At 44.3% G+C, this 72,089-nt stretch overlaps 2 protein-coding genes across 2 annotated transcripts; one reads left to right on the forward strand and one right to left on the reverse strand.

Moving 5' to 3' along the window:
* Positions 1–26,955: 26,955 nt before the first annotated feature.
* Positions 26,956–33,757, forward strand: LOC137340203 (2-aminoethanethiol dioxygenase-like). The gene has a single exon (XM_068002607.1). The coding sequence runs from the start codon at positions 27,207–27,209 to the stop codon at positions 27,987–27,989; it is 783 nt and encodes a 260-aa protein (XP_067858708.1). The 5' UTR covers positions 26,956–27,206; the 3' UTR covers positions 27,990–33,757.
* A 19,178-nt stretch (positions 33,758–52,935) lies between these two features.
* Positions 52,936–56,260, reverse strand: egr2b (early growth response 2b). Its single transcript, XM_068002608.1, has 2 exons — positions 55,821–56,260; positions 52,936–55,262 (listed from the first exon to the last, which is right to left on the reverse strand). The coding sequence occupies exons 1-2, from the start codon at positions 55,981–55,983 to the stop codon at positions 54,169–54,171; spliced, it is 1,257 nt and encodes a 418-aa protein (XP_067858709.1). The 5' UTR covers positions 55,984–56,260; the 3' UTR covers positions 52,936–54,168.
* Between the last annotated feature and the right edge of the window lie 15,829 nt (positions 56,261–72,089).

Raw genomic sequence — 72,089 nt, forward strand, 5'->3', positions numbered from 1 at the left:
TGATGAAGCACTCAGGCAATCCCCACAGCCCAAGCCTTGGCTGAGATATTTTAGGGAAAGGCCTTCAAGCAGAAATTCATTAATGTCAGACAAGTGACTATCAGCGATATAAATAGTTAGTGCAGGTGTTCCCTCGGGGGGACAGAGAACAGGTGCCGTGACATGAGGTGGGGAAAATTAATTCACTTTAAATTGTAGTCAGAAATAATATCATAAAATCTTTTGGTACTAGCCCTACGTGAACACAATCATAGGAATTAGTGTAGATTTTTCATCTCCTGTGATGTTTGAGCAGGACCAGGGTGCAGCAAGCTTTGTGCCTGGAGAAACAGCTCCCGGCAAGTGTTGGGCTTCCGGCTGGCAGCTCGTATATGAGGGGGGTGCGGGGGTAGGGGTGAAGTTCTTTAATGGGCTCAGTGGTAGCACTCATGCTTTTCAGTCAGATGGTTGTGGGTTCAAGTCCCACTCCAGAGACTGTGAGCACAAAATCTAGGCTGACACTCCAGTGCATTACTGAGGGAGTGCTGCACTATCAGAGGTGCCGTCTTTTGGATGGCACATTAAACTGAGGCCCCATATGCCCTCTCAGGTGAACGTAAGGATCCCAAGGCATGATTTCGAAGAAGGGCAGGGGAGTTTTCCCTGGTGCCCTGGCCAATATTTATCCCTCAACCAACATTGATAAAACAAATTATCTGGCCATTATCTCATTTCTGTTTGTGGGATCTTGCTATCACGCTTCCTTCATTATAACAGTGACTAAACTTCAAAAGTACTTTATTGACTGTAAAGCGCTTTGGGATGTCCTGAGGTCATGAAAGACGCAATATAAATATAAATATATTGATATATATTAATGGCCTGGACTAGAGTATACAGGGCATAATTTCAAAGTTTGCAGATGACATGAAACTCGAAAATGTATTAAACAATGTGGAGGATAGTAATAGACTTCAGGAGGACATAGACAGACTGGTGAAATGGGCAGACACATGACAGATAAAATTTAACGCAGAGAAGTGTGAAGTGATTCATTTTGGTAGGAAGAATAAGGAGAGGCAATATAAACTAAATGGTAATTTTTAAAGGGGGTACAGGAACAGAGAGACCTGGGGGTGCACATACAAAAATCTTTGAAGATGGGACAAGTTGAGAAAGCTGTTAAAAAAGCGTATGGGATCCATGGCTTTATAAATAGAGGCATAGAGTACAAAAGCAAGGAAGTTATGCTAAACCTTTATAAATCACTGGTTAGGCCTCAGCTGGAGTAATGTGTTCATTTCTGGGCATCACACTTTAGGAAAGATGTCAAGGCCTTAGAGAGGGTGCAGAGGAGATTTACTAGAATGGTACCAGAGATGAGGGATTTCAGTTACGTGGAGAGACTGGAGAAGCTGGGGTTGTTCTCCTTAGAGCAGAGATGGTGAAGGAGAGATTTAGTAAAGGTGTTCAAAATCATGAAGGGTTTTGTTAGGGTAAATGAGGAGAAACTGAGGAGAAAGATCAGTAACTGGAGGACACAGGTTTAAGGTAATTGGCGAAAGAACTAGAGGTGAGATGAGGAGAATTTTTTTTACACAGCAAGTTGTAATGATCTGGAATGCAGTGCCTGAAAGAGTTGTGGAAGCAGATTCAATAGTAACTTTCAAAAGGGAATTGGATAAATACTTGAAGGGGAAAAATGTGCAGGGCTGTGGGGAAAGTACAGGGGATTGATTGGATAGCTTTTACAAAGAGCCGATACAGGCAAGAATGTATCATTCTATGATTCTATGAAGTCTTCATTCCTTTTCTTGCTTTATAGAACAGGGCTTTCAGATCTTTTGGAGACAAGCAACGTCACAGTGCCGTTTAAACTCTAACATTCACTGATGCAGCTGGGGATGAAAGGAAATTTGGCCTTTTTGGTACTGCAGGGCATCCTCCCCACAGGAGAATGTGCAACAGGAGGTGACAGGAAGGGTAAACGCGGTATCAACCATTCAGAGCCTTCCAAAAGGAAGAGGTTTGGTTGCTAAGGTAAGGCTATTTAGCGTTTCCCCTATACCAAGCAGTTAGGCAAAGTATGCCTGTCACACGGTGTCTCCTTCCAACCTTTCACCAATTACCTTAAATCTGTGTCCTCTGGTTACTGACCTTTCTGCCACTGGAAACAATTTCTTCCAACAAGCCACTTACAAGACACCATCTGAAAATCCGTATACATATCTACTGCATTCCCTTTATCTATCCAATTGGCCACTTCTTCAAAAAACTCTATTTAATTTGTCAAGCACAACTTGCCTTTAACAAATCCTCACTGACTGCCCTTTGATTAACCCATGCATTTTTAAATGGTCACTAATTTTATCTGGAATTATGGATTCTAAGTGTTTGCCCCTGACTGACATTAGATTAACCAGTTTTTAGTTACCCAGTTTATCTTTCTCTCCCTTCTTGTACAAGGGTTTTACATCAAGGGACTTACAAAGATTATAGAAGGAGGTTGCTGAGGTAGTCAATGCGATCTCCGCCACCCGACCAGCCATCACACAATGCAGGAAGAGGTTTAATGAACTCACAAGATTGGCCAAGGTAAGTGAATGTAAGGAATCTTACAACACCAGGTTATAGTCCAATAATTTTATTTTAAAATCACAAGCTTTCGGAGATTATCTCCTTCGTGAGGTGAGTGAGTCACCTGACGAAGGAGATAATCTCCGAAAGCTTGTGATTTGAAAATAAAATTGTTGGACTATAACCTGGTGTTGTAAGATTACTTACATTTGTCCACTCCAGTCCATCACCGGCATCTCCACATCAAGGTAAGTGAAGGCATTGTTCCCCATACAATCCTGTAAGGATGATAGACATGACACTACACTTTACCTATCATGTCCTTTTTGAGTCAGTAATTGAGTGAAAGTAAACATGTACTATTCACAAGAGAACTTCTGGAACCAATAATACACCTTATTAAATCCATAATATGTTCATGCTCACTTCCTGCCATAAGGGGTGTGTGCTGGTCTTGAAGGAGAGGTGTTTAAAGGAATCCTACATCTGCAAGCACTATAATCATAGTGTGGATGCAGACACCTAGATGAAGAGAAGTGTAATTGCTGTTCTAGTTCCTTCTAGTCACTGCGTTCTGTCGTTGCAAAGGAAAAGGTTGCACACAACCAGTGACAAAGAAACGCAACAGAAGGCGGAACAGCAGTCTCAGACGCCTGAGGGCACATGACGAGGAAGCACTGCAGCTGATTGGAAGACACACGGGAAAGGCAGTGGGAGATAGGCAAGTAGGAGGTGACGTGCCAAGAGGAGGTTGGTAAAGGCAAGGCAAGGGAGAACATAGTCGGCTTCTGCCAAAGTTACGGTGGAGGAGGCCCGAGAAAATTCCCGGCGCTTGTGTTTTGAACATCCATGGGGATGGCTTAGCGGAAGAGTAAAAAAGAAAAGGCAGACTTGCATTTATATCGCGCCTTTCATGACCTCAGGACGTCCCAAACAGCATTACAGCCAATTAAATACTTTTGAAGTGTAGTCACTGTTGCAATGTAGGAAGCGTGGCAGCCAATTTACACTCAGCAAGATCCCACAAACAGCATTGAGATAAATGACCAGATCATCTGTTTTAGGTGTTGGTTGAGGGATAAATATTGGCCAGGACACCGGGAGAACTCCCCTGCTCTTCATCGAGTAGTGCCGTGGGATCTTTTACGTCCATCTTAGAGGGAAAACAGGGCCTTGGTTTAAGAGTCTCATCCAAAAGACAGCACCTCCAACAATGCAACGCTGCTTCAGGACTGCACTGGAGTGACAGCTTAGATTATGTGCTCAAGGTTCTGGAATGGGGCTTGAACCCACAACCTTCTGGCTCAGAGGTGAGCATGCTACTGGTGTAGAACTAGCCAGAGGAGCAGCTGGGCACAAAGAATAGTTACAGCACAGAAGGAGGCCATTCAGCCCATCAAGCCCATGCCGGCTCTTTATAAGAGCAATCCAGTTAGTCCCATTTCCCTGCTCTTTCCCCGTAGTCCTGCAAATTTTTTTCCCTTCAAGTATTTATTCAATTCCTTTTTGAAAGCCACGATTGAATCTGCTTCCACCACCTTTCAGGCAGCGCATTCCAGATCATAACTACTTGTTGCGTAAAAAAACTTTTCATCATGTCACCTTTGGTTCTTTTGCCAATCACCTTAAATCTGTGTCCTCTGGTTCTTGACCCTTCTGCCAATGGGAACAGTTTCTCTTTATTTACTTTATCTAAACCCTTCATGATTTTGAACACTTCTATCAAATCTCCTCTTAACCTTCTCTGCTCTAAGGAGAACAACCCCAGCTTCTCCAGTCTATCCACGTTACTGAAATCCCTCATCCCTGGAACCATTCTAGTAAATCTTTTCTGCACCCTCTCAAGCTGCGTGACTCGTGCCCTATCCATCATGGCATCTTACCTGCCCCAGCACCGACCCAGACAGACCCACTTGGTAGGAAGTAGTTAGGCGGTCAGGAGGGTTTTCACTGGGTGAAGCACCGAGCACTAGTGAGCACAATCTTGCTACAATTGTACAGGGTTTTGGTGAGACCACACCTGGAGTACTGTGTGCAGTTTTGGTCTCCTTCTCTAAGGAATGATATACTTGCCTTAGAAGCAGTCCAACAAAGGTTCACTAGATTGATTCCTGGGATGAGAGGGTTGTCCTATGAGGAGAGATTGAGTAGCATGGGACTATATTCTCTGGAGTTTAGAAGAATGAGAGGTGATCTCATTGAAACATATAAGATTCTTAGAGGGCTTGACAGGGTAGATGCTGAGAGGCTGCTTCCCCTAGCTAGAGAGTCTAGGACTAGGGGTCATAGTCTCAGGATACGAGGCCAGCCATTTATGACTGAGATGAGGAGGAATTTCTTCACTCAGAGAGTTGTGAATCTTTGGAGTTCTCTACCCCAAAGGGCCATGGTGCTGAGTCATTGAGTATATTCAAGTCGGAGATCGATAGATTTTTGGACTCTAAGGGAGTCAAGAGATTTGGGGATCAGGCGAGAAAGTGGAGTTGAGGTCGAAGATCAGCCGTGATCTTATTGAATGGCGGAGCAGGCTCGAGGGGCCATAAGGCCTGCTCCTGCTCCTATTTCTTATGTTCTTATGTTCTAAGAGGACCTGGGAGTGAGAGGAGGCGTGAACCATTCCTCCACAGAGTGGGGAGAAATGACTGCCAACATGTGCTGAGCATTTCAGCATTTGGAATCCATCTTAGAACTGGGTTATCTACATTTTGAAGAGACATAGATGTCTTGGAAAAGGTCCAGAGGAGAGCTACAAGAATGATTCCTAGCTTAAAGAATCTCAGCTACTTAGATAGGTTTAAGGACCTTGGTCTATTTATTTTAGAGCAGCGCAGACTTACAGGCAACCTGATAGAGTTCTATAAAATAATTAAAGGGCTGGATAGTGTCCCTATTCATAGATTATTGTAGTTTAACAGGTTGGGAAGGACCAGGGGACACGGGTTTAAACTATGGAAGAGTAGGAATCGACTGGATGTTCGGCAGTTCTTCTTTTCCCAGAGTAGTGAGCCTCTGGAATTCATAGCCGGCTGGTCTGGTGGGTGCTGACTCTCTGCCTTCAGGAGGGAGCTGGACCGGTTCCTGACTGGGGCAGAGATCGCATCATATAGAAGGCAAGTTTCTTTATAGATAACACTCGGTCCATGTGATCTCCTGGGCTGGTTTCAATTGCCCGAGGGGGTCGGAGAGGAATTTTCCAGAGTACTTTTTCCCTTATTGGTCCTGGGATTTTTCACCATATTTTTTGCCTCTCCCAGGAGATTACATGGCTGCAGAGAGTGAGTGTGAGGCGGGGGGAGGGGGGGGGGTTGCGGGGAGTGGTGGGACGGTCGGGGAAGGGAAGAAACATTTAGTCATGATGCTCCGGCCATCATGGTGTGGGGAAGGCTTGATGGACCAGCTGGTCTTTTCTTGCCTGTCAATTTTGAATGTTTGTATATGCCACCTTATGACTTTGTTCTGGTTCCTGTATCAGGCAGAATCCATCATGGGCTCACCATTTACAGCAAGTACAACTAAGATGGGAAATATACTTAGGAAAAGATCTCAATGGTTTGGCCATGAAGTATTTGGCAAAGGCCTTTTTAAAGGGCAGGTGGCAGTTCAGTCCCAATAAACAACTGGGAACATATTTTGCTCTATGTAACGTTCAAGCAAATTTTCATTGTTGAAAAACCTCTTCTGCTCAGTAGAAGAATATTTCTTTTTAACTCGACAGGCAGAAGAAAATATGTTCTCAGGTATTTAGCGTATGAATATAAGGTACTCATGTAAGTGCCAGGCTAGCATATAAAGAGAAACTTGTTGGTGCCATTTGTCTGCAGTATAGAAATGTATTGCATTTTTATGCAACATCTAGGCTCGAACTATTATTCATGAGATCCTTTGAACAATAACGAATTGTACATATAGCATTTAAATCTGCTGAACTTCTGTTTCTGTTCTACATACTAATAAAAAATGAACGTGAAGCTATTTCAAATTCAGTCAGGCTGAGCTTAGTAACTATCGGGCAAAAAAAAACCTCTTTAATATATCTGTATGCAGAAAGTGTTCAGAAACATGCGACATTTTCCAAATCTGCACGAGAGATAATGCATACAAGTACACATTGTGCAAGGTTCCTCGACTAGTGTTTCCTATAGTACAGGATTTGATAAAACCGACAGCAAAATCAGGCAATTAATGATGGGAATACTTTTGTTTGCATTACTCTTAAACATTTCTTCCATTCAGGATTTTGATTCTAATTCCCCATTCAAAATATGCGCTGGATATAGAATTAGGCCCTTCTACTTATCTCTCTTTATATTTTTGGCAATGAAGTAAAGCTTTGTAGCATTCCTCGCCGATCAAGGTTGATCAAAGAGCTCAAAGTGACTGGCATTTGTTTTTGATTGTGCGATCAGAAGCATTTGATCCAGAGCATGCGGATGAGTTATTCCCACAGAAAGGGCTCCTCTTTGGTCCAGCGGGCACTTTGAACAGATGATGGAGATTTGGTGTCCGATCGGCACCTTGGCTCAGAATTTGCTGGAAAAGTAACGGCGAGTTGTCAGAAATGGGGATGTTCGCTGATGATTGCACAGTGTTCAGTTCCATTCGCAACCCCTCAAATAATGAAGCAGTCCGAGCCCACATGCAGCAAGACTTGGTCTCATAAGTGGCAAGTAACATTCGCGCCAGACATTCGAGAGCAGGTCAGAGGCTGGGTATTCTGCGGCGAGTGACTCACCTCCTGACTCCCCAAAGCCTTTCCACCATCTACAAGGCACAAGTCAGGAGTGTGATGGAATACTCTCCACTTGCCTGGATGAGTGCAGCTCCAACAACACTCAAGAAGCTCGACATCATCCAAGATAAAGCAGCCCGCTTGATTGGCACCCCATCCACCACCCTAAACATTCACTCCCTTCACCACCGGCGCACTGTGGCTGCAGTGTGCACCATCCACAGGATGCAGTGCAGCAACTCGCCAAGGCTTCTTCGAAAGCACCTCCAAAACCCGCGACCTCTACCACCTAGAAGGACAAGGGCAGCAGGTGCATGGGAACAACACCACCTGCACGTTCCCCTCCAAGTCACACACCATCCTGACTTGGAAATATATCACCGTTCCTTCATCATCGCTGGGTCAACATCCTGGAACTCCCCACCTAACAGCACTGTGGGAGAACCGTCACCACACGGACTGCAGCGGTTCAAGAAGGCGGCTCACCACCACCTTCTCGAGGGCAATTAGGGATGGGCAATAAATGCCGGCCTTGCCAGCGACGCCCACATCCCGTGAACGAATAAAAAAAAAGACAAGTGCCAGAAAATGACCATCTCTAACAAAAGAGGGTCCAGTCACCTCCCCTTGACATTCATCGCCGAATCCCCCACCATCAACATCCTGGGGGTCACCATTGACCAGAAACTTAACTGGACCAGCCATATAAATACTGTGGCTACAAGAGCAGGTCAGAGGCTGGGTATTCTGCGGCGAGTGATTCACCTCCTGACTCCCCAAAGCCTTTCCACCATCTACAAGGCACAAGTCAGGAGTGTGATGGAATACTCTCCACTTGCCTGGATGAGTGCAACTCCAACAACACTCAAGAAGCTCGACACCATCCAGGACAAAGCAGCCCACTTGATTGGCACCCCATCCACCACCCTAAACATTCACTCCCTTCACCACTGGCGCACTGTGGCTGCAGTGTGTACCATCCACAGGATTCACTGCAGCAACTCGCCAAGGCTTCTTCAACAGCACCTCCCAAACCCGCGAACTCTACCACCTAGAGAGAGAAGAGCAGCAGGTACATGGGAACAACACCACCTGCACGTTCCCCTCCAAGTCACACACCATCCCGACTTGGAAATATATCGCCGTTCCTTCATTGTCACTGGGTCAAAATCCTGGAACTCCCTTCCTAACAGCACTGTGGGAGAACCTTCACCACACGGACTGCAGCGGTTCAAGAAGGCGGCTCACCACCACCTTCTCGAGGGCAATTAGGGATGGGCAATAAATGCCGGCCTTGCCAGCGACGCCCACATCCCGTGAACGAATAAAAAAAAAGACAAGTGCCAGGAAATGACCATCTCTAACAAAAGAGGGTCCAGTCACCTCCCCTTGACATTCATCGCCGAATCCCCCACCATCAACATCCTGGGGGTCACCATTGACCAGAAACTTAACTGGACCAGCCATATAAATACTGTGGCTACAAGAGCAGGTCAGAGGCTGGGTATTCTGTGGCGAGTGATTCACCTCCTGACTCCCCAAAGCCTTTCCACCATCTACAAGGCACAAGTCAGGAGTGTGATGGAATACTCTCCACTTGCCTGGATGAGTGCAACTCCAACAACACTCAAGAAGCTCGACACCATCCAGGACAAAGCAGCCCACTTGATTGGCACCCCATCCACCACCCTAAACATTCACTCCCTTCACCACTGGCGCACTGTGGCTGCAGTGTGTACCATCCACAGGATTCACTGCAGCAACTCGCCAAGGCTTCTTCAACAGCACCTCCCAAACCCGCGAACTCTACCACCTAGAGAGAGAAGAGCAGCAGGTACATGGGAACAACACCACCTGCACGTTCCCCTCCAAGTCACACACCATCCCGACTTGGAAATATATCGCCGTTCCTTCATTGTCACTGGGTCAAAATCCTGGAACTCCCTTCCTAACAGCACTGTGGGAGAACCTTCACCACACGGACTGCAGCGGTTCAAGAAGGCGGCTCACCACCACCTTCTCAATGGCAATTAGGGATGGGCAATAAATGCCGCCCACATCCCATGAACGAATATAAAAAAAGCATACGCTGTTATTAGTGAGTAAAAAAGCCAGCAACTTGAGGTGAAGAAGAGATCCGCCGTGAGTTCAGAATCGCCACAATTGCTGGACAGTTTGCACCGCTCTGCCTTTCGACTCACATAGACCAGAGCTTGCCTTCAACCTCCCCATCAGTTTCAAGAAATTACTGGATTTGCACCGTATATACAAATTAAAGTCACCGCAGAAAGTTAGGGCTGCTAGTTCACGGCATTAGGATCCTGTTAATCAGGTAATTTACGTTCCTGCAATGCCACTCAACCTTGGAGGCCCAGAAAGAGAACAATGGAAACTGTGGAGTCTCACTCCTGCAGGTAGTAAATTCTTCCTAGAGGATTTTAAAATTTTAAATATTACATTTAAATTTTTTTTCTTACTTTTCCTTTCTGTCTCTTTTTTCTCTCTCTTAATCCAATCTTTCTTTCCCTCTCTCTCTCTCTGTACCTAATTTGACTCTAATTCACCCTATTTCCTTCTCCAGCGTTCACTCTGTTTCTTTCTCTGTCTTTAAATCTCATTGATCACTGAGATAGACAGTTGGTCCTGTCATTCACCAAAGTCCCAGATGCCCCTTTTTCCCTCACCGCATCGTTATCAGCTCGCACTTCCAGCAATTTACGGCGCAAAAATAATTGGAGCTGAAGGATGAGGAAAAGAATCCAGCTCACTGCGAGGTGTCCTCCCCCTCCAGCAAATTCTGGGCCATTGTTTTGCTGTAAGCAGAAAGCTCAGCGGCTCAGCTGTGATATGGCCCCACATGCCCATCTGATCACAAGAGGCATAAACGTGGAGTAGGACAATTAACTGGTTGCACCTTCTTTGAAATGGTTAGTAATGATTTGTTGATAGATACGACATACGAATGTAGGCATTGGAAATGAAACATGTGGGGATCGTTGGGAAGGCAGGTGGGGGGATTTGGCCCAGCATGTTGGTCTAGAGTGACTGTACTCCAGAGAAGCCCGTGGGACCATTCATGTAGAGGCTCAGTTGCTGCTTTTAACTGAGAGTCCTGACAATCCATCCTTGAGATGCCAATCTGCCTGTCTGGCTGGGTAGCAGCTTCAACCAATTCCCCTTCCTTCTCCTTCACCTCTTCCTCTTCCATTCTTGAGGCTGCTGGCCCACCTTCTTGCCCCTCTGGCTGTATTTTTTTTTTATTCGTTCATGGGATGTGGGCATCGCTGGCGAGGCCAGCATTTATTGCCCATCCCTAATTGCCCTTGAGAAGGTGGTGGTGAGCCGCCTTCTTGAACCGCTGCAGTCTGTGTGGTGAAGGTTCTCCCACAGTGCTGTTAGGTAGGGAGTTCCAGGATTTTGACCCAGCGACGATGAAGGAACGGCGATATATTTCTAAGTCGGGATGGTGTGTGACTTGGTGGGCAACGTGCAGGTGGTGTTGTTCCCATGTGCCTGCTGCTCTTGTCCTTCTAGGTGGTAGAGGTCACGGGTTTGGGAGGTGCTGTCAAAGAAGCCTTGGAGAGTTGCTGCAGTGCATCCTATGGATGGTACACACTGCAGCCACAGTGCGCCGGTGGTGAAGGGAGTGAATCTTTAGGGTGGTGGATGGGGTGCCAATCAAGTGGGCTGCTTTGTCCTGGATGGTGTCGAGCTTCTTGAGTGTTGTTGGAGCTGCACTCATCCAGGCAAGTGGAGAGTATTCCATCACGCTCCTGACTTGTGCCTTGTGGATGGTGGAAAGGCTTTGGGGAGTCAGGAGGTGAGTCACTCGCCGCAGAATACCCAGCCTCTGACCTGCTCTTGTAGTCACAGTGTTTATGTGGCTGGTCCAGTTAAGTTTCTGGTCAATGGTGACCCCCAGGATGTTGTATGGGTTCCTCTCTATGAATGGTGCAATCATGCAGCATACAGCAGATGCAGATGCAGATGATCTCAGGGCTGTAGAGTAGGACCAGGCCTTATACAAAGATACGACAATGACAGGCAGTGAAAGACCATCTGCTCCATCAAGCCTGCCCCACAAGGTCATGATGGGTGCAGCGCTATGATTGGACACTCCCTATCCACCAACGCTCATGAAATCTCCTAGGAGAGACAAAAAAAGCAGATAAAATTAGGGAAAAGAATCTGGAAAATTCGTCTCCGAACCAGACAGCAAAAACACTGCTTCAGCATGCCAATCGTACGTTCCACCTGAATTCGGGTGGAGATATGAGCCTCATTGTACTTTCTCTCTCTGTGCCTCGGTAGGGGAGGGGGAACAGGGTGGGGACCTGGCTGGTGTCAATAATCAGGACAGCATGGGGTAGTCATGATTTCCCAGAAAGCACCCATCCAGTCTGGTAGCTCCTTAAATTAGTGGTGGTGCCAGAGGTTCCTCATATTTCTGGGGTATCTTGCAGTCTGCTGTATATCCTGTTCAGGTGGTCGTAGTTAATCCATACGAACATACGAATTAAGAGCAGGAGTAGGCCATTCGGGCCCTCGAGCCTGCTCTGCCATTTGATAAGATCATGGCTGATCTGATTCAATAAGATATGTTTCAATAAGATCACCTCTAATCCAGTGGAATCTTTTGCAATTCATATGTCCCACAGGATTGTTATTAGACGCCCTGATGGCTACATGGCTGCCGTCAATGAGGCCCTGCATGTTTGGGAATCCAGCCGCCCAGTAGAAGTGCTGTGCCCTCCTTAAGCTGTCGGACTGGATTTCCCTTATTCTGCCCCTAGAGGGTTGGGGCAGTATATTCGCTCCCCCACCCCCACGCCACCACGAACAGGCCCAGTTTCCCAGGTCGTGGTGGTCTTTATGCATTCATGGCAGGATCCCCGCCAGAAAGTGGGAGCCCGCCAGTGTCCCCCCAGCCAGATCGCGGGGGCACTGAGGTGGGACCACCCACGCAGCACCAGAAGAGGCAGGAGCAAACATTAAAGGGTAACAGGACCTGAAGACTAGAACAAGTGTTCCACTGAAGGCCTCGGCCAAGACCTGGGTCTTCAGAGGGCAAAACTCTGCTGCCCGTATCCTAACTCGCACCAAGTCCCTTTCGCCCATCACCCCTGTGCTCGCTGACCTACATTGGCGCCACGTCTGGGAACGTCTCAATTTTAAAATTGTCACCCTTGTTTTCAAATCCCTCCATGGCCTTGCCCCTCCCTAACTCTGTAACCTCTTCCAGCCCTACAACCCTCCGGGATGTCTGTGCTCCTCCAATTCTGGCCTCTTGTGCATCCCTGATTTCCTTCACTCCACCACTGGCGGCTGTGCCTTCAGCTGCCTAGGTCCTAAGCTCTGGAATTCCCTCCTTAAACATTTCCACCTCTCTATTTCCCTCTCCTCCTTATGACGCGCCTTAAAACCTACCTCTTTGACCAAGCTGTCCTAATATCTCCTTATGTGGCTTGGTGTCAAACTTTGTTTGATAATCACTCCTGTGAAGCGCCTTGGGATGTTTTACTACATTAAGGACACTATATAAATGGGAGTTGTTGTAGTTGTTCAGCAGATAAGTGATTGGAGGTAGAGGAGGGCTCCATAGGTCCTCGCCCTCTACAACTTTTGGGGCCATTCTCTCTACTACCCTGGACCTACCACCTTTCATCAGACAGTACCAGGGATGGGGGGGGGGGGGGCGGAAAGAGAGGTGGACGGGAGGGAAATGGGGCATGAACCTCAGCCTTGTGCCCTTACCAGCATTTGCATGGGGCGGGTGGAGAAGGGGTGGGCAGAGACGGTCCAGGTTTGAATGGGGAGGAGGAAAATCATGGTCGGAGCAGAGAGGTGGTGGATATGCCTCAATGCCAGATTTTCACCTCAGTTTCCGCTGCCCTATTTGGGGCAGGATAGCGGAGGAAAATCCAAGCATGGAGGTTCCGTGCCTCCTGTCCATGAGAAAAGTGACGCACGTGTTGCCCTGGTAAATTATGGGACTGATTTTGATCGCAACGGGCAATGGCTGCTCCTGTGCTGGATGTCGTCTGTATCTCCAGGCTCCAGTAGATGGCACAACACGGTAACGCCCTTAAGCCGATGTGCGACATTGGGGAATCGACCATTTGATGTGTAATCAAATGGGTCAAAATCCTGGAACTCCCACCTAATGGCACTGTGGGAGCACCTTCACCACATGGACTGCAACAGTTCAAGAAGAAGGCCCACCGCCACCTTCTCAAGGTCAACTAGGGATGGGCAATAAATGGCAGTGACACCCATATCCTGAGAATGAATTTTTAAAAATAGATCTAATACAAAATTTTTAATAAAACACCGTAAGAAAACTAGACTGATCAAAGGTTAGACCTCAACACTTTCCGAGTTGACAGTAAAATGTATTTTACACAAAGGGGTTAAATTTTGAGTGCACTGGTGATGGGGAACTAAATTCTTCTCTCTCTACTTGCCACCCTACTAGAAAAAAAATCATTCATTATAATGAATGTTGACAATGGCAAATAGTATTTCACTAATGCATTTCCTGCAGATGTACCCAGCTGTTCTTTCCTTCTTAATGTCAGGTTGTATTTCATTTCAATTTAATTTTCTATCTTCCTCTTCATCTCCTTCTGGAGCTTTTTTCTTGTCCTTTTATTAATCATTTTCTTGCATATATACTCTTAGTATTTACATTCTCCTTATTTTTTGAATTGATGTTTCTGTCCTTCACCTGCCTTTCACATAGCATCACTGTTTACCTTTTGTGATTGAAGCTGTTTCACACGAGTTGCAGGGATTATCAAGTTAAAGGTACTTGGTATGAGAAACAAACCTATTAATCCCTCTTTCTTAAGCTCAAATAACTCGCTCTTTATTTTAATGAGAAAGAGGCCCAGGACAATCAGTCACAAATGAACTTCAGCCTATGGACTGGCTATAATCAAGGTCTGCTGTTACGGCAAGTTACATTTTTATAGCACTCATCAAATGCAGGAAGATGTTTCAGAGGGCTTTAGAGTAAAGAGAAAATGGATAACAGTCGACACCAAGCAAGAGTTAGTGCTACAGCTAGGGTCAGGGTTAGGGCTATAACTAGGGTCAGAGTTAGGGCTACAGCTAGGGTCAGGGTTAGGGCTATAACTAGGGTCAGGGTTAGGGCTACAGCTAGGGTCAGGGTTAGGGCTACAGCTAGGGTCAGGGTTAGGGCTATAACTAGAGCCAGGGTTAGGGCTATAACTAGGGTTAGGATTAGAGTTAAGACTAGGATTAGGAATAAGGACAGGCTAGGATTAGGGTGAGGGTTAGGGCTGTTGATAGGAATGGAGAGGCTAGTTAGCATTGATAGAGAGGGTGGGACTATGTAGGACTGATGGCCACGCTACCCACAAGTAGCTAACACAGCAGGCAGGGGAGAAGGTTGCAGAAAAGATCAATGCTGTGTCCATAAGACATGAAAGGATATTAGGAGAAAATATTTCAGATAAAAAGACAAAATTAAAGGTTCTTTATCTGAATGCACGCAGCATTCGTTAATAAGAAAGATGAATTGATGACACAAATAGATACAAATGGGTATGATCTCGTGGCCATTACAGAGACGTGGTTGCAAGGTGACCAAGGTTGGGAGCCAAATATTCAGGGTTATTTAACATTTCGGAAGGATAGGAAAAAAGGTAAAGGTGGTGGGGTAGCTCTGTTAATAAAGGATGAAATTGGTATAATAGTGAGAAATGATCTTGGCTCAGAAGATCAAGATGTCGAATCAATTTGGGTGGAGGTAAGAAATAGCAAGGGAAAGAAATCACTGGTGGGAGTAGTATATCGGCCCCCTAACAGTAGCTACACTGTAGGGCAAAATATAAATCAGGAAATAAGGGGGGCTTGTAAAAAAGGTAATGCAATAATCATAGGCGATTTTAACTTTCACATAGATTGGACTAATCAAATTGGCAAAAATAGTCCTGAGGAGGAGTTCATAGAGTGTATTAGGGAATGTTTCTTAGACCAATACGTCAGGTAACCAACCAGGGAACATTTTGGATCTGGTAATGGGTAACGAAACAGGATTAATTAATGATCTCAAAGTAAAGGATCCCTTTGATCATAACATGATAGAATTTCATATCCAGTTTGAGAGTGAGGATCTTGGGTCTGAAACTACTGTACTAAACTTAAATAAAGGCAATTATAAAGGAATGAGGGCGGAATTGGCTAAAGTGGACTGGGTAAACAGATTAGATGGTATGATGGTGGATAAGCAGTGGCAAACATTTAAAAAGATATTTTATGACTTGCAACAAAAATACATCCCTGTGAGGAGGAAAGACTCCACTAAAAGGGTGGACCAACCATGGCTAACTAAGGAAGTCAAGGATGGTATCAGGTTAAAAGAAAAAGCATACAACATGGCAAAGATTACTGGTAAGCCCGAAGATTGGGAAAACTTTAAAAATCAGCAAAAGATGACTAAAAGAATAATAAAGAGGGAGAAAATAAATTATGAAGTAAACTAGCAAGAAATATAAAAACTGACAGTAAAAGCTTCTCCAAGTATATAAAAAGGAAGAGGGTAGCTAAAGTAAACATTGGTCCCTTAGAGGATGAGTCTGGGGAAATAATAATGGAAAACAAGGAAATGGCAGAGGAATTGAACAGATATTTTGTATCTGTCTTCACAGTAGAAGACACCAATAACATACCAATAATAGTAGAAAATCAAGGGGCAAAGGGGAGGGAGGAACTAAAAACAATCATTATCACTAGAGAAAAAGTACTAGGTAAATTAATGGGTCGAAAGGCTGACAAGTCCCCTGGACCTGATGGCTTGCATCCGAGGGTCTTAAAGGAAGTGGCTACAGAGATAGTGGATGCATTGGTTGTAATCTTCCAGAATTCACTAGATTCGGGAAAGGTCCCAGCGGATTGGAAAACTGCAAACGTAACACCCCTATTCAAGAAGGGAGAGAGACAGAAAGCAGGTAACTATAGACCAGTTAGCCTAACATCTGTCATTGGGAAAATGCTAGAATCCATTATTAAGGAAGTAATAGCAGGACATTTGGAGACTCATAATACAATCAAGGAGAGTCAACATGGTTTTATGAAGGGGAAATCATGCCAGACAAATTTATTAGAGTTCTTCGAGGAAGTAACGGGCAGGGTAGATAAAGTGGAACCAATGGATGCAGTATATTTGGGTTTCCAAAAGGCATTCGATAAGGTGCCACATAAAAGATTACTGCACAAGATAAGAGCTCATGGTGTTGGGGGTAATATACTGGCATGAATAGAGGATTGGCTAACTAACAGAAAACAAAGAGTCGGGATAAAAGAGTAATTTTCAAAATGGCAATCTGTAACTAGTGGGGTGCCGCAGGGATCAGTGCTGGAGCCTCAACTGTTTACAATATATATCAATGACTTGGATGAAGGAACAGAGTGTCTTGTGGCCAAATTTGCTGATGATACAAAGATAGGTGGAAAAGCAAGTTGCGATGAGGACACAAAGTGTCTGCAAAGGGATATTGACAGGTTAAACGAATGGGCAAAAATTTGGCAGATGGAATATAATGTGGGAAAATGTCAAGTCATCCACTTTGGGAGGAAAAATAAAAAAGCAAAATATTATTTGAATGAAGAATACAACAAAATGTTGCGGTACAGAGGGATCTGGGTGTCCTCGTACATGAAACACAAAAAGTCAAGTAATCCGGAAGGCAAATGGAATATTGGCCTTTATTTCTAGGGGGATGGAGTATGAAAGCAGGGAAGTCATGCTACAGGGTGCTGGTGAGACTACACCTGGAGTACTGCGTACAGTTCTGGTGCCCTTATTTAAGGAAGGACATACTTGCATTGGAGGCAGTTCAGAGAAGGTTCACTAGGTTGATTCCGGGTATGGAAGGGTTGTCTTATGAGGAAAGATTGAACAGGTTGGGTCTATACTCATTGGAGTTTAGAAGAATGAGAGGAGATCTTATTGAAAAATACAAGATTCTGAGGGGACTCGATAGGGTGGATGCTGAGAGGATGTTACCCCTCATGGGGGAATCTAAAACTAGGGGGCATAGTCTCAGAATTAGGGGTCACCTTTTGAGACAGAAATGAGGAGGAATTTCTTCTCCCAGAGGGTCGTGAATCTTTAGAATTCTTTACCCCAAAAAGCTGTGGAGACTGAGTCATTGAATACATTCAAGGCTGAGATAGACAAATTTTTGATCAGCAAGGGAGTCAAAGGATATGGGGAAAAGGCGGGAAAGTGGAGTTGAGGTAAAAATCAGATCAGCCATGATCTCATTAAATGGCGAAGCAGGCTCGAGGGGCCAAATGGCCTACTCCTGCTCCTATCTCTCATGGTCTTATGGTCTTATAACTCAGACCCCCGATACTGTGAAGCAGCCTCGTGACTCTTCCTGGCACTGCCTCCAATGCTTGAATGTCTCTTTTGTTTCTAGGCAACCAGAACAGTATTCAAGGTGTAGACAGATTATAGAACTATAAAGTTCGATCAATATTCCCTCTGACTCATCAACTAATGTTCTGGCTCTATAGTTCAACATCTTAATGGCTTTGTTGATTGCTCTTCTGCATTGGTTGGACAGGGGAAGTTTTGTGGCAAAACACACAAATCACAGTGACACGCCACACAAGGAACGTAATAAATCTCTTGCATTTCGTTGTCACTGGCAATGCTGTATGGACGGTTGATCTTGTCTGCAGATTTGGCTGAGTGAAGATGCCACAACTCTCCTTGCTAAACTTGAGCCTCCATTGGCATCTCTCTCCCACTACACCCAGGTAGTCAGTTGTTGTGCCTGGAACAGCAGGCCCGCTGCGTTGCATAGCCTGGTGTGCCATCTTGTATCACAGGCATCCATTTCCTGCTCCTGCTGGTCCACCTCTGCTAATTGCACTGCCCGTGGAGCAGCAGCAACAACAATTTCCATTTATATAGTGCCTTTAACATAGAAAAAAGGCCTAAGGTGCTTCACAGGAGCGTAATCAGACAAAAAACTGACACCGAGCCACATAATTAGGACAGGTGACCAAAAGCTTGGTCAAAGAAGTAGGTTTTAAGGAGCATCTTAATGGAGGAGATAGAGATAGAGAGACTGAGAGGTTTAGGGAGAGAATTCCAGAGCCTACAGCCTAGACGGCTGAAGACAAGGCCACCAATAGTGGAGTGAGGGAGAGCACTGAATCCAATCCCCGCAGTATCCAAAAAAAAGTGTAGGTCTCATCCCAAGTAAGGAGTAGTTCACAGTAAACAGTCTGACAAACAGACTGCCACCTCTGCATCAATACTGGTTCCATATGTAAGCTACCAACACAACACACATGTGATACGTGAGTCTTGACATATGGTGCACTCTCCACTTAACTACCTATTATATCAGCAACAAGAAGCTTAACTCTCAACCCACAACTTCAGGGCACATAAATAAAGATCTTGCATTTATACAGCACCTTTCAGGGCCTCAGGACCTCCCAACATGCCGTACAGCCAATGAATTACTTTTGCAGGGTAGTCACTGTTGTAATATAGGAAACGCAGCAGCCAACATGCCTACAGCAAGGTCCCACATACAGCAATGAGATTGTTAACCAGATCATCTGTTCTCAGTAATGTTGGTTGAGGGATAAAATTAGCCAGGACACCGGGGAGAACTCCCCTGCTCTTCTTCGAAAAATGCCGTGAGATCTTTTATGTCCACCTGAGAGGGCAGACACATAGAAGCCACTTCACCTGAAGAACAATTTGGCAGTAGGCAATAAATGGACGGCTCGGGTAGCAACTGAATGCTACTGTGCATTCCTAAAATTAAAACTTTTGAATGGCATCGCCAGTATCGGCCACTTAAGTCCTGATGTTTCTCACTGTGCTTCATTGAACTTACCCTCGCTGGCTGAAAACATCTTTAGGGTCTTATTTGCAAATTAGAAACCAGTGAATGCATGAGGACCACACACTCACTGTGGACTGTAAGGAGAACATAAGCACATAAGAAATAGGAGCAGGAGTAGGCCAATCGGCCCCTCGAGCCTGCTCCGCCATTCAATAAGATCATGGCTGATCTGATCCTAACCTCAAATCTAAATTCATGTCCAATTTCCTGCCCGCTCCCCGTAACCCCTAATTCCCTTTACTTCCAGGAAACTGTCTATTTCTGTTTTAAATTTATTTGATGATGTAGCTTCCTGGGGCAGCAAATTCCACAGACCTACTACCCTCTGAGTGAAGAAGTTTCTCCTCATCTCAGTTTTGAAAGAGCAGCCCCTTATTCTAAGATTATGCCCCCTAGTTCTAGTTTCACCCATCCTTGGGAACATCCTTACCGCATCCACCCGATCAAGCCCCTTCACAATCTTATATGTTTCAATAAGATCGCCTCTCATTCTTCTGAACTCCAATGAGTAGAGTCCCAATCTACTCAACCTCTCCTCATATGTCCACCCCCTCATCCCCGGGATTAACTGAGTGAACCTTCTTTGTACTGCCTCGAGAGCAAGTATGTCTTTTCTTAAGTACGGACACCAAAACTGTATGCAGTATTCCAGGTGCAGTCTCACCAATACCTTATATAACTGCAGCAATACCTCCCTGTTTTTATATTCTATCCCCCTAGCAATAAAAGCCAACATTCCGTTGGCCTTCTTGATCACCTGCTGCACCTGCATACTAACTTTTTGATTTTCTTGCACTAGGACCCCCAGATCCCTTTGTACTGCAGTACTTTCCAGTTTCTCGCCATTAAGATAATAACTTGCTCTCTGATTTTTCCTGCCAAAGTGCATAACCTCACATTTTCCAATATTGTATTGCATCTGCCAAATCTCTGCCCACTCACCCAGCCTGTCTATATCCCCTTGTAGGTTTTTTATGTCCTCCTCACTCTCTACTTTCCGTCCCATCTTTGTATCATCTGCAAACTTTGATATGTTACACTCGGTCCCCCCCTCCAAATCGTTAATATAGATTGTAAAGAGTTGGGGACCCAGCACCGACCCCTGCGGAACACCACTGGCTACTGGTTGCCAGTCCGAGAATGAACCATTTATCCTAACTCTCTGCTTCCTGTTCGATAACGAATCCTCCACCCATGCCAGAATATTACCCCCAATCCAGTGATTCTTTATCTTGAGCAATAATCTTTTATGTGGCACCTTGTCGAATGCCTTCTGGAAGTCTAAATACACTACGTCCACTGGTTCCCCTTTATCCACCCTGTACGTTATGTCCTCAAAGAACTCAAGCAAATTTGTCAGACATGACTTCCCATTCATAAAGCCATGCTGACTTTGTCCTATTAAATTATGTTTATCCAAATGTTCCGCTACTGTCTCCTTGATAATAGACTCCAAAATTTTACCCACCACAGATGTTAGGCTAACTGGTCTATAATTTCCAGCCTTCTGCCTACTACCCTTTTTAAATAAGGGTGTTACATTAGCAGTTTTCCAATCTGCCAGGACCTTTGACAAGTCCAGAGAATTTTGGAAAATTATTACCAAAGCATCCACAATCCCGACTGCCACTTCCCTCAAGACCCTAGGATGTAAGCCATCAGGTCCAGGAGATTTATCCGCCTTGAGTCCCATTAATTTACTGAGTACCAATTCCTTAGTGATTTTAATCGTATTTAACTCCTCCCCACCTAGAGCCCCCTGTTTGTCCAGTGTTGGGATATTCTTAGTGTCCTCTACCGTAAAGACTGAAACAAAATATTTGTTCAGCATTTTTGCCATCTCCATGTTTCCCACCATTAATTTCCCGGTCTCATCCTCTAAGGGACCTACGTTTGCCTTAGCCACCCTTTTTCTTTTTATATAACTATAGAAACTCTTGCTATCTGTTTTTATATTTTTTGCTAATTTATTTTCATAACCTATCTTCCCTTTCTTAATCAATCCTTTAGTTACTTTTTGCTGTCTTTTGAAGACTTCCCAATTTTCTATCCTCCCACTAAGTTTGGCTACCTTATATGTCCTTGTTTTTAGTCGGATACTATCCTTAATTTCTTTACTTAGCCACGGATGGCTGTCATTTCTTTTACACCCTTTTTTCCTCAGTGGAATATTTTTTTTTTGAAAGTTGTCAAATAACTCCTTAAATGAACACCACTGCTCATGTACCGTCTTACCCTTTAATCAATTTTCCCAGTCCACTTTAATCAATTCCGCTCTCATACCATCATAGTCTCCTTTATTCAAGCTCAGTACACTTGTTTGAGAACCAACCTTCTCACCCTCTAATTGGATATGGAATGTAACCATGTTATGGTCACTCATTCCAAGGGGATCCTTAACTAGGACATTATTAATTAATCCTGGCTCATTACACAGGACCAGGTCCAAGGTTGCTTGCCCCCTTGTAGGATCAGTTACATACTGCTCAAGAAATCCATCCCTAATACACTCAATAAACTCTTCCTCAAGGCTGCCCTGCTCAATTTGATTTGTCCAGTTAATATGATAGTTAAAATCCCCCATAATTATAGCTGTTCCCTTATTACATGCCCTGACTATTTCCTGATTCATACTTCTTCCAGCAGAGTTGCAACTATTAGGAGGCCTATATACTACGCCCACTAGTGTTTTTTTCCCCTTATTATTCCTTATCTCTACCCAAACTGTTTCATTGTCCTGATCCTTTGTCCCACTATCATTTCTCTGTATTACAGTGATTCCTTCCTTTATTAACATAGCCTCCCCACCTCCCCTTCCTTCCTGCCTGTCCTTCCTGATTGTTAAATACCCTGGCATATTTAATTCCCAGTCATTGTCACCCTGCAGCCATGTTTCTGTAATGGCCACAAGATCATACCCATACGTAGTTATTTGTGCCATTAACTCGTCCATTTTGTTACGAATGCTACGTGCATTCAGATAAAGAACTTTCAAATGTGTTTTGTGACACTTAGTTCCTGCTTTTTCCTTTTTTAACACTTTACCTTTTACTCCATACCTTCTGTCCCTTCCTGACACGCTTTCCTCTGTCTCCCTGCTCAGGTTCCCAACCCCCTGCCACAGCTTTGATGCTGGGTTAATCGCCTTACGCCTTCTAGTTTTTATTTTATCTGTCGTGCCTAAAGTACATTTTCTTTCCGCTGCTCTACGCTTTTCCCTTTCACTTGTTCTTGAACAACTGTTTGTACTATTTGTATTGTAGATTTCCCCTGAGTCTTCCCCTCTCTTGCTGCTCTCAACTTTATTCTCTTCTGACTCCCCGCTCAGGTTCCCATCCCCCCGCCACTCTAGTTTAAACCGTCCCCAACGGCACTAGCAAACACCCCCGCGAGGACATTGGTCCCGGTCCTGCTCGGGTGTAACCCGTCACGCTTGTACAGGTCCCACCTTCCCCGGAACCGGTCCCAATGTCCCAGGAATCTAAATCCCTCCCTCCTACACCATCCCTGCAGCCACGCATTCATCCTGTCTATTCTCCTGTTCGTATACTCACTAGCACGTGGCACCGGTAGTAATCCTGAGATCACTACCTTTGCAGGACCTCATCCCTTTTTTACCTATGTCGTTGGTACCAATATGGACCACGTCTACTGGCTGTTCACCCTCCCCCTGCAGAATGCCCTGCAGCTGCTCCGTGACATCCTTGACCCTAGCACCAGGGAGGCAACATACCATCCTGGAGTCACGTTTGCGGCCGCAGAAACGCCTATCTGTTCCCCTTACAATTGAATCCCCTATCACTATAGCCCTGCCACTCTTCTTCCTCCCCTCCTGTGCAGCAGAGCCACCCGTGGTGCCCCGAACCTGGCTCTTGCTGCTTTCCCCTGATAAGCCATCTCCCCCAACAGTATCTAAAGCAGAATATCTGTTTGAGAGGGAGATGGCCCCAGGGGACTCCTGCTCTACCTGCCGAGTCCTTTTACTCTGCCTGGCGGTCACCCATTTCCTTTCTGCCTGCGTAATCTTTACCTGCAGTCTGACCACCTCACTGAACGTGCTATCCACGATAGTCTCAGCATCGTGGATGCTCCACAGTGAATCCACCCGCAGCTCCAGCTCCGAAAGACGGTTAGCCAGTAGCTGCAGCTGGACACACTTCCTGCACACATGGTCACCAGGGACACTGGTAGTGTCCATGACTTCCCACATAGTGCAGGAGGAGCATATCACGGTGCGAGCTGTGCTGCCATGACTTGCCTTAGACTCTGAGACTCTCCTCCCGCTCTAGGTCTCTCCTTTTATACTGTGCTCACCTCTCGGACTCTCCTGCCTCACCTGTGACTTCGCACAGTAGTTGTCTCTTGTTGCAGGTCTGCTGCTGCTTTTATTCCCCAATCTCAGTCTTCTACGCTCAGGTCCACTGCCGCTCTGGGGAAAAAGTTAGGAAAAGCAAGGCAAAGCAGCACCTCCTTCCCCTAACTCCCACACTTACCAAACTCTCAGTTCACACTGTGTTGTCCGCACACCGTCAGAGTTCATTGTCTTTCTATTGCTGGAACATCTGGTTCATCAACTATGAGGAAGGCTGGTACTAGCCTTGGTCTTGACTAGTAAAAGAAAAACATTTTAATACTTCCATGTATTTATGTGAAACAGCTTTTACTACTCTCCAGATTTTGAAAATTTAGGTTGTGGAGACTGTAGTTGGAAATAATGAAGTTACAGCCCTAGTAATCATATATTTTAATAACTTATCACGGTGTTGATTTGGATTTCTGATTTTGTGACATCTAGCACTAAGTAAATGTTATCAGTTCCAGGATATGGCATTATCACTAATCACTGGTAAAGACACACCCAATCCCTTCTCAAACGGCCCTTCTAAATACTCTATCCTTGCAAAGTTGCATTCCCAAGGGCTAACAAATACCTAAAAGCAGTAATCTGCTCACTGGATTTAACGTAGTCTCACTCGGCACTATAAAATCTTCTGATACACCAGATATTGCCACATGGACCAGATATAAACAGATTAAAGGAGCTAAAACTTATATTTACAAATAAGTAGCAACATCAGGCAATGATCTACATTATAAATACAAAGAGAAAGTCCCTAATTGATCAGTTACCCTTAGTAATGATTTAATTCATGAGTCTGGCCATTGGCAAACAAAATTATTTTTATTACATATTGAATGCAGTCTTTTTCTCCCTCAAGTAGGGCCTAATGATGAGAACACTTCAATGTGTTCAAACAACATGCGTCAAAAGAATTAAGAAATCCAAAAAATATTTGCATAAAATGATTATTCTTACTCTTAGAGTGGTCTTTATGGGTTGTAAGTCACTGGAAAATGTTTCTTTGGAGAGACCTATTCCTATCTTGGGAGCATGAGGCCCAATTTGGAATATCTGGCTGAAGCTTCAATTATTGGGTTAGGCTTTGTTGACCGTTTTTAAAATCATTAGCATGAAAAGGAACTGAAACATGATGGCTGTTCCTGTTACTGCCAAAGCTGTATGCTAGCATTAACTACATTTATTTACAATTCTTATAATACATAGAGTGCTAAAAGGTCAATGAACTAGATCAAGCTCCATTTCAGATTAGTATGACACACAATTGCCTTGCCTTTTTCTAACTTTAGTGATTCCCAATGAGATTTTCAAGAGGATGAACAAAACCGTCTGTAGATAGCCCAAAGCCATTTTAGGAACATAGGAATTGCTAGACAAAAAAAGACAAAGGTTCATCTAGTTCGCCTTCTACCATCCTGGTAATCCCATGATATAACGATAATGGAGTTGTTGACTAATCATAGCAATCAATCTCTATCAATTAGTCTACAACAGATCCAGAAATGACACGAGAAAATCCCCAGTGGCGGAGAGCTTTGGGAACCAGAGGACCAAAGTCACCATTTTCCTCTCACGCATGCTACACTTACCACAGGTCATAAAGCCATGGGAGGTATTAAAATAGCCACCCCATCTTTACAATTCATATACAAATGGATCTAAACATAATTGATACAGTAATGCAATTACATTTTTAAAATGTGTTAAACTTATTTGACATGCAGCTTCACTTTGAGTCCTGCTCACTGGTGGGATAAATTCCATTATCCTTTATTTGTTACTGCTAATTACCCCTTAGCCCACCACCAGTTTTAAAAAAATTAAGAGCATGTATTTTTCTCAGCTGTGATACAAAACAGAAAGATGCAAGTGTTTAATCCGATTCTGTAACAAATTCAATCTGAAAACTGATGCACAATATAGTAGATACAAAATTGGCTAAGGGACAGAAAGCAGAGAGTAGTGGTGAACGGTTGTTTTTCAGACTGGAGGGAAGTATACAGTGGTGTCCCCCAGGGGTCAGTATTAGGACCACTGCTCTCTTTGATATATATCAATGACCTGGACTTGTGTGTACAGGGCATAATTTGAAAGTTTGCAGATGACATGAAACCCTGAAATGTAGCAAACAGTGAGAAGGATAGTATTAGACTTCAGGAGGACATAGACAGACTGGTGAAATGGGCAGACACATGGCAGATGAAATTTGACGCAGAAAATTGTGAAGTGATTCATTTTGGTAGGAAGAATGAGCATAGGCAATATAAACTAAATGGTACAATTTTAAAGAGACCTGGGGGTGTACATACACAAGTCTTTGAAGGTGGCAGGACAAGTTGAGAAGGCTGTTAAAAAGGCATACGGGATCCTTGGCTTTATAACAAAAGCAAGGAAATTATGCTAAACCTTCATAAATCACTGGTTAGGCCCCAGCTGAAGTATTGTGTCCAATTCTGGGCACCACACTTTAGGAAGGATGTTAAGGCCTTGGAGAGGGTACAGAGGAGATTTACCAGAATGGTACCAGGGATGCGGGTTGTTCTCCTTAGAGCAGAAAAGGTTAAGGGGAGATTTGATAGAGGTGTTCAAAATCATGAAGGGTAAGGAGAAACTGTTTCCAGTGGCAGATGGGTCAGGAACCAGAGGACACGGATTTAAGGTAAGTGGCAAAAGAACCAGAGGCAACATGAGGGAAAAAAATTTATACAGCAATTTGTTAAGATCTGGAATGCACAGCCTGAAAGAGTGGTGGAAGCAGATTCAATAGTAACTTTCAAAAAGGAATTGGATAAATACATGAAGTGGAAAAATTTGCAGGGCTATGGGGAAAGGGCGGAGGAATGGGACTAATTAGATAGCTCTTTCAAAGAGCGGGTACAGGCACGATGGGCCAAATGGCCTCCTTCAGTGCTGTATGATTCTATAAAAGTGTAAAAGTTTTCAGACCGAATTAATATATACATACAAAACGTAATGCAGTTATTACAGTCGCATGCTTTCCATACACTTCAGTCACTAGAAAGAGTGCTGCACACTGGCTGGGTTTAGACCCAACCCTCAAAAGGAGACTGGCCAGTATCTCTCTGACTGATCGCCTCCCCCCCACCACCACCTTCATGCTGGGAGCTGTAGTCCCTCCCCAGGAGAGGAATAGAGACCATTTCCACCGGTTAAACAGAACAACTAAACAAGCCCGCCCGCCCGCCCCGCGCGGAGGTTATGAGACCCGCTTTGCCACCAGTGATAAGGAGATAGGGAAAGGGCGCGAAAACTACAAGTCCCTGAGGAGGGGAGAGGGGGCGGGGTGCGCGCGCGGCCGTCGGGACGCGACGCACCGCGCGCGCGGGGGGGGTGGTTCTGCGGACGTGCGGCGAATGGGCGCGGGCACGAATGGGCGCGCTCGCGCGCATGGGCCGGACGTGCGACGAGTGGACGCGGGTACGCGCAGTACTGTGCGGACGTGCGGCAGCGGCTGTGCGAGGGAAGAGGCAGAGCCGACAGTAGCCGGGGTCTCAAGGCCGGGCCGGTGCGGCGTGGCCCCTCCACCTCATCTTCAGCCAGCGGCGGGATTGAATAGCGGAGCGGGAGGCCGGCCTTTCAGTAGGAGGAGGAGGACGACGACGACGGGGGAGTTGTGGTGGTCTGGGGACTTCGGGCGATGCCGTGGGACAACATGTCCTCCCTGATCCAGATGATTGCCCGTCAAGCCCGCGCCACCTTCAAGGCGATGCCTGTGGCGGACTCCGGGGCCTTCCACGACGACCTGAGCAAACTGCGCAACCTGCTGGAGAAGATCCGGGCCGATGACCTGAACCTCGGGACCCGGAGAAGCGACGGGCCGCCTCCGCTCGGGCCTCACCAGGGCCCCCCGGTCACCTACATGCACATCTGCGAGACCGAATGCTTCTCCATGGGGATCTTCCTGCTGCAGAGCGGCGCCTGCATCCCGCTGCACGACCACCCGGGGATGCACGGCCTGCTCAAGGTGCTGTACGGCAACGTCGCCATCAAGTGCTTCGACAAGGAGGAGGAGGAGGAGGCGGAGGAGGAGGCCGAGCTGGCAGCCGGGGCCGCCAGCGTGCAGTTCAACCCGCCCCTGCTGCAGTGCCAGCGGGCGTCGCTGCGGAGGTCGCTGGTGAGGTCGAGCGACGTGCTGAGCGAGGCGAACGGCCCTTGCCTGCTGACCCCGCTGCAGGGCAACATGCACCAGATCCACGCGTCGGACGGGCCCGCCGCTTTCCTGGACATTCTGGCGCCGCCTTACGACCCGGACCAGGGCAGGGACTGTCACTACTACAAGGTGCTGCAAGTATCGGAGAGCGCGGACAAAGCCAGCCCGGGGCCGCCGCAGCGGCAGCAGGAGGTGTGGCTGCTGGAGGTGCCGCAACCCGCCGACTTCTGGTGCGGCGGAGAGCCTTATCCCGGTCCCAAGGTGTCCTGATGGAGAAGCTGGCGAGAGAGAGAGGGAATAGTAACGTACTAACTTTTTGTCAGTAACCCCTTAACGGTCTCTCCGCCTCCTTGCGTGGTGGTGGGATGATTTTTTTTTGCAGATTCGGTCCTGTTTAGTATCTTTGTGCAAAACAAAAATACCCCGAAACTCTACTGAAGCAAAAACTTTGAGCCTGGACCTTTCTGGTTAAAGTGGGAGAAGTGTGGATTCGGGTACACGCTTTATCTTGGGAGTTACGCACGATGTTATATAGCGGATCTGTCCAGCAACTTTCTCTTAAGACTCTTGGTTTTAAATCTGGTCTAGCACTTATTGGCAAACGTCCCAGTGGCTTTATGTTCGGGATTTTGGCACTATCTATCACTTATCAAACATGATTAATTGTTTAGCTGAAATACAAATTGTATAAAGCCTCTCCTCCCCCTCAAGCCATGGTTAATTTATTCAGATGTTTGTGTTTTTTTTTTAGTTTTCTTTTACAAATACATAGTTTGTGAGAACAAGCGTTATTTGTTTTCCCAGTAAGAACAAAGCACTACTGGCAACATATACTGTTAACAGTCGGTTATTTCTTTTTTTTTGTATGAATGTGTGTGACCAAATGTTTTTTCGTGCAGATCTCTGTTTAGCTGTATTTCAAGTAGTCACCAACCTGAAAATTCGACAGCCACCAGAAGGTACAGATCGGCAAACTTTTTGTCACTTCAGTTATAACTATTGCCTCCAGAATCCACCCACGCACTAGCCCATCTTTTTCTTTGTTTTCATTAAACGTGCTGCATGCTACAAATTTGGCTCAAGTCTTTTAAGAAAAGGAATCATTGGGAGTTCAATGCCCTTAGTGTTTTCCAGCATCAAGGCCTGTGTTTGTATTATATATTTACAGTGATGCTACGCCTGACTCATTATTGGAGAGTCTGTTTGCACTCTGGATTCCAAAATGCTGGCCCCGGCAATGTTAACAAGCAATCTAGTCGATAAAATCCCAAGTATTCAGGCAGGATCTAGAAATATAAGTTGTGGGTGAGGGGATTCCCACCAACGCTCCCATGAAACTGCTGTGATGTTCTAAAGTGTTGCTTCGGGTAAGGAACATTTGTAAGAGCTGCTTCCGTTTGGCTATGTAGAACACTTCTTCCTTAGTATTAACAAATTCAAATGTTGGCTTGATTTTTGAGCAGGTTGGTGAGAAGTATTTGGTATATTCGATATAGTGACAATTGTAACTGCACTATGAAGTTCTGCTTTAGAAGAAATGATCGTGTACATAAGAGTACAAGATCTTGCTTTACATCAAAAAAAAACTGGGAGTTGGGTTTTCTTGTAGATCCACAATGCAGCACTTAGACATTCTACTTGTAGTGACTGTCCCTGAACCTATTGTAAAAATTAAATGTAGCCATAAGAGGGAAAAAAAATCCAAATACTAACTTTATAACCAGAAGCACCCTAAAAAGCAAAGGCCGAGGTCTTTAGGCTTAGGGTGGCCTTAATTCTCAAACAAAAAGCTTCAAATATGGAACCAATGAAATACTCCACACATCTCCCACCCACCTCCCAAAAGCCGGCTTAGAAATCCTCAGCCATGCTTCTTTGAACATCTGTCATAGCCAGTTGCGTCAGAGAATGTTTCTTCTAAGACCCCACGCGCAGGAGACGGGTGAGGTTCGACTTCCGTGGTATTGTACCACTTTGCAGCTCTATTATGATTTCTCCATGCTCGTCCCCGTCTTTCCCCCCCCCCATTAAAAATAAAACTTTCCCTTTTGATTTACTGAAAAAGCAAACCACGCTCTGCGCTATTAGAGTATTTTAAATCAAAATAGTGCCCCATCCTTGGAGGGATGGGAACATTTTTATTGCGGAGTTTGTGAATGCAGAATCTGTGAAGCTAAAGAAAGGTGGATGTGGGACTTATTTAAATAATAGGTCGTGAAATGTCACACCTAAATGGTTCGGTTTTGCTGTAAATGTGGCATTATGTACAAGATGTCCATGTAGTTTTGCATGCTATGGTTCCATAAACCTCATATTCCAGTGTATTGGGTACCCAGTCTGCACTGACCTTTGTTGCTTCATCTGAAAAAATTATGTTTAGCCATTTAATTTCATTCACTATTGTGTAAATAAAATGTTGTATGTGGAATATGATTTCTGATCCACTTGGAAGGCTGACTGAATTAGCAGTCTGCATTGGTGGAATAAAATTCATATTTAACACATGTATTATCCTTCAGTTGTACCATTTCAAAAGTATATTCAGTTTAAGAAAATATTCTTATGAGCAATAAAATGTATCAAATATGATTTTACTGATGCTGTATTTTTCAAAATATTAATACTGGAAGTTTAAGCATGCAAAGCATAAGCTAAATCTAATGTAGTCACCCACTTCATAATCCCTTACAGATTCCCAAAGATTCATTCTTATACTGAGGGGATCAATAGCAATATTGGCTGTTGCTGGGCAGTAACTGAAGTGCTATTGGCAGAAAGCCACCTGAACACCGGAGGTTTTGATCAAAACGCTGTGCAGAAAAGCAGTGTTGGCTAAACCAGCAGCGAATGTTTACGTAAAGCCATTTTACAGGCAAAATGTACTGTACAAAGAGCAAGCGATTCACATTATTGGCTAGTCGGCTGCCTCATTAGACTTTAAAGTGATGAATGTAAAGTATAGGTCAAATTTAGGAAATAGACGTTACTGCTTCAGTAAACTTTTATCAGTAAATACTTGGATGAGTCCTAGCCGAAAACTTTGCTCTTCACTGTAGCCATCACCATTTTTGCACAGATGAAAGACCTTTCGCTCTTTTTTTATTTGACTACGTTAAAACCTGTATAGTGGACAGCAGATCAGAAAACAAACACTTGGGAGTTGGTATGTAATTTAGAGGTATATTTTGACATTTAGGAATTATGCAAAATTTCTAGGTACTGCCAAGCTAAATTTGGTCAAGTTGTAATAACGGGTTTTTCAATTATCTTGAAGTGAGGTTATATGATTATTAACAGTAAGTTTTCCACTTCTCCACTCAGGGCACATGCTGGGAGCCCATAGCACACCCTGGCCTGTGAATGTCAACTTGTCTCAGTGGTAGTTTTTTTTTGTCTGAGTCAGAAAGGTTGTGGGTTTGAGTACATAATTCGGGCTGACACTTCAGTGCCGTAGTGAGGGAGTGCTGCAGTGTCGGAGGTGCCATCTTTCGGGATTAGACATTAAACCGAGGCCCCGTCTGTCCTCAAGTGGATTTAAAAGATCCCATGGCACAATTTGAAGAGGAGCAGGAAAGTTCTCCTGGACAACACTTATCCCTCAATCATCCAATTAATTAGTCATTCATCTAGTTATTGCGACCTCACTGTGCAAATTAGCTGTCAGATTTGCCTATATAACAGGGAATGCAATTGAGAAATAATTAACTGGAGCATTGTGGGATGTCTTGAGGACATGAAAGGTATCATGTAAATGCAAGTTCTTTCAATATTTTTATGGAAGCAGCATAGGAAGTACAGGGAGCCTTACATTTACACTGCTTGTATCCCAACAAAAGATAGTCACTCAGATTTGCCTGCTGCACTTGACTTCCCATAATTCTATTCCTACCTGCCCCATCTAAGTCAGCAGAACTGCAATATTTTTTCCTGTATGTGTACAATCACCTCCTTGTATATCTCAAGGTTTCACAGTTGGTCCTTTCCTATTCCTCATCTCTATCATCCATAGCTTGCGTTCAACTCCCATATGTATGCTGAGCTCCAACACCACCGTCCGTGACTATTGCCGTGCGCTCCAGCTACCTGATGAATATCAAGTCGTGGGTGAACCAGATTTTTCTTCTGCTGAATAGTGGTAAAACTGAAGCAATCCTATTCCAGCTTGTGCCAGAAATACTGCAAACCCGATTCCATCCCCTTCTCTTCTCCGACTGTACCTGGCAATACGCACCCTTGGTGTTCTGTTTGATCCTATCCAACAGCAAAGGCAACCATTTTCACCTCTAAGGTTGCTGCCTCTGTCCTGACCACATCCCAATCACTCATCCATATCTCCAGGCTCAATTTGTGTAACTGTTTCTTCTACAAAGTCTCAAGCGCCCCCTGCCACAAATTCTTATAGATCTCCGGCACCCTATCTTGTATGAAGTCATTCTTACTACCCCAGTTCTTGGCAGCCTCATCGTTCCCCAGTATACTGGTTTCAAAAATGTTGTCCTCGAATACAAATTCCTTCATGCTTCAACCACACTATCTTTGCAAACTGATCCAGCCCAGTGTTTCCGTTTGTATCATGTGGTCGTCTGACTTTGGTCTACAGTATGACCTCTTCAGCCCACCATGAGTGACAAAGCCGTTAGATGTCACAGCCCTGAATTCTGGAATTATCTTCCTAAATCCTTCCATCTCCTATACCCCTCCCCATCTTTCCTACATTATGACAGTGACTACACTTCAAAAGTACTTCATTGACTAAAGAGCTTCAGGACGTCCTGAGGTTGTTCATGAAAAGCGCTATATAAATGCAAGTCCTTCTTTTAAATGCATTTACATAACATCTTATCACAACCCTCAAATGCTATACAGAAAAATAATTAGTTTAAAGTGCAGTGATTATAACGTGGACAGAAAGATCCCACAAACGCGATGAATGACCAGTTAACCTGTTAGCCCTTCAGTCACCTCCTCTAGCTCTTACTCGGTGCGTGTCCTTCCCCTTCCAATTTATGTGCTTTGGGGTGTTTTGCTGTGTTAGCGATATACTATATAAGTGCAAGTTCTTGCTTCCTCAGTTCTTCATGATAGCTGAAGAGATATTTTTATTATTCTGGAATGTTCCACTTTGGGAACTGACATGGAGCCTAAACTCTAGTGGAGGAAAGGAGTTTGTAAGGGGGAAACTGGGGAAAACGATCTTCTGAAACCCCCCCCCCCCCCCCTCCGCATCTCTGTCTTGCCACCTCTCTCCCTGTTGTCAAAAATCTCTTTAGGACCTCCTCTTTGATCATGCTTTAGCCTGCTGCTGACCCTATTTTTTCTTTGGCCCTGCTCAGCATCTACTCTTTCCACTATCCCTGTAAAGCATCTCTTTCTAGGTAACGAGCACTAAAGAAATATGAGTTGTTTTCCAAAATGTATGAACTGCTGACAGCTTCAGCTAGTGAAAATATATCGTGCATGGTATAAACCGTTGTTATAGTGTATACTACTACTAAAATGGACGTAGCTGGTTCTGATCTTTTTACAATGATAGATTTTATTGAAACGTTAACTTTAGAATGCTATACCCCTCATTATCAAAGGTTTTGCAGGTGAACAATTTTTGCTCAGTTTTAATGCATGCTGAATTCACCAGTGTGTTTGCTATTGGAAAATTTGAACTGAAATCAATTGGCCAGCAATGGAATGAAAAGAAATTTTAGTTTGGTCAGATGCACAGCCTTTTGCTTAGTGTGGTTTATTTGGTTTTCATTTGGCCATGTGGTAAATTGAAGTCTTGATTTAGCATATTTCAAACAATACCTGATTGTTAACTTAAGGAATAGCCACCAGTCAGTATTCTGGGCCCATATCTTTGCCTGGGTGACTAAGAAAGTGGTCTCATTTTACTGTAGTTCAGAACCTGTACAGTTCTGTAACCATGTGCAGTAAGGTCAATATACAGGATATCAATATTGTCAAATGTGAAACAGAATTGTACTGTATATATTCAAGTATGTATCCAAGTTTTATGTTAAATAAACGAATAGAAACCACAATGCAATTTTACTGCTTTTAATTCACATTGCATGTTGTTGTACCATTTTAAATATAGTCATGTTGAAGTGACTTCAGTATTCTCCCTCCTCCAGCATCATTGTTTGTTTACATGTGCCTAATATAGTCACCCATTTATATATAATGACCTTCTCCAGAGTGTTACTAATTGAGCTAATTAACTCAACCATGTCCTTGAACAAAATGGCTAGAGCTAAAACATCTTAATGTTTTGCTCTTACTATATAAAGAGCCTCCTTGGAGGAGAATGGCATTTTTTGGGGTGGGGTGGGGAGGGGGAAGAGAAAGTGGCCTGGGAATAATAAAAGTTTAGTAAACATATTTGTGAAAAGATGACTTGTAGACCTAAACTATGTGTTGCTTTGAATTCTTCATCCATGCAAAAGTTTTGATTTGTGTGCATACCATAATTACCAATGAACTAAGCAGTTACTTTACCTCCACTAACAGGTCACTCAAGCCTCCCAGAGCAGTTAATGCTGAAATATAATAGTCTAATGATAATTGGTTCACATGGATCCTGTTCCTAAACGTTGGCGTCTTAGTGTGGCCTTAGATATTTTCATGTGCAAGAGAATTGCGAGGTTCTAGCAACATAAGGGAATTCAAAGTTACAAACAGCTTTTTCCCCTCGACATAAGAACTAGTTTAAAAGCTTATTCTGATTTCATCATTTAGATATATTGAGAGCCATCTGTTGTTGCCAGGTCATATAACAAGCTGCAGGTTTAATTGAAGCAGAATGTTCTGCTTGTTAAAACTCTTGGAGGTTTATACAGATCCTCACAATTTGAATCCTACCATTCGGTCCCTTTTTGATCGATACAAAATTGCCCATTGACTTGTAAAAGCCTTAGGAAGGTGTTGGGATAAATTTTGAAATATGCTTTTTAACAAAACAACCACATTAGAAGTATAGACAATTCACAACTAAATCCGTAAACTTACCCAGACAGTTAGTCTTAGTTGTGGAGTAACCTTGGACAATCGAGAGAATGGGGAAGAATATAAAGGACTTGCGTTTATATAGCGCTTTTCACGACCCCCGGACGTCCCAAGGGACTTTACAACCAATTAAATACTTTTTGAAATATAGTCACTGTTGTAATGTGGGGAAACACAGCAGATACTTTGCAAGGTCCCACAAACAGCAATGAGATACATTACATCTATTTTAGCGATATTGGGTGAGGAATAAATATTGGTCAGAACATCAGGAGAACTGCATTGCTTTCCTTCAAATAATACCATGGGATTTTTTTGCCCACCGGAGAGGGCAGACGGGCACTCAGTTTATCGTCTCATCTGAAAGACGGCACCTCCAACAGTGCAACACTTCTTCAGCACTGCAGTGAAGTGTCAGCCTGGATTATATGCTCAAGTCTCTCGAGTGGGGCTTGAATCCACGACCTTCTGACTCAGAAGTGAGTGCACTACCACTGAGCCACTCATATAAATATATAATGGACCTTTTAGAACTTGTGCCTCTCAAAAGAAGATGAGGTTTTGTAGATGTAACTTTATGCAGTAGGAGACATTGGCCTTTTCTCATCCTTGGTCAAGAGACTGGGAAGTCCAGGTCAGAAGTTCAGTGTACTAACCTTTCCCAAACTTTCATTTAGAAGAGGAAGTGGATTGCTCTTTGTGAGACTAGAGTACACTGAGTGACTATCACAGTGCTCTAAATGTGGCAAAACTTTAATTTCTTTAGTTGAAATAATGCATCTAGACCATGGAGAGTTTGTCACACAAGATATATGGGCTTACTTCCCTCCTCTTCAAATTGTGTTCAGTTTTTTTGGCGCACAGGCACAAGTAGGCACATTTTAAGTTTTCTCATTTAAAAAAAATATTTAATTCACTAAGAAACTGACTGGTGTACACCAATGAAACTAGTAAATGATTCAGTATAGATTATTTTTAGTCATTTTCAGGTTACAAGTGGACACTTACTAAAAATCCTTATTTTTGTGATAAACCCATTTTCAGCTGTATTAATAAAGCTGCACCAGATTACCACTCTTAATTACATCAATGAATACTTTTTAATGGAAAAATAAATGATTATGTTCTATTACGCTGCCCGAATGCGCTGGTTGATGGAAGATTTTGCGTTTGTGATTATGCAAATTCATTTTATTGGAAACTTGAACTGTAACAGCACAATTTCGAGCCCGTTTTTGGTGCAATTTCCCCATCTACCCCTAGCAATCTAGTGATTTGTGGAATTGCAGGGCATGAATTCTGATGATTGAGATGGTAATGAGAGGGGACATTGAAGATATTAACAAAACAAATTAAAGGGCAGGTTAGAAAATAAAAATTCTGAGGGTTAGAATGTGGAATTCTCTGCCACAAATCTTTGTTTGAAGCAGAGTCCATAAATTCTTTTAAAAGGCAATTAAGTACAGTAGTTGCTTGAAAAATAGGAACATTAAAAGGTATGGGGAACAAGAAGGCTGGAATGAGACTAGATGGCTCATATGGAGGAAAACACTGGTGCAGACTTGATGGGCCAAATGACCTGTTTCTGTTACATAACATTCTATCATTCTATTTCTGCACTCATCCTTCAGACTGACTTGTAAATAAGGTGACGTATCCATTTAAAAGGGGTGCATAACAGCAAAATGCCTATTTTGTAGTGCACACTGCATAGGAAATGGTGCATTACCTATTTAGTATTACATGGTTAATTCCCATTGTTCTCTTGAAAGAACGGTAAATCATGAAAGTCATGGGTGGGAATAAGTTTAGATAGAGTAAATAAAGAGAAACTGTTCACATTGGTGGAAGGGTCGAGAACCAGAGGACACAGATTTAAGGTGATTGGCAAAAGAACCAAAGGCAACATGAGGAAAAACTTTTTTACGCAGCGAGTACATAAGAAATAGGAGCAGGAGTAGGCCATCCGGCCCCTCGAGCCTCCTCCACCATTCGACAAGATCGTGGCTGATCTTCTACCTCAAAGCCATTTTTCTGCACTATCCCCATGTCCCTTGATGCCTTTAATATTCTAGAAATCTATCGATCTCTGTTTTGAATGTACTCAATGACTGAGCCGCCACAGCCCTCGAGGGTAGAGAATTCCAAAGATTCATCACCCTCTGAGTGAAGAAATTTCTCCTCATCTCAGTCCTAAATGGCCTACCCCTGGTTCTAGATTCTGCAGCCAGGGGAAACATCCTCCCTGCATCTACCCTGTCGAGCCCTGTAAGAATTTTGTATGTTTCAATGAGATCACCTCTCATTCTTCTAAACTCTAGAGAATACAGGCCTAGTGTACTCAATCTCTCCTCATATGCCAATCCTGCCATCCGAGGAATCCGTCTGGCGAACTTTCGTTGCACTCCCTCTATGGCAAGTATATCCTTTCTTAGGTAAGGAGACCAAAATTGTACACAATACTCCTAGTGCGGTCTCACCAAGGCCCTATATAATTGCAGTAAGACATCTTTACTCCTATACTCAAATCCTTATTTGCCCTCCTAATTGCTTGCTGCAACTGCATGTTAGCTTTCAGTGACTCATGTACAAGGACACCCAGGTCCCTTTGAACATCAACATTTCCCAATCTCTCACCATTTTAAAAAATACTCTGCATTTCTGTTTTTCCTACCAAAGTGGATATCTTCACATTTTTCCACATTATATTCCATCTGCCATGTTCTTGCCCACTCGCATATCCCCTTGAAGCCTCTTTGCATCCTCCTCACAACTCACATTCCCACCTAGTTTTGTGTCATCAGCAAACTTGGAAATATTACATTTGGTCCCCTCATCCAAATCATTGATATAGATTGTGAATAGCTGGGGCCCAAGCACCGATCCCTGCGGTACCCCATTAGTCACAGTCTGCCAACCTGAAAAAGACCCGTTTATTCCTACTCTCTGTTTTCTGTCTGTTAACCAATTCTCAATCCATGCCAGTATAATACGCCCAATTCCATGTGCTCTAACTTTGTTCACCGACTTCCTGTGTGGGACCTTATCGAAAGCCTTCTGTAAATCCAACTACACCACATCCTCTGGTTCCCCCTTATCTATCCTACTAGTTACATCCTCAAAGAACTCCAATAGGTTTGTCAAACATGATTTCCCTTTCGTAAATCCATGTTGACTCTGCCAAATCCTATTATTTTCTAAATGTCCTGTTTTCACATCCTTTATAATAGATTCTAGCATTTTCCCTACTACTGATGTCAGGCTAACAGGTCTGTAGTTCCTGGTTTTCTCTCTCCCTCCTTTCTTAAATAGTGGGGTTACATTTGCTACCCTCCAATCTGCAGGAACCATTCCAGAATCTATAGAATTTTGGAAGATGACAACCAATGCATCCACCCTCTCTAGAGCCACCTCTTTCAAAACCCTGGGATGTAGATCATCAAGTCCTTGGGATTTATCGACCTTCAATCCAATTAATTTCTCTAGTACCATTTTTTTACTAATACTAATTTCTTTCCGTTCCTTAAGCTTGCCAGACCCTTGGTTCTCCAGTATTTCTGGGAGGTTTTTTGTGTCTTTTTCTCAGTCAGAAGGTTGTGGGTTCAAATCCCAATCCAAAGACTTGAGCACATAATCTACACTGACACTTCAGTGGAGTACTGATGGAGTGCTGCACTGTCGGAGGTGCCCTCTTTCCGAAGAAACTTTAAACTGAGACCCCATCTGCCCTTTCAAGTATGTGTAAAAGATGCCATGGCACTATCCGAAGAAGGGCTGAGGGGTTCTCCCCAGTGCCCTGGCCAATATTTATACCTCAACCAACATCACTAAAACAGATTATCTGGTCATTTATCTCACTGCTGTTTGTGGGACCTTGCTGTGCACAAATTGGCTGCCACTTTCCTACATTACAACAGTGATTACATTTCAAAAGTACTTAATTGGCCATAAAGCACCTCGAGACGTGAAACAGGCACTCACAACAATCAAAAAAACACTTGCACACTCTGCTTTTCATCTTACTATTTTACCAACAAACACACAAAGTGATTAAAGTTCACATACATACGACATGCGAATACGAGCATTGAAATCACACGCCCAACGACGATGTTTATTACTCATTTTTTATTTACTAATTAGAAATGCAATTAGCCATATCTGGTTTCCCAATTAGCCATATGTGGCTAGTCCTAATATATTTGACAAGATTGACAGAGGTCAAGTGTGTGGCTTTCGATCTCTGTGGATAAAATAATCAGTTTCTGCTTAACAATGGCAATCCAGGTGCTGAAATTAGTAGATTCAATGTAGTGTGAAGACACAGGAATAAATGGTTGAGTTCAGCAAGTCTGTTAAAGCATTTGTGAAGGAATATTACGCACTACTCTCTGCAGCAAAATTACACAGACTAGCCCAGATATATCATATTTGTCTTGCATTTAGCACATATTGTCACACACAAATTGTAAAACTTTCATGTAACACTTCTCAGGCGCACTTCATCATAGTCAAATTTATTCTAATCTAGGCACGTTTCTTTCTACCGCATCTCATTGGAAGGTGTTTTCTTCTCTGATCCTGCCAGCCCTGACTTCTGCTTTCTCAACAGCTGCAGCAGACTACGGAAAAGTGTATTAAAACAAACTGTAAAATATTTCACAGCTCCAAGTCAGGTGTAAGTGTAGGAAAGTTTAACTTTTTAAACAAGGATTTTTACGCAGTTAGGATCATTTACCCTCGTCACCCTGTTCTATTTCTTACAAATGCAAAACAATTTTAAATTGATGTCTCTCCAACATCTGTCAATTTCTTAATTGGTCAAACAAGTTTCTGAACTGCAGCCTGACGTACCAATAACCCCAGCATTCATTTCAAGAGTTTACAGTAATTACATTTGCGAGCCTAAAAGGGCTGCACGCCTTTATTCTATTTTACAATTTTACATGGTATGATGTCCTTATAAAACAGTAGAAGCAAAACGTTCTGACGAAAGGTCATCGGCCTAAAACATAAACTCTGTTTCTTTCTCCACAGATGCTGCCTGACCTGTTGAGTGTTTCCAGCATTTTCTGTTTTTGTTTCTTATAAAATCGTACATCGTTTGACTTACCCTGAAAATCGCTTCAGGAGATTCGTGTGTGTGTTTGTGCGCGCGAGTCTATAAATAAAATAAATGGAAGGAAAGTCTCAAGCTGGTGGTGTAAAATTTCTTGAAATGCTTCACGAAAGGGCACAGAAGCAGAAAATGAGTGAGTTTTCTGGCTGGGGTTTTCTGCTTCTCCTTTCACCAGCCCGTGATTTTCCATTCATTAAAATAAATGGGCTGGTGAGCACAAAAAACCTTTGCCATACGGTCATTAAGACAACAAATTTCATACGAACAATGACTGACAGGAAAAGACCCTCTGGTCCATCCAGCCTGTCCCACATAATCGTGATACCTTGTGTGTCACAATATGTACGCTCCCCACCCCTACACCATGTGATCTCCTGGGAGAGGCGAAAAACCAGATAATAAAACCCAGGCCAATTTACAGGCAAAAAAAATCTGGGAAATTTCCCTCTGATCCGTTGGCGATCAAAACTAGTCCAGGAGATCACTCTGGCCCTGATAATTCTATGCATTAATTATCTACCTTTTATAAGAGGTTATCTCCACCCCAGCCAGAAACAGGTCCAGCTCTCGACTGAAGGAATTCAACGAATATGCACACAAATCTTTGAAGGTGGCAAGACATGTTGAGAAAGTGGTTAAAAAAGCATACGGGATCCTGGGCTTTATAAGTAGAGGCATAGAGAACAAAAGCAAAGAAGTTATATTGAACCTTTATAAAACATCGGTTTGGCCACAGCTGGAGTATTGTGTCCAATTCTGGACACTGCACTTTTGGAAGAATGTGAAGGTATTAGAGAGGGTGCAGAAAAGATTTACTAGAATGGTTCCAGGGATGAGGGACTTCACTTATGTGGATAGACTGGAGAAGCTGGGGTTGTTCTCCTTAGAGCAGAGAAGGTTGAGAGGAGATTTGATAGAAGTGTTTAAAATCATTCCTGGTTTAGATAAAGTAAATAAAGAGAAACTGTTCCCATTGGCGGAAGGGTTGAGAACCAGAGGGCATAGATTTAAGGTGATTGGCAAAAGAACCAAAGGCGACATGAGGAAAAACCTTTTTGCACAGCGAGTGGTTATGATCTGGAATGCGCTGCCTGAAAGGTGGTGGAAGAGGATTCAATCGTGGCTTTCAAAAAGGAATTGGATAAATACTTCGAGAAAAAATGTTCAAGGCTAGGGTGAAAGAGCGGGAAAATGGGACTAATTGGATTGCTCATACAAAGAGCTGGTATGGGCTTGATGGGCCAAATAGCCTCCTTCTGTGCCGTGACCATTCTATGATTCTATGAATCGGCGTCCACCGCACCAGCCGGCAGCCTTCCGTAGACAAATAACAATTGCCTGGTAAAGGACTCAAAAGTTCATTGTTTAAATGTTTCAGAAGATTCCAGTGGAAAAGCCCAGTGAGAACCAAATTGTTCCATAAAAAAATCTATAAAATATAAAGATTCCACTTAAACATTTGTGGTACATATAACATGCTGTGAACAACTCTTAAAAATAGTAAGCTTAACAGTTTTTGCAGTAAAATTATCTCAGGAAAAAGTTGAAGAGCTCATGCTTTATCTTTGAGGAGATTGATTGGCTGAGGAAGAATAAATGAACATATGGCTGCTTTGATAAATATAAATTGCAAAAACATACAGCCCCTGGTATATCACAATTTACAAAACTGTCAGAAAAAGTCCAAAATTTCATGGTTTATACTGTTTTCAGGTTCTTGTAGAAGAACATGGCTACCTCACTGGGGTTTTCCATTGAACTGCAAAAAGATGGGGCCTACAAATAGCACGTTGTGTCGTGCCCACCAATGGAGTCATAATAATGAGGGATGTGCCATGATTGACATGGACACCAACCTAACAGGAGGAAGCAGAGCAATTACAGGAAAACCCAACTGGCCAAGTACAAACATACGAAGTTGACAGGCAGGAAAAGACCAGCTAGTCCATCAAGCCTGCCCCACACCATGATGGCCAGACCATCACGGCTAACACTTCTTCCCTCCCCCAACCTCACCCCCCACCTCACCCCCCTCCACCTCCCCCACCCCCCCCCCCCCCCCCCACCCAACCCGCAGCCATGTAATCTCATGGGAGAGGCCAGAAAACAGAAAAAAACAGGGCCAATAAGGGAAAAAATACTCTGGAAAATTCCTCTCCGACCCCCTCAGGCAATCGTTCCCAGTCCAGGAGATCACGTGGACCAAGTGTTATCTATAAAGAAATTTACCTTCTATATGATGCAATCTCTGCCCCAGTCAGCAACCAGTCCAATTCCCTCTTGAAGACATGCCGAGAGTCAGCATCCACCACACCAGAGGCTCACAATTCGCTGGGAAATGAAGAACTGCCAAACATCCAGTCGATTCCTACTCTTCCATAGTTTAAACTCGTGTCCCCTGGTCCTTCCCAACCTGTTAAACTGGAATAATCTATCAATAGGGACACTATCCAGCCCTTTAATTATTTTATAGACCTCTATCAGGTCACCTCTAAGTCTAAGCTGCTCGAAGTTAAATAGACCAAGGTCCTTGTGCCTATCTGAGTAGCTGAGATTCATTAACTAGGAATCATTCTTGTAGCTCTCCTCTGCACCTTTTCCAAAGCCACTCTATCACCCACCATGTGACCAAGACTGGGCACAGTACCCCAGATACAGTCTGACCAGCAACCTGTATAGTGTCAAAATGGTGTCCTTAGATTTATACACTGTGGTTCTATTATTACAACCCAATACCTTGTTAGCTTTAGCTACAGTTTCTCTATATTGGCCATGAACCTTTGGTGATCTGTGCACAATAACAGCAAGGTCATTTTGTCGCTCAACCTCTTTCAATATTGCTCCCAGCAAATGATACGTGTATTCTGTGTTGGCCCTACCAACATGTGTAACACTACATTTATCTAAATTAAACACCATTTGCCAATATGTGGCCCACTGCCCTAGCACAGCTAAATCTTTTGGATTTGATTGCACTTGCCGATCTTAACCCTTGCACAGATTTTGGTGTAATCTCCAAACTTACTTCGGACCACTAGGCACCGGACATGACAAAGGCAAACCAAGCCCAGTCGACCCTGCAAAGTCCTCCTCACTAACATCTGTGGACTTGTGCCAAAATTGGGAGAGCTGTCTCACAGACTAGTCAAGCAACAGCCTGACATAGCCATACTCACAGAATCATACCTTTCAGCCAATGTCCCAGACTCTTCCATCACCAAACCTGGGTATGTCTTGTCCCACCGGCAGGACAGACCCACCAGAGGTGGCGGTACAGTGATATACAGTCAGGAGGGAGTGGCCCTGGGAGTCCTCAACATTGACTCCGGACCCTATGAAATCTCATGGCATCAGGTCAAATATGGGCAAGGAAACCTCCTGCTGATTACCACCTACCATCCTCCCTCAACTGATGAAACAGTCCTCCTCCATTTTGAGTACCACTTGGAGGAAGCACTGAGGGTAGCAAGGGCACAAAATATACACTGGGTGGGGGACTTCAATGTCCATCATCAAGAATGGCTCAGTAGCACCACTACTGACCGAACTGGCCAAGTCCTGAAGGACATAGCTGCCAGGCTGGGATAGCGGCAGGAGGTGAGCGAACCAACATGAGGGAAAAACCTACTTGACTTTGTCCTCACCAACCTGTCGCAGATGCATCTGTCCATGACAGTATTGGTAGGAGTGACCACCGCACAGTCCTCGTGGAGACGAAGTCCCGTGTTTGCACTGAGGACACCATCCAAAGTGCTGAATGGGATAGATTCAGAACAGATCTAGCAGCTCAAAACTGGGCATCCATGAGGCACTGTGGGCCATCAGCAGCAGCAGAATTGTATTCCAGCACAATCTGTAACCTCATGGCCCGGCATATTCCTCACTCTACCATCACCAACAAGCCAGGGATCAACCATGGTTCAATGAGGAATGTAGAAGAGCATGCCAGGAGCAGCACCAGGTGTACCTAAAAATGAGGTGCCAACCTGGTGAAGCTACAACTCAGGACTACATGCATGCTAAACAGCGGAAGCAACATGCTATAGACAGAGCTAAGCGATTCCACAACCAACGGATCAGATCAAAGCTCTGCAGTTCTGCCACATCCAGTCGTGAATGGTGGTGAACAATTAAACAACTAACGGGAGGAGGAGGCTCTGCAAACATCCCCATCCTCAATGATGGCGGAGTCCAGCACGTGAGTGCAAAAGACAAGTCTGAAGCGTTTGCAACCATCTTCAGCCAGAAGTGCCGAGTGGATGATCCATCTCGGCCTCCTCCCGATATCCCCACCATCACAGAAGCCAGTCTTCAGCCAGTTCGATTCACTCCACATGATATCAAGAAATGGCTGAGTGCACTGGATACAGCAAAGGCTATGGGCCCCGACAACATCCCAGCTGTAGCGCTGAAGACTTGTGCTCCAGAACTAGCCGTGCCTCTAGCCAAACTGTTCCAGTGCAGCTACAACACTGGCATCTACCCGACAATGTGTAAAATTGCCCAGGTATGTCCTGTCCACAAAAAGCAGGACAGATCCAATCCGGCCAATTACCGCCCCATCAGTCTACTCTCAATCATCAGCAAAGTGATGGAAGGTGTCGTCACCAGTGCTATCAAGCGGCACTTACTCACCAATAACCTGCTCACCGATGCTCAGTTTGGGTTCCACCAGGACCACTCAGCTCCAGACCTCATTACAGCCTTGGTCCAAACATGGACAAAAGAGTATAATTCCAGAGGTGAGGTGAGAGTGACTGCCCTTGACATCAAGGCAGCATTTGACCGAGTGTGGCTCCAAGGAGCCCTAGTAAAATTGAAGTCAATGGGAATCAGGAGGAAAACCCTCCAGTGGCTGGAGTCATACCCAGCACAAAGGAAGATGGTAGTGGTTGTTGGAGGCCAATCATCTCAGCCCCAGGACGTTCCTGCAGGAGTTCCTCAGGGCAGTGTCCTAGGCCCAACCATCTTCAGCTGCTTCATCAATGACCTTCCCTCAATCATAGGGTCAGAAATGGAGATGTTCGCTGATGATTGCACAGTGTTCAGTTCCATTCGCAACCCCTCAGATAATGAAGCAATCCGTGCCCGCATGCAGCAAGACCTGGACAACATCCAAGCTTGGGCTGATAAGCGGCAAGTAACATTCGTGCCAGACAAGTGCCAGGCAATGACCATCTCCAACAAGAGAGAGTCTAACCACCTCCCCTTGACATTCAACGGTATTACCATCACCGAACCCCCACCATCAACATCCTGGGGGTCACCATTGACCAGAAACTAAACTGGACCAGCCACATAAACACTGTGGCTACAAGAGCAGGTCAGAGGCTGGGTATTCTGTGGCGAGTGACTCACCTCCTGACTCCCCAAAGCCTTTCCACCATCTACAAGTCACAAGTCAGGAGTGTGATGGAATACTTTCCACTTGCCTGGATGAATGCAGCTCCAACAACACTCAAGAAGCTCGACACCATCCAGGACAAAGCAGCCCGCTTGATTGGTACCCCATCCACCACCCTAAACATTCACTCCCTTCACCATCGGCGCACTGTGGCGGCAGTGTGTACCATCCACAGGATGCACTGCAGCAACTCGCCAAGGCTTCTTCGATAGCATCTCCCAAACCCACGACCTCTACCACCTAGAAGGGCAAGAGCAGCAGGCACATGGGAACAACACTACCTGCAGTTTCCTCTCCAAGTTACACACCATTCCGACTTGGAAATATATCGCCGTTCCTTCGTCGTCGCTGGGTCAAAATCCTGGAACTCCCTACCTAACAGCACTGTGGGAGAACTTTCACCACGCGGACTGCAGCGGTTCAAGAAGGCGGCTCACCACCACCTTCTCAAGGGCAATTATGGATGGGCAAAAATGCTGGCCTTGCCAGCGACGCCCACATCCCATGAACGAATAAAAAAAACTTACCATACTCCCATCACCGCTGTCCAGATCATTAATAAAAGTGAAGTATAGCGGGCCTCGGTCCGATCCCTGGGGAAACACCACTGGTCACATGTCCCCAAGCTGAACCAAAGTACTCCTAATTGGGTCTCAGGCTCATGGACACAGGAATAGGCCGTTCTAGAATTTGCAACACCAGTCAGGCAATTCGATGAATACAAATAAGCATTTATGTGAATTGCTTAATTTTTATGCGTTCATGTTAGAAATGTTACGTTTTACCTGTAAATTTTCAGCTGCGGCAAAATTCAAGATGCCATCTCGAACCAGTTTCACAAAATATTTGGAGTGATTTTATTGGTAGTTTCTAGGGGTTTTTTTTGCTGATAGATTTTCCTCATTGATTTCATCGGTGCATAGTACTTGCTCAAAGGTAGGTGGCAAGCTGTTTTTGCTCGCTTTTTATTGGTACATACCTTTTATTCGCCACCTGAATTTCGCTTCCATTGAACCCACCCAGCATCACATCAGTTATTGGCTCCTTGAGGCTGCAATGCTATTGAAACATGCAGTACCGTCTGTGACGGATAGGACGGCAACTTCACACTGTAGCACAGTACGGTTATTGCAGTCAATCCGCTGCCAAAGTAAAGATTTAAAAGAAGTTGAAAATGAAAATGAAATTCAGATAAATGCATATACTATATGCTACACTGCTAAGATATTCACACCTGGCCGTGCTTAACTCAGAAGTTACAAGTGTGTAGTGATTTCAATTATCTCATTGAAAAACGATTATTAATGATATAAAAATGTAGTTTTAGTCTGATGGTTGTGATTTATTCTGGACATTCTTTAACTCTTCTGAAAATCTGGCGCCTGCTAGGATTATCAGTTACTATTTGAAAATGAAGGAATTGCAATGTATAATAAACGCCTCTCAAACCTATTTTGCTTCTAACATTTTGGAAGGAATCTTGTTTCAAAAGTGATCCTTACCTTATCTGGGTACGTATTTGATCTGATATTAAATACAGAGTCAGGTTGTTCAAAAACAGCAACCTTATATTGCCCGGCATTTTTCTTTGTTTCTTTTTGTTTACCAGAAATATCATTTGTTGTATCTTATTTTCAGCCCGAAAAACAAATGAATTTTCATCACCTAATGCAAAACCAAAATCTGGAATGTGAAATCGCATCGCTGTCTGTCATCTTCTATTTTGTTTATAAGATGCTAGAAGATAAACTAAGAATCTTGTGATTTTTAAAAAATTTGTAGCTAATAGTTTAATGAAATTAATTCATGTCCTTCCACAGCTACAGAGTAGGAAGTTTATCTGAGGCAACTCTATTACGGTAAAACACTAAAAGACTGTAATAAATCCGCTGTGAAAGGATGTGCTCTGTTTATTATATTATCTCACTTAATATCTGCCCTGTGGATCTAAGGTGATTAGCAACATTTCTTTCAATACAATTTTACAGGATGTTTAACTTTTAGTTCAGGGGTACAATTTCATCCCACCTTGGTGACTGACTGGTGAAATCTGACATATTGAAGGCTGGGATTTGTCGCAAGTTTAATAGGTGATTTCATGATAGCAGCTGAAGTGGGGTTACGGTACAGTCCTTATTGTTAGACTCTTCATTAAGGACAGAATTACACACTTCACTACACGCCGTGTACAAGCGCAGTTATTGAGCTGTCCCTATCTACCATCACAATAAGAGGACTGATACTGTCCATGCATTCCAGTCCAATATCACTCACCTCCATTACCCATCACCTCGTCATTCACATACTTCAAAGCCAATGTCTGCCCCTCCCCGACAAGGTCGTCCGCCAGTCAGCAACTCAAACAAGCTTTTATAATAAATATAAAGATCTCTTAGTATATATAAAGAGTAAAGATGTTAGAAACACAGGAGGTAACAATAGGTTTCTGCCTAAGGGTTGGAGATAGCGTCGCCTGCTCAGTCATCTCCCACCCTACATTACACAGTAAGACTCAGTTTAAATAGAATTACATTGAATTTACAGCACAGAAACAGGCCATTCGACCCAACTGGTCTGTGCTGGTGTTTATGCTCCACACGAGCCCCCTCCCACCTTACTTCATCTAACCCTATCAGCATATCCTTCTATCCTTTTCTCCCTCGTGTACTTATGGAGCTTCCCCTCAAATGCATCTATGCTATTCGCCTCAACAACTCCTTGTAGTAGCAAGTTAGGGACCATAAAGGAGATCTACTCATGGAGGCAGTGGGGATGGCTGAGGTACTAAATGAGTACTTTGCATCTGTCTTTACCAAGGAAGAAGATGCTGCCAGAGTCTCAGTAAAGGAAGATATAGTTGAGATACTAGATGGGCTAAAAATTGATAAATGAGGTACTAGAAAGGCTAGTACTTAAAGTAGATAAGTCACCAGGTCTGGATGGGATGCATCCTAGGTTGCTGAGGGAAGTAAGGGTGGAAATTGCAGAGGTATTGGCCATAATCTTCCAAACATCCGTAGATTCGGGGGGTGGTGCCAGAGAACTGGAAAATTGCAAATGTTACACCCTTGTTCAAAAAGGGTGTAAGGATAAACCCAGCAACTATAGGCCAGTCAGTTTAACCTCAGTGGTGGGGAAACTTTTAGATACGATAATCCAGGACAGAATTAACAGTCACTTGGACGAGTGTGGATTGATTAGGGAAAGCCAGCATGGATTTGTTAAAGGCAAATCATGTTTAACTAACCTGATAGAGTTTTTTGATGAGGTAACAGAGAGGGTAGATGAGAGCAATGCAGTTGATGTGGTGTATATGGATTTTCAAAAGGCATTTGATAAAGTACCGCATGGTAGGCTTATCATCAAGATTGCAGCCCATGGAATAAAGGGGGCAGTAGCAACATGGATACAGAATTGGCTAAGGAACAGGAAACAGAGAGTAGTGCTGAACGGTTGTTTTTCGGACTGGAGGGAGGTGTACAGTGGTGTTGCCCAGGGGTCAGTGCTGGGATCACTGCTTTTCTTGATATATATTAATGACTTGGACTTGGGTGTGCAGGGCACAATTTCAAAATTTGCAGATGACACAAAACCTGGAAGGGTAGTAAACAGTGAGAAGGATAGTGATAGACTTCAAGAGGATATCGACAGGCTAGTGGCATGGGCGGACATGTGGCAGATGAAATTTAACACAGAAAAGTGCGAAGTGATACATTTCGGTATTAAGAATGAGGGGAGGCAATATAAACTAAAGGCACAACTTTAAAAGGGTACAGGAACAGAGAGATCTGGGGGTATATGTACATAAATCATTGAAGGTGGCAGGGCAGGTTGGGAAAGCAGTTAAAAAAGCATACAGGATCCTGGGCTTGATAAATAGAGGCATAGAGTACAAAAGTATGGAAGTCATGATGAACCTTTATAAAACACTGGTGCGGCCACAACTGGAGTATTGTGTCCAGTTCTGGGCTCCGCACTTTAGGAATGATGTGAAGGCCTTAGAGAGGATGCAGAAGAGATTTACTAGAATGATCCCAGGGATGAGGGACTTTAGTTATGTGGATAAACTGGAGAAGCTGGGGTTGTTCTCCTTGGAACAGAGACGGTTGCGAGGAGATTTGATAGAGGTATTCAAAATCATGAAGTGTCTGAACAGAGTGGATAGAGAGAAACTGTTCCCATTGGTGGAAGGGTCAAGAACCAGAGGACATAGATTTAAGGTGAATGGCAAAAGAACGAAAGGTGACATGAGGAAAAACTTTTTTACACAGTGAGTGGTTAGGATCGGGAATGCACTGCCAGGGCAGGTGGTGGAGGCAGATTCAATCATGGCCTTCAAAAGGGAGCTGGATAAGTACTTGAAAGTGAAAAAAATTGGGGGAGTGGGACTAGCTGGATTGCTCTTGCATACAGCCAGCACGGACTTGATGGGCCGAATGACCTCCTTCCGTGCTGTAACCTTTGTATGATTCTAAGTTCCACATTCTCGCCACTCTCTGAGTACCATCATTGCCCTTTCAGAACTCTCGTAATTGTGAGTTCTCTGATTCTTGTCACCCCCTACCTACTTCGGAAATTCTTAAAGTATGTATAATAGCGAATCATTAATACATCTGCCCCTGTACATACCCAACTTGCGTCTAAATACTGACAAATAACGCAGGATCAAACAAAAAATTATTGTTTGCATAAAACGGTATATGCAAACAGGACTGGCGAGTTAAACCTAATCGGTTTTCTAACTACTGGAATTGTTGAAGACCAGTGTGCCCACCAGCACAGAGCTATGTCATCAATTCAAACACCCTGGATACTTTCTGCGGGCTTTCCTGACTGCCTTTTGCAAACCTTTAAGTCTTGGAGGAAAGAGAGGATTCGAATAGTCCACGTGCAGCTGTGCCCTCACACTGGAATTGCAGGAAAAAGCCTCAAGTTCTTAAACTGATAAAGAGCCCGGAATGCTTCCTCCATTCCGAACAAAGATACTTCCAGAATCGCTTCTACCAAACTCGGGCCCCCAACTCCAACACAAACTGGGACTCCAACTCCAAACACAAACTCGGCCCCAACCCCCAACACAAACTGGGACTCCAACTCCCAACACAAACTCGGGCCCCCAACTCCAAACACAAACTCGGCCCCAACTCCCAACACAAACTCGGGCCCTCACCTCCCAACACAAACTCGGGCCCTCACCTCCCAACACAAACTCGGGCCCCCAACTCCCAACACAAACTCGGGCCCCCAACTCCCAAGACAAACTCGGGCCCCCAACTCCCAACACAAACTCGGGCCCCCAACTCCCAACACAAACTCGGGCCCCCAACTCCAAACACAAACTCGGGCCCTCACCTCCCAACACAAACTCGGGCCCCCAACTCCCAAGACAAACTCAGGCCCCCAACTCCCAACACAAACTCGGGCCCCTAACTCCAAACACAAACTCGGGCCCAACACCCAACACAAACTCGGGCCCCCAACTCCCAACACAAACTCGGGCCCCCAACTCCCAACACAAACTCGGGCCCCCAACTCCCAACACAAACTCGGGCCCCCAACTCCCAACACAAACTCGGGCCCCCAACCCCCAACACAAACTCGGGCCCCCAACTCCAAACACAAACTCGGGCCCCCAACCCCCAACACAAACTCGGGCCCAACCCCCAACACAAACTCGGGCCCCTAACTCCAAACACAAACTCGGGCCCCCAACACCCAACACAAACTCGGGCCCCCAACTCCCAACACAAACTCGGGCCCCCAACTCCAACACAAACTCGGGCCCCCAACTCCAAACACAAACTCGGGCCCCCAACACCCAACACAAACTCGGGCCCCCAACTCCAAACACAAACTCGGGCCCCCAACCCCCAACACAAACTCGGGCCCCCAACCCCCAACACAAACTCGGGCCCCCAACTCCCAACACAAACTCGGGCCCCCAACCCCCAACACAAACTCGGGCCCCTAACTCCAAACACAAACTCGGGCCCCCAACTCCAAACACAAACTCGGGCCCCCAACCCCCAACACAAACTCGGGCCCCTAACTCCAAACACAAACTCGGGCCCCCAACTCCAACACAAACTCGGGCCCCCAACTCCAACACAAACTCGGGCCCTCACCTCCCAACACAAACTCGGGCCCCCAACCCCCAACACAAACTCGGGCCCCCAACTCCAACACAAACTCGGGCCCCCAACTCCAAACACAAACTCGGGCCCCCAACTCCCGACACATACTGGGGCTTCCACCTCCCAGCAGAATGGGGGTCCCACCTCCCACAGTCCGTGATACGGTTTGACCACAGTGTGCCGACCCCCAGAGTCTATGCTTATAGGACTGGTTCTCCGTCAATGGATGGATGTTTATCCATAACCAAATTCAGATTCTGCTTCTAAAGCGACCTGCTCATTTGTTAAGCGATGGAATACTTCGATATGGAAAAGCATGGATGTTCACCATAAAAATGTAAAGTATGGTTTATTTTAGAATGGCGTTCATTTTAAGTGGAAGGATAGACTTGATTTATCTCTCAGTTATTAATCCCAGGGTTTTGGAACCTGGGGACTTTTGTTTTACTTCTGTTCAATAAACAGGATTTGTTCCGACAGATCTACCATACTCTGCAAAAAAAAAACTAAAGACTGGGTGGGTATGAATACTGTCCTGGAACTCAATGTCCATTTTAACGAGTTATACAAAGTATATGAGTATAGCCATTGATCCACAAGTTAGCTGGGACCATCCCAACCTGCAATTACGTTAGATACTCTTGCGAAAGTGGCATAGAGCAAATAGTGCCTCTCGCTGCTTACAATTACTGCTGCGTTTCCCACCTCATATACCAATTGTTTAATATTTTCCTGGAAAGGACACACAGGCTGCAACATATATTTATTGATAGTATCTCAAAGCTCGATAAAGAAACGACTTTATTCGCACTCCCTTCATGAGTCGCATTAGAAAGTTTGAAAACTGTCCGGGTCACTTCGTCCGGAATTAAGCTCCATTTCAATTATCTTTGCAGATAAACCAGCTTGTCCCAGATCCTCGTGTGGTTAGTTGGAAAGCACACTGGGAAGTGGCTCTAACGCCTGCAGATTAAGGAAAGCATGTCTCTCCGCCTAAACACTGATCACACTTTGAAAGCTACTGTCATTTAAACAACCTGCAAGAATGGTCCAAATGACCAATGGTCCAATGCGCTATCTCGAACAGACCGGGTATTTTATGAAACTCCCTATAGATATTACTACTGTTAGCTGACGGGTCGCACTCTTGCCTCTGGGTTAGAAGATCGTGGTTAAAGCTCCACTCCAGGACTTGAGCGCATAACCCAGGCTGACACTTCAGTGCAGTACTGAGGAAGTTGGAGGTGTGGACCTTTTGGATGAGAAGTTAGAATCATGGAATGATACAGCACAGAAGGAGGCCATTCTGACCATCCTGCCTGTGCCGGCTCTTTGAAAGAGCTATCCAATTTGTTCCATTCCCCCACTCTTTCCCCATAGCTCTGCACTTTTGTTTTACTTATCAAGTATATATCCAATTCCCTTTCGAAAGTTATTATTGAATCTGCTTCCACCGCCCTTTCAGGCAGTGCATTCCAGATCATAACGATTTGATGTGCAAGTGCTATAGAACTGAACCGTTTTGAATGCAATTTAAAAAACACAGACAATGGCACATATTTTGTAAAATTATATTTACATCAATATAACCATAAAACAGTACATCTTGAGAGGACTATTTAGTCCCATTTTCACCCAGTTAGTGGTTTTACACCAATACATTAAACCATTGAACAGGTCAGCATCAGCAACGTAAGAATTATTCACACTCTTTACAACCAGAGCATTGCTACAAAGTTTAAAACACTTGGGAGATATTAGCACAAAAACGCGTACAAAAATATTTTCTAAAAATCTCCAGATTAATTGGCAGGAATTGAACAGCTTGTGAAGGTTATTGGCGATTTCACGATTGCCAGTGTCAGTCCTTTAAGGCCGGATATTTACAGGCAGGCATGTAGAATCGTCCACAATAAACAAGGCACCAAAAAAATCTCAGCATGCAGTGTTTAAATGCGAAAGTACAAAACATCCATTTGCGATTTAAACTAACACCGGATAGAGTTGCCTCTCATTGATCTCTGATCAGGTCTGATTTCTCGACCCTCTTTTTCTCCTTCTGGGTTTTCCACACACCAGAGGGAAATAATTAAAATATGAAATGCTTGCTGCACACCATCCTATTAAACTTAAGACTTCAGCAAAAGGAAGCCTGTTCCGGGTTATTTTATAGGATTAGAGAGCTTTTATCACGCTTTGTTTTTTTTTTGAAGATATTAGTGACCAATAAAAAAAAGTGCCGGAGCGAGTTTCTTTAGACAAACATTCGCTGCCTTGTTTACAAAACATTCGCTTTTCCATCTGCGTGTAAACTCCCAGCAACAAGCACCTTCGCCGCCACAACCCCTTTCCCCCGTGGCCCGTTTCAATCATCGAGACAAGTCTGAAGAAATGCCTCTGCGGAGAGGTCTGTCCCTGTCGGACTGTGTGAATAGGAAGGTTTTGGGGAGAGAATGTAACGGTCGAAAGCGTTAGTCAATACGATATGGACAGTACCCAGACTAGTTTAACTGTTAAGCGAAACCAGCAACCCTGTACTGCAAAATAACACAGCTGTCTAAAAGAAAAGACCAACTCGCTTCCCCCAAAAGATCCTAAAGGAGGTGGAGGGGCGGGGGGGGGGGCAAGGGATGACATTTAAGGGTATTTGAGACGACGCTGGAGGACGGAGCAAAATGTAAACACGTAGCTGTAGGAAACTTGGGTGCAATCTGCCATAAATATTCTGTGGGTCCCCTTAAGGTTCTTCGCCTTGCGGGTAGTGTCATTTTTCTGCGTGTGTTTATTTTTTTACACTGTCCTGGGCGGACAGACGGGCACGGGGCTGCTCCCGGAGCAGAGTGTTCCCACCGTGGAACTGGCCGCTCTCTCGCTGGCCAGCTTCTTCTCCTTCTGCCTCAGGTGGATCTTGGTATGCCTCTTTCTCTCGTCGCTCCTGGCGAACTTTCTGCCGCAGAAGTCGCAGGAGAAGGGTTTCTCCCCGGTGTGGGTGCGGATGTGAGTGGTGAGGTGGTCGCTTCGGCTGAAGTTCCTCATGCAGATCCGGCACTGGAAAGGTTTGTGGCCGGTGTGGATCCGGATGTGCCTGGTGAGCTCGTCGGAGCGGGAGAACCTCCGGTCGCAGCCCTCGGCCGGGCACGGGTAAGGCCTCTCGTGGACCGGGGTCTTGCTGGGGCGGTTGGGGTATTTCCTGAGCCTGATGGGCCGGAGTGGTAAGTTCTGTCCGCCGTAAGCGCTGGGGAGCCTTGCCCCTTCCCCTGTCGGGTTACCCAGAGTGAAGTTCCTAATGGTGGAGAGAGGAGTCAGAGGAGGTGCCATCCTGATGGGCTCCATCGGGCAGGAGAAGGGTTTGCGCTCGGTCCCTGCGTGAAGGTCTCGATTCGGATGCTGAGGCTGGAAGATGCTGCTGTAGTCCGGTAAGATGGGGAATAAGGTGCTGTCCATGACCGGTTTGGGAGAAGGGTAGGACGGGGGAGGTGGGTATCCGAGGCTGCATGTGGAGGTGCTGAAGAAAGGAGTCGGGTCCTGGTATATGTCCCCGCAGCTGGTGTAAGGAGGTGGCGGCGAGTACATATGTTCCATCTCGCTCTGGTTCTGCGCCATCGTACAACTGAGGGCGCTGGAGAGGGGGTTCGGAGAAGCCGAGGAAGAGGAGGAGGATGACGAGGAGGAGGAAGGTGGAGGGACTCCCAAGATCCCAGCACTCACTATGTTAATGATGCCTTCAGGACTCCAATTGGCGCTGGCACACTGAGAGTCAATGGAGAACTTGCCCATGTAGGTGAAAGTCTGAGCACGGGGGGCAGAGGGCGGGTGGTAGGTGTTGGGATAAGGTAAGTCGATGGGTCTCTTGTCGCTGCCCATGTCCACGTTGATCATTCCATCTGAAAAGGAAAAGAGAAGCGGTGTTGGTCCGGAGGATACTTATCATTCACTTTGCCGAGTTTCGGACAGATTTGGACAACTAACTACACGCGGCGGTTGCAACAGCCAAGACCGTCCATAAACTGAACCAAACCTGGGGCACAGACCCTGGACAAACCCTGTGATAAATAAACAGGAGCCACCAAACACAACAAGCTGCAAACCAGACTAAACAACCGCCTCGCGTGTAGGGACTAGTGCCTGCTATAAATCAACCCTATGTACTGGGCTCTTATAACTTTTTAATTCCAACATTTTCTGCTTTCATTTCAGATTTTCTTTTTTTTATATATATATATATAATTTCACACCCCCTCGAAAGAATGAGTTAAATGGAAACAGTCCGTCTTTAGATAGCCACTGCTCCACTATTCAAATTACAGCTTGAAACAGGAAGGTAAATACAGTATCAGTCTGGAGTTATCGTAAACAGCCGGCTGCCAGTCCATCGGATACCCCGAGTCGCTCTACCTTACGAGCCGCGCACACTGACAAGTGACCAGGTGGTCGCTGCTTACCTGAGGGCATCTGCTCGTATGGTGCCAGCTCCGGGTTGGAGAAGATAGTGACGGACGCGGGCAGCGAATTGATCTCATCCACCGAGTACATGCTTTCAGGTAGCTGGTGAAAGAGACCTCCGAGAGACAGCGGGATTTTCTCCACCGTTTTCGCCGTCATCATTTGTTTTTTTGGCTCGATCTTGGATTAAAAAAGAAGAAAGTTTTTTTTCTCTCTCTTTCTCTCCCTGTCTCTCTCCCCTCGTTTAAACGTTAGTGTCAAAATGTTGAAGCCGGGCTGTGTCTGTGAGTGGGTTGCCCTGATTCGCAGAGACTGGGGAAGCGGCAGGGTCCTTCCCCTCCCTTTATAATGCTATGCCCCTTTAGCTGCTGCTGATTTCTGGCACTTCTCACTCTCACTGTCTCTCTCACTCTCACTCTGTCTCTCTCTCTCTGCCTCAATCCCCTTTCTCGGGCGCCAGTTTACTATTTATCCAGAGCCGCCGAATGCCCCGTGACGTAAGAGACCAAATATGGACTGAGAGAGGAAAAGGGCCGGGACTGGGCGCAGTGACGCGGTGGGCGGGGAACTGACGGGCTGTACGCCGGGGACCGGCCGCCAAGCCTCCACCCCGTCCCCTCGGCCAGGGGGTGCATCCCATGGGCATAGACCCCCCCCCCTCCTCCTCCTCCCCTTACACCCTAGAACTAGTGGTGGTGATGGGAGGGGGGCTGTAACCGCTTGCCCCCATTGTTGGGCTGCTGAGAATTGTTTATTGAATGTCTTTATTTTAGTGATCGTTTTGTTCCAGCCCGGAACGCCGAGGGATTCCGGCTGCCATTGACTGTCCATGTATGGCGAGAGGATCCGGCGGAGGAGGGATTGGCGCCGCCCCCTCCCCATATTTGGCACGAAATTCCGGAAAACAAGTCACGGAAACTCGCAGAAGCCACGCTAGCGGCTGCGAGAGACACAACAGACAGCACCCGGGGAGTGGAAGGACGGGGAGACCGCAGGGAGACCGCAAAGCGGCTCGAAACAGCAGCCCGCTGCGGACAGCTGGTCTTAAATTCCTTTCGGAGAGAAAGAAGTGCTATTTACATCCCTACACTGAGCCGATTCCGCAGTGGTTTCAGTTCCACAGACTCCCCCCTTGATCTGTAAACATTAATTTAGGGCTGAGGGTGAATCCGTGTGTCTTTATTTTTTGCTCTGAGCAATTCAGATTTCAGTGGCAGCCGAAAGTTTTCCACCAGTTCACATTGCACAATTACCGGGGACTTTTCCTGGCCACGATTCCCGCTTCTGGTATTGTTTTACTCCCGATCGCCCATATAAATGCTTGAAAGGCAGAGTACCCCAGTGACTGGGATGCTGTTAAACGGGACGGCGGCGCTCTGCTCACACAGTGTTCAATGTCCGCTCTTTGAACAGTCCTAGTGGTACACTTTAGCGAGGAAGGAGCAGATACGGCTGAGTCAGCATTAACAATTTGCCAGAAAATCTTATGTTCCGGAAACTATCCGTGCTTAAGGGGACACGCTAGTCTGGAGTACAATGCTTGGATCTGTTATACGTTAACACAACTAGTGTAAATGCCTGGGACCAATATTGATTGTCCTTTCAAAATGCCATATTCTTACTTTCTCTTATATAACTCTCACTCTCAACTCTGTCTGTCTCTCTCTCTTACACTCTCACTTGCTCTCTCGCTGTCTGTCTCTCTCACACTCTCTCTGCCTTTCTCTGTTTCACACACTCACACACACTCTCACTGCATTCTGTCTCTTGTCCTCATTCTCCATTCTTTTTCTCGTATGCTCTTTTGATCCATTTTTTCCCGTCTCACCATCTCTATAGTTCCATGTTCTCTATTGACTCTACGTTTCCTTTTTCCTCAGCCTGTCTTTGTAGTATCCTTTCACTCTTACCATGTATATATATATATATATACTAAAATAATTTATTTTGTGATGGTCATTGTGAGGGATGTCAGTGGTGGGAATAGAAATTTTTCATTTGGAGCACCATGTCAACATCAAGCACTCCCAGGTCATGTATAAGTAGGATTAGATGCAGAGTAAGGCTAAAGTTTGACCGGAGCTACTACTACTCTCGCTTCATTCTCCCTTTTATTCTCTTTATTCTCCTTTTAATCTCTCTATATTCTCCATTTACTCTCTATGTATTCTCCCTTTTATTCTTTGTATTCTCCCTTTATCGTTTCTGTATTCTTTTCACTCTCTGTATTCTCCCTCTACCGTTGCTGTATTCTCCTTTCACCCTCTGCATTTTCCCTTTTATCCCCTATATTCTCCCTTCACTCTCTCTGTATTCTCCCTTTAATTTCTCTGTATTCGCATGTTCAGTGTATCTACATTCTCCGTTTCACTTTATCTGTACTCTCCTTTTATGTTCTCTGCATTCTTGTTCCACTCTGTGTATTCTCCCTTAATTCACTGTATTCCCCATTTCACTCTCTGTGTTCTCCCTTTTACTCTCTGTGTTCCCTATTTCACTCTCTGTGTTCTCCCTTTTACTCTCTGTGTTCCTCATTTCACTCTCTGTGTTCCTCATTTCACTCTTTGTATTCCCCATTTCACTCTCTGTGTTCCTCATTTCACTCTCTGTGTTCCTCATTTCACTCTCTGTGTTCCCCATTTCACTCTCTGTGTTCCCCATTTCACTCTCTGTGTTCCCCATTTCACTCTTTGTATTCCCCATTTCACTCTCTGTGTTCCTCATTTCACTCTCTGTGTTCCTCATTTCACTCTCTGTGTTCCCCATTTCACTCTCTGTGTTCCCCATTTCACTCTTTGTGTTCCCCATTTCACTCTCTGTGTTCCCCATTTCACTCTCTGTGTTCCCCATTTCACTCTTTGTGTTCCTCATTTCACTCTCTGTGTTCCCCATTTCACTCTCTGTGTTCCCCATTTCACTCTCCGTACTATCCCTTTACTCTCTTTGTATTCTCACATTCACTGTCTCTATATTCTCATTTTCACTCTATTTATTTTCCCTTTACTTTCTCTGTATTCTCATTCACTCTCTGTATTCTCTCCTTCAATGTCGTCACTTTCTTCCTTTCACTCTTTGTTTTCTCACTTTCACCATCTCTATATTCTCCCCTTAACTCTATTCATATTCTCACTGCTATGTCTATATTCTTGTTTTCATACTCTCTCTGTATTCTTCCTTTACTCTGCATTCCCCTTTCTCTGTCTCCGTATTCTCCCTTTCACTCTCTCTGTATTCTCCCTTTCACTCTCCCTGTATTCTCCCTTTCACTCTGTATTCTCCCTTTCACTCTCTCTGTATTCTCCCTTTCACTCTCTCTGTATTCTCCCTTTCACTCTCTCTGTATTCTCCCTTTCACACTCTCTGTATTCTCCCTTTTAATCACTCTATATTCTCACATTCAGTATCTCTGTATTCTCCCTTTCACTTTAACCGTATTCTCCCTTTATGTTCTCTGTATTCTCCCTTCACTCTCTCCATACTTTCCCTTTCCTCTCTCTGTATTGTCCCTTTCAATTTTTGTACTCTCCCTTTCACGCTCTCTTTATTTTCCCTGTCCCTCGCTGTAATCTCCCTTTCATTCACTATATATTCTCACGTTCAGTGTCTCTACATTTTCCATTTCACTTTAATCTGTGTTCTCCCTTTCACTCTGTATTTTCCCTTTAATCCTTTTGTATTCTTATGTTTAATATCTCTAGATAGAATTGAAAAGCAGGAAAGTTATGTTAAACTTGTATAGAACCTTGGTTAGAGCACACTTGGAGTACTGTGAACAGTTCTGGTCTCCATATTATAAAAAAGATATAGAGGCACTGGAAAAGGTGCAAAATAGATTTACTAGGATGATACCAGAAATGAGAGGTTACACCTATCAAGAAAGATTGAACAGGCTGGGGCTCTTTTCTTTAGAAAAGAGAAGATTGAGGGGTGACCTGATAGAGGTCTTTAAGAACTTGAAAGGGTTTGACAGGGTAGACATAGAGATGATGTTTCCACTTGTGGGGGAGACCAAAACTAGGGGCCATAAATATAAGATAGTCACTAATAAATCCAACAGGGAATTCAAGAGAAACTTCTTTACCCAGAGAGTGGTTAGAATGTGGAACTTGCTATCACAAGGAATAGTTAAGGTGACTAGCATAGATGCATTTAAGGGGAAGCTAGATAAACACACAAGGGAGAAAGGAATAGAAGGATATATTGATGGGGTTAGATGAAGAAGGGTGGAAGGAGGCTCATGTGGAGCATGAACACCGTAACGGACCTGTTAGGCCGAATGGCTGTTTCTCTCCTGTACATTCTATGTAATTCTATATTCTCCCTTTCACTATATCTGTATTCTCTTTTTATGGGGATAGGGCGGGGGAGTGGGACTAGTTGGATTGCTCTTGCATAGAGCCGGCATGGACTCAATGGGCCGAATGGCCTCCTTCTGTGCTGTAACCTTTCTATGATTCTATGTTCTCTGTGTTCTTGGTTCCACTCTGTTTATTCTCCCTTAGTTCATTGTATTCCCATTTCACTCCACGTATTCCCCATTTAACTCTTGCTGTATTCGCCCTTTACTCCCTCTGCAGTCTCCCTTTCTTCTCTGTATTTTGCATTTACCAATATTCTCCATTTACTCTCTCTCTATTCTCTCTTTCATTCTCTGTATTCACCTTTACTTTCTCTATATTCTCCCTTTACTTTTTCTATTCTCCCATTACTCTCAGTATTCTCCTTTTCATCTATTCTCCCTTTTATTCTCTGTATTTTCCTATTACTCGCTGTATTCTCCCTTTACTCTCTCTGTATTCCTTAACTCTCTCTGTATTCTCCCATTTATTCTTGCTATTCTCTCTTTACGCTCTCTTTGTTTTCCTTTTACTTTTTGTATTCTCCCATTACTCTCTGTATTCTCTTTTTAATCTATTCTCTTTTTTCTCTGTATTCTCCCATTCCTCACTCTGTATTCTCCCATTTATTCTCTCTATTCTCTCTTTACACTCTCTGTGTTTTCCTTTTACTCTCTCTATTCTCCCTTTACTCTCTATTCTTCCCTTTATTCTATGTATTCTCCCATTCATTCTTTCTCTTCTCCCTATACTCTCTGTATTCTCCCAGTCATTCCCTCCGTATTCCCCATTTATTCTCTCTATTCACTCTTAATGCTCTCTGTGTTCTCTTTTTACTCTCTGTATTCTCCATTTAATTTCTCTATTCTTCCTTTTATTCTCTGTATTTTCCCATTACTCTCACTATTCTCCATTTACTCTATATTCTCCCTTACTCTCTCTCTCTGCATCCCCCATTCATTCTCTCTATTCTTCCTTTACACTCTCAGTATTCTCCCTTTACTCTGAGTTCTCCCTTTACACTCTCAATTCTTCCTTTTATTCTGTTTCTCCCTTTACTCTCTATTCTCCCCTTTATTCTCTGGATTCTGCATTTACTCTCTCTATTCTCCCTTTACTCTATTTGTAATCTCCCTTTACTCTCACTGTATTCTCGCTTTACTTTCTGCATTCTCCCTTTACTCTCTCTATTTTCTCATTACTCTCCCTAATCTCCTTTCCACTCTCTCTGTATTATCCCCTTCTCTTTATTCGACCCTTTGCTCTCTCTATTCTCCCAGTACTCTCTCTCTCTGTATTCTCCATTTACTCTCTCCCTGTTCTCCCTTTGTATTCTCCCTTTCTGTATTATCCGTTTACTCTCTCTGTATTCTTCTTGTACTCTGTATTTCCCCTTTTAGTGTTTCCATTCTCCCATTACTCTCCCTAATTTCCCGTCCACTGTCTGTATTCTCCCTTTCACTCTCGCTATATTCTCTCTGTATTCTCCCTTTCACTCTCGCTATATTCTCTCTGTATTCTCCCTTTCACTCTCGCTATATTCTCTCTCTATTCTCCCTTTCACCCTCGCTATATTCTCTCTGTATTCTCCCTTTCACTCTTGCTATATTCTCTCTGTATTCTCCCTTTCACCCTCGCTTTATTCTCTCTGTATTCTCCCTTTCACCCTCACTGTATTCTCTCTGTATTCTCCCTTTCACTCTCGCTATATTCTCTCTGTATTCTCCCTTTCACCCTCACTGTATTCTCTCTGTATTCTCCCTTTCGCCCTCGCTATATTCTCTCTGTATTCTCCTTTTCACTCTTACTATATTCTCTCTGTATTCTCCCTTTCACCCTCGCTATATTCTCTCTGTATTCTCCTTTTCACTCTTGCTCTTTCTCTCTGTATTCTCCCTTTCACCCTCGCTGTGTTCTCTCTGTATTCTCATTTCACTCACACTATATTCTCTCTGTATTCTCCCTTTCACCCTCGCTGTGTTCTCTCTGTATTCTCCCTTTCACTCATACTATATTCTCTCTGTATTCTCCCTTTCGCCCACACTATATTCTCTCTGTATTCTCCCTTTCACCCTGGCTATATTCTCTCTGTATTCTCCCTTTCACTCTCTCTGTATTCTCTCTGTATTCTCCCTTTCACTCTGTATTCTCCCTTTCACTCTCTCTGTATTCTCTCTGTATTCTCCCTTTCCCTCTCTCTGTATTCTCCCTTTCACTCTCTCTGTATTCTCTCTGTATTCTCCCTTTCACTCTCTGTATTCTCCCTTTCACTCTCTCTGCATTCTCTCTGTATTCTCCCTTTCACTCTCTGTATTCTCCCTTTCACTCTCTCTGTATTCTCCCTTTCATTCTCTGTATTCTCTCTGTATTCTCCTTTTCACTCTCTCTGTATTCTCCCTTTCATTCTCTGTATTCTCTCTGTATTCTCCCTTTCACTCTCTGTATTCTCCCTTTCACTCTCTCTCTGTATTCCCCTTTCACTCTCTCTCTATTCTCTGTATTCTCCCTTTCACTCTCTCTATATTCTCCCTTTCACTCTCTCTCTATTCTCTCTGTATTCCCCTTTCACTCTCTCTCTATTCTCTGTATTCTCCCTTTCACTCTCTCTGTATTCTCCCTTTCACTCTCTCTCTAAACTCTCTGTATTCTCCTTTTCATTCTCTCTCTATTCTCCCTTTCACTCTGTATTCTCTAACTCAGTTCACCCCCACCTTCAGGTGCCTGGTACGGGCGCACAGTGCGCCCTCTATTGACTGCGCTCCCCGCTTGTAATGGAAACCATCGACCGGGATTTTCCGAGCCTCGGGATTTCCAAAAAGCGTTCTATTTTCTTTAATTCAATAACACCGCTCGTACACCGATTGTCCAAAGATAGCGACTTACCCGCTTTATTTTTCCAATTTGAAAAATACATTGCATCACAAATCCACAAATTGGAGTAGCGAAAGAAAATAACAATTAAATCTATATAATATATTTCAATAATGCACGAAATTCTCTAGCAAGCACCGGTTAAACTACACGCTCTTAAAACCAACAGCCTCGCACACTCTGTAAACGTCCGTTGCCAGTGTGGAGCCTGGATTTGGTGCCTGGGCTGTCTCTCGTTTCGGGACTGACTTTTCAATCAACACCGGCGGGGTAAAATAAAAAGGCAGCACCAGGGTCCAGAGCTGAGAGAGAGCGGCATGTTCCTGCCGGTTTTATTTAACTTTCCTTCGTGGGCTGAACAAGTCGAGTGTAACTGAAAGGAGGGAGGCTGATGATCAGAGCAGCGCTGTGTATAACACGAGCTATAATTTCCCTCCATATGGGAAATATTTAGATAAATAAAACACTAGGGGACATTTAGGAAATAGCCGCAGAGACATCCGCCAAGGGGGAGGGCAGGAGGGGGCGAGGGAATTTATACTTTCCGAAGGTCAGTTTCGCATTATAGTTTATTGTGCACAGGGTGGGTCCAGCGGGTGTGACCAGTGTCTAAATCCGGGCAGGGAAACGTTTAGTTTACAACCAAACTCCACACTCACCGTGACTTTGCGCTCCTCGGACACAGACTCTACTTTCAATTCGAAGCTGCATAATTCGAATTATCTGAAAGTTTATTTTTTTCCCTGCATTACATTCCCCTCACTTCGCTGTGTTATTTACACTGCTTCATTCAAACGATTGGACAACTCCATTTTCGTTTTAGCACGAAAACAACTTTGAGCTATCGGTATTGACTGTACTTGTAATTTAAAGTCTCTGTCCAAAATAGCAGGCTAAGGAATTTCGACAGTTCCAAAGTTAATTTCAACAGTTCCAAAGTTAATTTTATCAGTTCCATAATTAGAATCACAGAATCATAGAAAGGCTACAGCATGGAAGGAGGCCATTCGGTCCATCAAGTCCGTGCCGGCTCCATGCAGGAGCAATCTAGCTAGTCCCACTCCCCTGCCCTATCCCCGTAGCCCAGCACATTTTTTCGTTTCAAGTACTTATCCAGTTCCCTTTTGAAGGCCGTGATTGAATCTGCCTCCACCACTCCCTCGGGCTGTGCATTCCAGATCCCAACCACTCGCTGTGTAAAAAAGTTTTTCCTCAAGTCATCTTTGGTTCTATTGCCAATCACCTTAAATCTATGCCCTCTGGTTTTTGACCCTTTTGCCAATGGCAACAGTTTCTCTCTATCCACTCTGTATACACCCTTCACGATTTTGAATACCTCTATCAAATCTCTTCTCAACCTTCTCTGTTCCAAGGAGAACAATCCCGGCTTCTCCAATCTATCCACGTAATTAAAGTCCCTCATACCTGGACTCATTCTAGTAAATCGCCTCTGCACCCTCTCTAAGGCCTTCACATCCTTCCTAAAGTGCGGTGCCCAGAACTGGACACAATACTCCAGTTGTGATCGAACCAGTGTTTTATAAAGGTTCATCATAACTTCTTTGCTTTTGTATTCTATGCTTCTATTTATAAAGCCCAGGACCCCGTATGCCTTTTTAACCGCTTTCTCAACCTGCCCTGCCACCTTCAACGATTTATGCACATATACCCCCAGATCCCTCTGTTCCTCTACCCTTTTTAGAATTGTGCCCTCTAGTTTATATTGCCTCTCCTCATTTTTCCTACCGAAATGCATCACCTCGCATTTTTCCATGTTAAACTTCATCTACCATGTGTCCGCCCATGCCACCAGCGTGTCTATATTCTCTTGAAGTCTATCACTATCCTCCTCACTGTTCACTACACTTCCAAGTTTTGTGTCATCTGCAAATTTTGAAATTGTGTCCTGTACTATTCCCTGTAATACTCAAAGAGGCTAATGTCAGACTATTAGACTAGACTGTGAGCAATGTTATGGTCTGAACATGTAACACATTCTTATCAAACACCTAGGCTGATGTCCTGCTAATACTCCAAAGCCTTTGTTATTCTTCAGTAATTAACCCTACATCATACTTTCATTTTACACAAGGTCTCTTCATCAATATTCCAAAACTCCTGGGTATTAGTGTTATATCAACCTTTGGGATGGAAGAACAGGGGTTTAAATATTTTCAGTCAGAATTAATTCCAAGCAACGGATCTTAATGTAACACCGGATCAATAAGAAAAAGAAAGAACTTCCATTTATATAGCGCCTTTCACGGCCACAGGACGTGCAAATTGTTTGCAGCCAATGAAGTACTTTTTGAAGTGTAGTCACGGTAGTAATAAAGGAAACGCAGCAGCTGATTTGCACACAGCAAGCTCCCACAAACAGCAATGAGATAAATGACCAGATAATCTGTTTTAGTGATATTGGTTGAGGGGTAAATATTGGCCAGGACACTGGAAGAATTCCCCTGCTGTTCTTTGAATTGTACCATGGGATCTTTTACATCCATCTGAGAGGGCAGACTGGAGCCTTGGTTTAACATATCATCTGAAAGACGGCACCTCGGACAGTGCAGCACTCCCTCAGAACAGCATTGGAGTGCTTCTGACTCGGAAGCGTGAGTGCCAGCAATGAACCAAGGCTGACACAACAATCCAAAGCGGTATATTATTCTCCAGTAATTAGCCCTTCTTCATATTGATTTAATTTTACACAAGGTCACTTTTTCATTCTTTGGGATGGAGGAGCAGGGGTTTAAATATTTTTCAGTCAGAACTAATTCCAAGCAATAGATATTATTGTAACACTGGATCAATAACTCAGAAATCAGAAAGCTTTTTTGATATTTAATTGGATTTTTAAAAAAATGTATCTGGAAGGAAATAGCATAACTTTTAAAGGGACATTGTTGCCATGGTGAAGTGCAGTGTAAGACACTTTGCCATGTTTATACAGAAGGACAAAATGGCAAAATCAGTAGCGGGGTTAAAGTGGTCCTGAACAGTTGAGAATGGCATACCAATCCTTGGCATGCTGGAATAAGTAGGAGGGAAAGATAGAAACAGGCTTAAAGATCACAAGACCAGCCTGAATTCTGCTTTGATAGCTCTTGGCATGTACATTGCTGTGTGCACACAAGCTGGTATTCAACTCTACACTGAAGTATATGGTGCAGTGGACAAGATCCTCAGTGTCCGTTTTCAATCAATTGTTAATTTGCAAGTAAGTGTAAATCAATCAAACTGATCATATTTTTATTATTATTTTAAAGTAACTTGCAAAATTAATTCTTGGGATGTTTTCCTACTTTCTTCCCCTCGTTCCCTGCTCTTTCTTGAACCTTTCTGGTCTTTTTTCTCCATGATTTTCCCCCAATTTCAGCAATCTTTTTGCCAACCTTTGCAATTCTTTTGTGACCTCAGCAACTTCTCCTGCTAATCCTGACAATCTCTTTGTCACCCCTAGCCCTCTAGTGTCTCTCTCCAGCATCTTTGCATCCCACCATCCCCCTCCTTAGGGTGATGTGTTCAGTACTAGCTCCATCTAATTTAAAGCTTAGCAATGCAGAGACACATCAAGTTTGATTCCCCACTTTATCACTCGGTGGATTAATTAATTTTAAAAAAAATCAACTACAATAAGATAAATATTGTTTTATTTAGTTTAGGCAGTCTTCCTTCCAATATGCATCACTCCCCAGTGTCCTGGCCAATGTTTATCCCTGAACCAAAATTACTAAAACAGATTATCTGATCATTATCTCATTGCTGTTTGTGGGAGCTTGCTGTGTGCAAATTGGCTGCCGCGTTTCCCTACATTATAAGTGACTACACTTCAAAACACTTAATTGGCTGTAAAGCATTTTTGGGACATGCTGAGGTCAAGAAAGGCGCTATATAAATGCAACTTCTTTCTTAGATTGCTTGAGCAAAGAGCCAGCACAGACATGATGGGCCTAATGGTCTCCTTCTGTGCTGTAAACTTCTATGGTTCTTGGTCACCCCTCCATTTTTGTCTGATTACATCTCTGCTAAGCACCTGGGGATGTTTTTTTCTAAGTTAAATGCAATTTGGAATGAGTGAGTTGTTTAAAAGTCAGCCATTGCAAGTTCTAAAGAAAAATCCACTTTCAAATATTCTGTCTCAAAAAAAAGTGGATTCCCCTTTTAAATGCTAGCTTCTGTCCACCTATCCATTATACCAGTGAACCCACTGCAAAGCACATTGCTGGTGAGAATCACTGGTCATTACACATGTGCTAATTATGCATAAATCAAAAAAAATTGCATATGAAAAGCTCTCACCTGTTTTGACACCTTAGGCCCACCTTAAGGCTTAACTAGAAGTTTGCATGTGGTGCAGGATGAGATCGATCTCTTCCTGATTTCCCAACATCCCCAGCTCCCATTCGGCTCCAGCGTCACCAGTATTGGCATCTGGAAAATTTAGCCGAAAGCTTCCTTGCAATAAAACCCCCAGAGTGGGCTGAGTAGAAAACTCCCCACTATGGTGAAAACACTTTTTTAAGCAAAATACTATATCATGCGACTCCTTGATCCATAGTGACCACTGAAGTTCTAAACAAGGGCTACTGAGTAATTTTTTTTGTCGAGGGCCTCAATCTGAATGTTAATCAGTCTGTCCATCTATCTATTTTTCTGTCTATTATGTCCCTGCCCCCATAACATTGCAGAGCTAGCAGGCCGCAGATGAAGGCTCAGAATTACATGAACAGCAAGAGGCCCTCAGTTGTATTATGAGTAATACTTGGCCATTTTTCTATAGGCATTTGCTTATCAATCATCCAGAGTCCAGCCCTAGAAGCTGATGTAATCCATTACTGAACTCAACACACACACACATGTACACATACACACACACATGTACACATACGCATACATACACACACACACATATGAATATATACATAACTCAACACCAAGCACTTCCTTTATTATCTGACATCACTCACAAATCCATAGAAAAATGTTCTAAGCAGCCTCTCTCCGTACACACACAACCCAGATGTGTCCCCTAGCAATTGGGACCTCAGTCAGTTCCATACCTGGGTCAATGATATCTGCAGGCTCACAGTTCACCTCCCTAATTACCCCTGAAATCAAACACCAAGCTCCAGAATTCACTTCCCCAAATGGCCTAAGTGTATGCGCCAGTCTAGTTTCCTTTCCTGTGTCTGTTCATAAAATTCTTCACAATTCTGTTCTCTATACAGACCTAATATTGCACACTGGCCCCCAAACCTGCAATAATCACTGGTCCAAATGTCAACTGCATTTTTCTTAATGGCCCTGGATTTTGACACAAGTCCCTCTGATTCACTTTTCCAACCAGCTCCTTGACCACACACAAGGGCCTGCACAATATGAGTCCCCCATCAGCACCAACATGCTAGCATACTCAGATGGAGTCATCTCCTGGCCTGGCCTACCTTTCAATCCAACACAGCCTCTGAAGCGTGTGTTTCCCAATTGATTCCTGCATCTCCACACTGTTCTCCCGACAAGATTTAGTAAATGAATCTGAAGCTTCTGAAATCATAATCCCTTAGTGTAATACCATAATCTCTTTATTCAACATAGTCACATGCTCCGCCTCCTTACCTGGGATCCTATATATTTATATATTTAATTACATTTCTCTGAGTCAGAAGATTGTGGGTTCAAGTCCCACTCCAGGACTTGAGCACATAATCCAGACTGACACTTCAGTGCAGTACTGAGGGAGTGCTGCACTGTCAGAGGTGCCGTCCTTTGGATGAGATGTTAAATCAAGGCCCTATTTGCATGTTCAGCTGGACTGTGGCACTACTTGAAGGTGAGCAAGGGACTCTCCCAGTGGTGTCCTGCCAACATTCTTCCCTCAACCAAAAAGAAATTCATTCATCGCATCTGCTGTATATGAAACTTTGCTGTCCACAAATTGGCTGCCAGATTTGACCACATCTCAAAGGTAATTCATTAGGTGTCAAGTGCTTTCAGATGTGACAAGGTGCTATATAAATGTAAGTTCTTAGCTTGAATACATATTAGCAACCGTACGTTTTTCTTAATTTATTCATTCATGGGATGTGGGCGTCGCTGGCGAGGCCAGCATTTATTGCCCATCCCTAATTGCCCTTGAGAAGGTGGTGGTGAGCTGCCTTCTTGAACCGCTGCAGTCCGTGTGATGAAGGTTCTCCCACAGTGCTGTTAGGAAGGGAGTTCCAGGATTTTGACCCAGCGACAATGAAGGAACGGCGATATATTTCCAAGTCGGGATGGTGTGTGACTTGGAGAGGAACATGCGGGTGGTGTTGTTCCCATGTGCCTGCTGCTCTTGTCCTTCTAGCTGGTAGGGGTCGCGGGTTTGGGAGGTGCTGTCGAAGAAGCCTTGGCGAGTTGCTGCAGTGCATCCTGTGGATGGTACACACTGCAGCCACAGTGCGCCGGTGGTGAAGGGAGTGAATGTTTAGGTGGTGGATGGGATGCCAATCAAGCGGGCTGCTTTGTCCTGGATGGTGTCGAGCTTCTTGAGTGTTGTTGGAGCTGCACTCATCCAGGCAAGTGGAAAGTATTCCATCACACTCCTGACTTGTGCCTTGTAGATGGTGGAAAGGCTTTGGGGAGTCAGGAGGTGATTCACTCGCCGCAGAATACCCAGCCTCTGACCTGCTCTTGTAGCCGCAGTATTTATATGGCTGGTCCAGTTAAGTTTCTGGTCAACGGTGACCCCCAGGATGTTGATGGTGGGAGATTTGCCGATGGTAATGCCGTTGAATGTCAAGGGGAGGTGGTTGGACCCTCTCTTGTTGGAGATGGTCATTGCCTGGCACTTGTCTGGCACGAATGTTACTTACCACTTATGAGCCCAAGCCTGGATGTTGTCCAGGTCTTGCTGCATGCAGGCTCGGAATGCTTCATTAGCTGAGGGGTTGCGAATGGAACTGAACACTGTGCAGTCATCAGCGAACATCCCCATTTCTGACCTTATGATGGAGGGAAGGTAATTGATGAAGCAACTGAAGATGGTTGGGCCGAGGACACTGCCTTGAGGAACTCCTGCAGCAATGCCCTAGGGCTGAGATGATTGGCCTCCAACAACCACTGTCATCTTCCTTTGTGCTAGGTATGACTCCAGCCACTGGACAGTTTTCCCCCTGATTCCCATTGACTTCAATTTTACTAGGGCTCCTTAGTGCCACACTTGGTCAAATGCTGCCTTGATGTCAAGGGCAGTCACTCTCACCTCACCTCTGGAATTCAGCTCTTTTGTCCATGTTTGGACCAAGGCTGCAATGAGGTCTGGAGCCGAGTGGTCCTGGCGGAACCCAAACTGAGCATCGGTGAGCAGGTTATTGGTGAGTAAGCGCTGCTTGATAGCACTGTTGACGACACCTTCCATCACTTTGCTGATGATTGAGAGTAGACTAATGGGGCGGTAATTGGCCGGATTGGATTTGTCCTGCTTTTTGTGGACCTGACGAAGGAGAAAGCTTCCGAAAGCTTGTGATTTTCAAATAAAACTGTTGGACTATAACCTGGTGTTGTAAGATTCCTTACATTTGTGGACAGGACATACCTGGGCAATTTTCCACATTATCGGGTAGATGCCAGTGTTGTAGCTGTACTGGAACAGCTTGGCTAGAGGTGCAGCTAGTTCTGGAGCACAAGTCTTCCGCACTACAGCCGGGATGTTGTTGGGGCCCATAGCCTTTGCTGTATCCAGCGCACTCAGCCATTTCTTGATATCACATGGAGTGAATCGAATTGGCTGAAGACTGGCTTCTGTGATGGTGGGGATATCGGGAGGAGGCTGAGATGGATCATCCACTCGGCACTTCTGGCTGAGGATGGTTATAAACGTTATAAACCAATTCATGGTGGTTTATTGGGAGCAATCTGCTGTACGCTCTCATAAGGCTGTGTAGATCCATATCGTTGAATGGTTTATCTTTCAGTCTGCTTACTCCTTTGTTTCTTCCATTGACATGACTGATTATTTCACAGACCAAGTAACATGGTATTTCACATGAGTGAACATAGAAAATGCACATTGATAAGTACAAATAGCATTTTTCCATCACCCACATGAGTCCTACTAATATTGATCATGTGACCATTAAAAAATAAAATGAATGTTTCACCAAGATTATTGGATCCAGTGTTGTTTTATTTGAAAATGGCCAGACTTGAGTTAGCAGGTCTATCACACAATGAGAGAACCACTTCATTCAATAGTTTCAGGTAAATTATCACCTAATTTGGAAAGCAAATTGTAGTGGAGCACTTGGCAGGTCTGCATGTGGATTTTAATTTGTTTTTTTGGAGGAAGAACTGAGAGGTAAACCCTTTTTGTAGTTTGATTCATGTACATTAATTATTAGCAAGCAATATAAATAGGACATAGATGTATACCTGAAAACCTGAAAACAAATAAAATGTTTACAAAAGTAATATTTTTATTGATTTAATACACAAAGCAACAGCCCATTCCAAATAGTTATTAGTGTTCCATTACCTCAGCAGTTTCAGCCTTTTCTCTAATGATCCATAGTTTGAAACTTGGATGTGCCATGGACTTTCAATGAGTAGAGTGCGTGACATGCTAGGGAAAATCATTCTGAGCTTGACACACTGAAGCAACGTGACAATAGACAATGGCAGCATATAACAAGCATTACTTACGACATTAAGGGGACAGAGCAAAATATGAGGGATGCACAGAAGTGGGTCTCTCTGCACTTGGTTACTGCATTACTCAGAACAAATGGCAGTTCTTTTATCCCTCCTGTGCTCTCCTTTAGTCTTCCAATGTACCCCCAAACTGATTTCTTTCTGACTTCCTGTGTGTTTAAAATCATTGTTCTTCTCATTCCTTACTGTGACTTTCTCTTCTATATCCCTGCCTTGCATTAGGCTCCGTCCACCCTCTCCCTTGGGTGTAAAAGGTCCCATGGTACTCTTTGAAGAAGAGCTGGGGAATTCTCCCGGTGCCCTGGCCATCATTTATCCCTCAACCAACAAGACTGAAACAGATTATCTGGTCATTTATTTCATCGCTGTTTG

This window comes from Heptranchias perlo, chromosome 21 (assembly GCF_035084215.1).
Source record: "Heptranchias perlo isolate sHepPer1 chromosome 21, sHepPer1.hap1, whole genome shotgun sequence".
Classification (NCBI taxonomy): domain Eukaryota; kingdom Metazoa; phylum Chordata; class Chondrichthyes; order Hexanchiformes; family Hexanchidae; genus Heptranchias; species Heptranchias perlo.

Excerpts from the sequence above, each read along its gene's own strand:
- LOC137340203 (XM_068002607.1), top strand. The coding sequence starts at position 27,207 with ATGCCGTGGGACAACATGTCCTCCCTGATCCAGATGATTGCCCGTCAA.
- egr2b (XM_068002608.1), bottom strand. The coding sequence starts at position 55,983 with ATGATGACGGCGAAAACGGTGGAGAAAATCCCGCTGTCTCTCGGAGGT. Across the intron at positions 55,263-55,820 it reads ATACGAGCAGATGCCCTCAG|ATGGAATGATCAACGTGGAC; the intron begins GTAAGCAGCGAC and ends TTTCCTTTTCAG.